The sequence below is a fragment of the Coptis chinensis genome, chromosome 4, assembly GCF_015680905.1.
Source record: "Coptis chinensis isolate HL-2020 chromosome 4, ASM1568090v1, whole genome shotgun sequence".
Classification (NCBI taxonomy): Eukaryota; Viridiplantae; Streptophyta; class Magnoliopsida; order Ranunculales; family Ranunculaceae; genus Coptis; species Coptis chinensis.
The window spans coordinates 59,454,090-59,526,178 of record NC_141459.1 but is presented as its reverse complement, the minus strand read 5'-3'; the positions used below and the strand labels follow the sequence as shown (position 1 = coordinate 59,526,178).

At 37.7% G+C, this 72,089-nt stretch overlaps 4 protein-coding genes and 3 long non-coding RNA genes across 10 annotated transcripts; 4 read left to right on the top strand and 3 right to left on the bottom strand.

Moving 5' to 3' along the window:
• The first annotated feature begins 13,738 nt into the window (after nt 1-13,738).
• LOC147504228 (postsynaptic protein-like protein) lies at nt 13,739-15,839 on the top strand. The gene is made up of 4 exons (XM_086557260.1): nt 13,739-14,023; nt 14,129-14,246; nt 15,343-15,434; nt 15,557-15,839. Exons 1-4 carry the CDS (start codon nt 14,008-14,010, stop codon nt 15,619-15,621), a joined length of 291 nt encoding a protein of 96 aa, XP_086413386.1. The 5' UTR covers nt 13,739-14,007; the 3' UTR covers nt 15,622-15,839.
• Nucleotides 15,840-20,631: 4,792 nt separating this feature from the next.
• Nucleotides 20,632-21,993, top strand: LOC147504227 (uncharacterized). Its single transcript, XM_086605101.1, has 2 exons — nt 20,632-21,296; nt 21,780-21,993. The coding sequence occupies exons 1-2, from the start codon at nt 20,632-20,634 to the stop codon at nt 21,991-21,993; spliced, it is 879 nt and encodes a 292-aa protein (XP_086461227.1).
• Nucleotides 21,994-28,271: 6,278 nt separating this feature from the next.
• On the bottom strand, nt 28,272-49,065 carry LOC147504226 (AP-5 complex subunit zeta-1). 4 transcript variants are annotated; one of them, XM_086557257.1, is made up of 17 exons: nt 48,681-48,984; nt 48,455-48,595; nt 48,265-48,356; nt 46,030-46,126; nt 40,328-40,371; nt 39,308-39,396; nt 36,085-36,176; nt 35,848-35,994; nt 35,461-35,608; nt 35,173-35,249; nt 30,011-30,082; nt 29,498-29,545; nt 29,281-29,408; nt 29,021-29,180; nt 28,683-28,884; nt 28,389-28,469; nt 28,272-28,344 (listed from the first exon to the last, which is right to left on the bottom strand). In XM_086557257.1, exons 1-16 carry the CDS (start codon nt 48,774-48,776, stop codon nt 28,405-28,407), a joined length of 1,698 nt encoding a protein of 565 aa, XP_086413383.1. In that variant the 5' UTR covers nt 48,777-48,984; the 3' UTR covers nt 28,272-28,344; nt 28,389-28,404. The 4 variants fall into 4 exon arrangements, with proteins under 4 accessions (XP_086413383.1, XP_086413382.1, XP_086413384.1 ...); XM_086557256.1 differs by having other exon boundaries at nt 28,272-28,469; nt 48,681-49,065; XM_086557258.1 differs by having other exon boundaries at nt 28,272-28,469; nt 29,281-29,390.
• Nucleotides 49,066-50,520: 1,455 nt separating this feature from the next.
• LOC147504225 (early nodulin-like protein 9) lies at nt 50,521-51,628 on the top strand. The gene is made up of 2 exons (XM_086604049.1): nt 50,521-50,794; nt 51,001-51,628. The coding sequence occupies exons 1-2, from the start codon at nt 50,572-50,574 to the stop codon at nt 51,294-51,296; spliced, it is 519 nt and encodes a 172-aa protein (XP_086460175.1). The 5' UTR covers nt 50,521-50,571; the 3' UTR covers nt 51,297-51,628.
• Nucleotides 51,629-52,035: 407 nt separating this feature from the next.
• On the bottom strand, nt 52,036-56,025 carry LOC147504224 (uncharacterized). Its single transcript, XR_015193027.1, has 6 exons — nt 55,708-56,025; nt 55,427-55,478; nt 54,948-55,019; nt 54,304-54,385; nt 53,993-54,126; nt 52,036-52,412 (listed from the first exon to the last, which is right to left on the bottom strand). It is a non-coding gene; the product is annotated as an uncharacterized LOC147504224 (long non-coding RNA).
• Nucleotides 56,026-60,342: 4,317 nt separating this feature from the next.
• Nucleotides 60,343-61,457, top strand: LOC147504223 (uncharacterized). Its single transcript, XR_015220361.1, has 3 exons — nt 60,343-60,375; nt 60,939-60,984; nt 61,399-61,457. It is a non-coding gene; the product is annotated as an uncharacterized LOC147504223 (long non-coding RNA).
• A 1,123-nt stretch (nt 61,458-62,580) lies between these two features.
• On the bottom strand, nt 62,581-65,866 carry LOC147504222 (uncharacterized). Its single transcript, XR_015220360.1, has 2 exons — nt 64,755-65,866; nt 62,581-62,851 (listed from the first exon to the last, which is right to left on the bottom strand). It is a non-coding gene; the product is annotated as an uncharacterized LOC147504222 (long non-coding RNA).
• Between the last annotated feature and the right edge of the window lie 6,223 nt (nt 65,867-72,089).

Here is a 72,089-nt window from a genome sequence, read left to right as displayed (position 1 = left end):
ACTTTAGAACAAGTTAGATTATTAATTTAGTATTTGAATCATTGTTTTATTATTCATTAGATTAATAAAATAGTGTTCTTGGTAATCTAATTCATTTTCCATTTACTTATTTAGTTCAATTCTTAAATTTAATTGTTTGTCATTATTAGTTAAATTCAATTATTGCATGAGTAGTTTTGAATTGAGTTTAAACAAGCAAGGTTTCAATCTTTATATCATGTCTTGTTTGAATTCCATTGGGAATGATAGCGTGATGATTCTCGGCTAAACCTCCATTTGAGGGGGTTGAGAAGCCTTGATGAAAGCTTGATCCTGATTATCGTAGAGTCGTCGTAATTTCCTTTCCACTCTAGAAATTATTAGTTCACCATGAGAATGGGTGTAATCGTTCACATGCTAGTTATGAATTGGTAGAAATGCCATGTGTAATTAGGGATTAGGAGTAACCCATTGTTGCAAGCGTTCAATTCGGATTTTTTCGGCGATTAAATGTCGTTAGTAGGATTAAGTCGAAGTTAAGGTGGAATCAATCCCCTCTAACTCCTTATCATAGAATCGACGTAGCATTCCCATAGTTGTTCTAATAGTCGACTAGTTGCATCTTGTGGGTAGTTGCATCGTAGTCTAGTTGCCATTTCGTAAATCTCTCATTAGACTTTAGTAGAGTAATTAGACTAGAAAACACAGCATGCGGAAGGACTAGGAGTGGAACGAATCATCTACTCCACTATATCTCATAGGATTGAGAGTAGAAATCTTTGATAATTTAGGCATGTAATTAAGTTTTAGTTTACTTACGTTTTGAGTTTTATCGTTCATTTCGTAGGTAAACTATCATTTTTATCTTTTATCAAATGGCGCCGCTGCCATCTTAGTTTCACTTTCGCATTGTTTTCGTAGTATAAGTACTCTTCTTAAAGTCCCATTAAACCCACATACCCTTGTTCGATTCTAACTGTGGTTGTCTTTTTCAGCATTAAACTTCCTCGAAAAAAAAAAAAAAAAAAAACGACTTCAAAAGGAGCTTCAAGACTCGCCAAGTTATCGAAGCCGAGCGACCACGCTTCAAACACCGTAATTTGAATCGACAATCGAGCGACCAAGACCCAAAGTGAGCGCACCCGCGCCCTGAGCTGAATTTTGCCGGATTTCCACAGGTTTGATTCGAACTTTGATTTTTCAAGTTTTTCAGTGTTCTAACTAGTTATATACACTGAACACGCGTAAACAAGACGCTATTCATAAACGAAGCAAGGACGCAATCAGGTATTCCTTTCTTCCACACCTCGCAACTCCTGTTAGAGGTTTATACTAGTATATTAGGATTGTTTGGAGTGTTGACGTGTTTAGCTAAGTTTGGTCTTAGCCTTGTATGAGATTAAGGTCTGGTCAAACAAAAACACCAAGCATAATTACACAGCAAGATCAACAAGCACGCCTATCTAGTATACCACTCATTACACCTCTAGCTACTATTCCACATACTCTACCTGACACAATGCCCGACGAAGGAGAGACTCCTCTCTCGGACTTTTATAAAGCCTTGAGCGATAGCCCCAAATCTTGCATCGTTCTAGCAGACCCAGTGGGGGATTTCCGAATCCCCCCAAATATTTTCATTTTGTTACCCATTTTTCATGGTTTAGACCATGAGAAACCTTATCAGCACATGCGTAGGATTGAACAAGTCCTTACAACATTCCATCATCCTACGGTTGGTGCGGAACAAATTAAACTAAGGGTATTCCCTTTCACCTTAGCCGATAAAGGCGGCGTCTTGGTTAAGCGCCTAAAGCCTAATTACGTGGACTCGTGGGCTAAACTTGTTCAAATTTGTTTATGGAACATTTTACCCACCCCTAAAGATGGATGAGATGCTTTCCAAGATTCATTTCTTTTCGACAAATTCCTCATGAATCATTTTTCAGAGGCTTGGAATCGTTTCACCGATCTCCTTATAGAGTGTCCACATCATAACTTAACGAAAGACACGTTAGTTAATTGCCTTTTCAAAGGACTTCTACACCACCATAAAGAAGTCCTTGACATAATGAATGGGGTAGTTTCTTAAGTAAAGGAGCACCGAGGCTTATAAATTTATAGAGGATCAAACTAAAGCTTAAATAACAACTGGGGGTAGTGCGATATCCACCGGCTCCGCTAGTTCTTCTAATACCGTTAAGGCCACCGGTATGTTTGCAATTAAACACGATCCCGAGCTTAAAACTTTAATCGAATCACTCACTAAAAGGTAGAGGTCATTTCGTTCAACAAAAGCCTATCCCGTCATGAATGTAAATTCAAATCCATGTAGTTTACATTTGGAGCCCCCGAAAGCATCCCGACTTCCATTGTCCCTATAGCCTATGAACAGGCTTGTTCCATTAATAGTGAACCTAACGCCTTCGAGACAAAATCCCAACCGGTTGGAGAAATAACCAACACGCCACACCTCTAGGGTACAATAATCAATATGTTAGGCCAACGCACAGTTTTATCCAAGCTCCACCACGACAAGGACAGGGTCAGGGTAATTTTAATAATTACAACAACCAAGTGCAACCTCGACAAGGTCAAGTACAAGGTCAAGATAGTTATAATAATTATAACGCTAATAAAGGTATCGTTCGGTAAATAATAACTATCAAAATCCGCCCATAAATAATTCACGCAAAATAGTTCCAGTCACACCACCCGTGACTACTACACCCACACAACCGGATTGTCTTGACACCTTCATACAAGTGAGCCAAAAACTTTTCCAAACCATGGCTCAATCTAACCAACAACTTCTACAATCCGTTAATAATTTAAGCCAACGGTTGGCCCAAGATAAAGCCCAACCCAAAGGTGTGTTTCCGTGTCACATAATACCTAATCCTAAAACAACAAACCAGCCTTTGAGGTAACGGATAATACTAGTAATGAATATGAAAATGTAGGTGAGCTAAAGGCCATCACCACTCTCCGTTCTGGCAGAGTGGTTGATAACAAAGTAACTATGCCTATAGTTACCCCACCAAGAGTCCCTACACACCGCTATTTTACTAGATACCCGAAATAGAAACTGAAGAGCCTACCATCGTAGAAAGTACCGTTACATTCAACACAACCTAAGAAACAGAAAGCCAAGGTTAAACATCCAAGTGATACCATTGCTAAATATAGACAGAAGCCACCGTTTCCACAAAAATTAGCCATGTTAACTAGGGATACTAATTATGAAGAGATTAGGGACGTTTTCAAGAATCTAACTATAAACATTCCCTTCCTCGAAGCTATTAAAAAGCTACCACACCATGCTAAGTTTCTTAAAGAGTTGTGTACTACTAGGCGTAGGACCAATATACCAAAAGACGCCTTTTTAACAAAACAATTCCCAACTCTATCTGAACATAATGGAATTGTTAAAGTACAAGGACCACGGTAGATCCTTTGTCACAATGCACCTTTGGAGATTCTTATATGACGACCGCGTTATTAGACCTGGGGGCTAGTGTTAACTTACTCCCGTTTTATTTATATAGACAAATAGGTCTAGACGAGATGCAACCCACTAAGATGACGTTGCAATTAGCTGATCGGTCTATTAAGTATCCTAAGGGTGTGGTCGAAAATGTCTTTGGTAAAAGTTCGGGATTTCTACTATCCGCTGATTTTGTCATCCTCGATCTGAGTCGCTAACGACTCTATCCCGATCATCTTAGGGCGTCCTTTCCTAGCAACTGTCAATGCGCTCATTAATTGCCGCGATGGTTCGATGTCCATGTCTTTTGGCCATCTTGCTGTTGAAGTAAATGTTTTTAAAACAAATACACATTTACCCGATTCGTCTATGGATGGAGAGGTTAGCATGATCGAGAGCTTTGCTCGAGATTATTTCAACAACACATTCCCTGATAATCATATGCCCAAATTTCTTTCCATTGGAAGTTCAGACTCCAACATTTTCATCCTTACACTAGTCGATACACATATTACGGATGAGGACGAGATAGATGACTTTCTCAAAGATATAGAGGACTATCATAGTAACGTGGATATGACCAATCTAGATGAGGAATTCGATGAGTTTCTTAGAGCAGGTGATGATTCACCCTATCAAGAACTACTTTGCACAACATCCACCTCGACTCCCCTCCTTCCACCCTTTCAAAGGAATCTTGAGTTTGCACTCGATCCTTTTGTTTTTCCTGTGCTTCATAATTTTTTAAATCCACCTAGTAAACAAATACTTCAGAAGGACAAACCATTTGACACCTTCATTTTCAGACTTGAGACAGTCCCTACCTACACCATGAATGAGTTTTGTGCTAAACCCACATCCTCATTGTCTACATGCTTTCCCTCTACAACTTATCCATATCCACCATATTCTCCACAACCATTCACTTTTCCACACTTATTCACTAGGACACCCTCTCGTTCAAAAATGAAAAAGAAGGTGAATGCTAGGTTACGTTATAGGTCTATCCGACTTCACTGTCATTTCACTAGGTTGCATCATAGAAAATCTTGGTGCTTGATTGTGTTTGGATATGTTTTCTGTGATATTTATTTATAGAATGATCCACAACTATTTTGGTTGTTGATATATGATAAACTGCATGTTCATACATATGTTTAGATAAAGTCTCGAGTATCTGACTATAAATGACTCTTTTTTTTTTTTTTTTTGGTGCATTTTCTTTCATTTCCATATATTGGTGAGTGCACCATTAAGGTAACCGGGTCCTCCCTATGGAGTGTGTGGCTGTAAGTACCGAATCCTAAGTCCACGTTTAACATAATTCACGTTTTCCACTCTTGCATGTTTTCTCGAATTTTTGAGTCTTGTTTCTCTATGGGGTGAATTATGTCTTTCTTGCTTATTATTTTTCCTTATAAAAGTTTTAAATTTTAAATATATATATATATATATATATATATATATATATATATATATATATATATATATATTAAAGAATAAACATAGTAATCTAGGAAGTCTCGGGAATCTGACTTTAAAAGACCCACTTAAAAAACAAATTTTCTAAACTTTGTTGTAAAAAATTTGTTTGGGGGTGGGGTGTTCGTGTTTCCGTCCTAGAATGTTTTATGTCCCATTAGAGTTGTTTAGGCCGTTTAATTGTAATTCGATGCGGGTTGACATATTCTATGAATTTATAGTTCATTCGTTCGCATAACGTATGTCATGCACGCACTTCGAGGCGTTTTCCACTATCTTATATATCATCCATGGTCGGAATAGAGTGTTTTATGAATCATTAGATTGGAAATTCTCTCCTGATCATTTCCATATCTCATTCGCAAAAATCGGACCGGTAACGAAGTGGCAATTTTAGTTTGAAGTTGCACGGAAAATCGGAAAATTCGAAAATTTTGGAATTGGGCAGACCACCCAACCCAGCCTTTACCTTTGCACCACCAACAGTCGCGTTCTTCACTTCCAAACCGCCATTAACGACCACCAAAGCTTCAAAACCTAAAAAAAAATATATATATATATTAAAAAGAAACCTAAACTAACCCACGCCAACCATCAAAAATCCACTTCAAATCATCTCTAAAACCAAACCACCACCAAATCCACCAACTTACATCACCAAAAACCACCGAAAATTACAAAAATTCAAGCTGTCGCGCCACCACCGTGCCACCACCACTGTTTGTTTCATTTGGTTGACTTAAATTCCAACCCCACATCCCCTTTAAACCCCCACTATATTCCTAACACTCCAATGGCTCAACAACGTCGAATTTTGCCGGAGCAAGCATTTACTGGCGACCACTTCGCGCCGTTTTATGGTGACGAAATGATTAGTAGAGACTGGAATAGCTTGTGGTACTCGACCGAAGCGTTTTACCACGAAGACTTAGTCCGACGGTTCTACAACACGAGAGAGTTTGAGGGGAGTAGAATTTTTGTTATAGTGGCGAAGAGGAGGAAGGAAGTAACTGCTGGGTTGTTGGCTGAGATTCTAGGCATTCCACCTAGAATCCATCTGGATGACACGTTACAGGAGTCCCAATATAATGGGGTAGAGCCATTAATGAATGTAACAGTTACCGAAGGGAACTACAATGCGAGCTCGCATTGTGTTGTTCGCCAGCATCCTCGAGAACCAACCAAACCGGCCTTTCGATGGATTGGTCGGAACGCATTCCTAGGAAAGGAGAAGGAGAAGGTCGTGACATCGGTTGAACTGCCTCCACATTTTATGGATACTCTAGGAGTAGAAGTACGAGTTCTGTATCTTGGAGTTTATGCTTAACATGATTAGGGGAGTAGGGAAGTCTATTGCACCTCTCCCTGTGTTGATAACCAAGATCATCTTTGAAGTTGAGAGCGACTCGATTAATCGATAGGATTTACCTCACCCTGCAGCGAAATCCTTGTATCTATAAGGATTGTGTCCAACGAGTTTGGAGGTTGCCTGAAGATAGGGAAGAGGATGAGGAGGATGGTGGAAATGAGAATGCCTCGGTGGATGAGGAGGACTTGACTTGTTTTGATGCTGATGCCTTGGAGAGGTGTTGGTGGGGGATCGCGAGCGTAACGCATGGCCGTAATTCATCGTGGCATGCGTTCACTCAACACTATCTGCAAAGACCTCCGGACTCGACAGGCTACTATCCATCATAACTTCGAGATCCGATCCCAGCGGGGTGACGAGGGGTGGAAACAGATGAGGACTTAGCTAGAAGCTCAGCGCCCGGCCGACATGCTTACCGCGATTCCCACCTCACGGGGATTCTCCTTCCGAGGACACACCATCGAGGCACGGCGGCCGTCGCCGAAAAGGCGAATGGTGCTGGCCCATCGGAGCTCGGGAGCCATCTCCTGAGCGTGTGCCCTCCGCTACCAGTACCGAAGTGGTTAGGGATAGTATAGTTTGATGTTTTTTATTTGTAGTTTTATTATTGTTAGTTATTTTAATGTAAGGTTTAATTCCATAATTTGGATTTTGTAGTAAAAGGGCATTTAATGCCAATTTTAATATAATGTCATTATTTTTATTGTGCGTGGTTGTTTAATATTGATCCCACCTTCCCAACTTGTTTGGGGGTGGTGTTATCTATTCCAGCATGATTTTTATATGACCTTCGTTTTAGAAGTTATTGCGGAGTCAGGGTGAAAATATGGCCATTTAGGCATATCTATGAATAAGTATCATGGTAGGATGAAATCTCGATAAAATAGGTAGATTCTATCCTAAATTCAACCTAAAAGATACTAGGTTTGTTTTAGAATCAAGAAAATGAGTTGTTTCCGTTTTCGGGTTTGGAAATTTTAGTATTTTCGGAAACTGCCGTAAAAACTTTTTGGCAACTTCCCGATCCGTTTTAGCAACTTAAGACCTATATAAACTTCATTCATTCTACACTCACAACCCACACTACACCTAACTTCCATCACTCACTTTTCACTCCCACGTTTCCCACGTTTCATCTCATTTTTCGATCTTCAAGACACCTCGGGCCTTTTCGCACCCTACACATTTGTCGAATTTGTACGAGTGCACTTTCGGCTTCAAGGTGGCGTGACTCACGCTCAAACACTGGAATTCAAATCAGTCGAGCGACTTCTTTACCGACTTCCGTGGACCAGAAAAATTCTAATTTTCTGCGGGTTGTTCCTGGGTCATTCGCAGCTATTCCAGAGCGTAATTTTGAGATGACATCTCCTACATTGATACCGGAACAATCTTTCGAAGATTTGTTCCAAAGCACTACTTATGGTGCTTGGTTTCGCGAGGCGATCACATACGTTGGCTGGGAACCGCTTATGGTAAGACCCGATCTACTTTATTCTCCAACACTAGCATCTTATTTTTACGATAACTGCATTTTCTTTGAGAGACCAGATGGACTTGTTCTCCATCAACATTGATGATGAACCAATGGAAATTACCAGGTTCTTGCTAGCATTTGTTCTTGGACTTGCTATGCCCGCTGAAATACAAGACCCATGGTGCTATTGGGTAGATAATATGTATGTCTACACTTATGAGTTTTGCATGAGTCCTATGGGGTGCATTTTTCGTTATCGAGGACCAAGGGGAATATAACGTCGCGCTTTGGTAGCTTGTCCATGAACATAGGAACTGTTATGTTTTGGATCATGCTAAATATTTTAGGGAATGGCGTTTTTCTTACGTGAATGATGCCACTTTGCGGCGTCTTCCTTGCTTTAGCCACGGGATGTATGTGCCATGACCTTCCCGAACCTTGATGTCTAGTTTTAGCACGAGCCCATAGCATGAGGCATAAGTATCTTCTTATGCCTGTTCTAATTTCCGTATTATGTTATGTTTCTTTCCTGTTTTTGTACACGCGTTTTATGGATTGGATTACGATCGACCGCATGCGACCCACCAATAGTATTATTCGATCTTTCCAGGTGCAATGACTTGGCAAGGGTAGAGGATACAACCTCATCGAGGTTGCACCGTACACCCCGTCAGACCAAGTGGCGTTTAATAGGTTAGCAATAATATATGATAAATGGCGGGAAACCTGGCAAATTATCATGGCATGGCAGAACGTGAAGGAACCTCACTTCTTTATAGAAGAAGATGATGAGCAGGATGATGAATAAGCGGGAGATAAGGTAAGTTTTAATTCTAGTTAGTGTCTGCTTATGTCCCAAGCAATTTGATTCTTGTTAACCCCATAATGGGTGGAACTCTTATAGAGTTGAGTCAGTTTTTATTTCCTATATTAGTACGTTCTAACTTTGTTTTGCAGATGTTCCTGAATTTCACGCGCTTCAATGGTATTTTTCCTACCCTCTTTATTTAAATGCTTTGAGGACAAAGCATGCTTCTTGTTTGGGGGCATAGAAACACGTGTAATTAAGGCATCTGCTAGGATATAAATATGTATAATATGCATTTGTTTTCTAGTTAAAATTTCAAAAATTCAAAAATATAAATAAATAAGTTCATGTTATACACTTAGGAATATTGGTATTGTTTTCCTTCTCTATGCTCTTAATAATCTAGAAGTCTCACGTAGCTTTTGCATTAGAATAATTTTTAGAAACTTAGGTTAATATGTAGGTAATAATCTTTGCATCTATCTATAAATATATTACATGAGTATCGATGATTGTTAGCATAAGTTTAGAAATCTAGGCTAGAGTACTTATTCTACAAATTTCGTGAGAATATAGCCTAAAAAGCTTATATGAGTGAAACATTTGAGAAATGACATAAGAGAGAAGTAAAATCCGGATAGAGAAATCACACGTCCACTTGCTTGATCACTAAACCATATCCTAAGCGAGAATTTAGGCCCTCTTTGGATCGATATAGCCAGAAATTCAAACCTATGAATTATTTTCCGCTAGTCGCCCCTCTGAGCCTTTCTTTAGCCTTTCATAAACCACAAATCCTTTACCCTGTTACAAAAACAAAACAAAATAATAAAATAATAAAATAATAATAATAAAAAATTAACCTACCCAATCTAGAATAAGTCTAAGAATAGAATGAGGAAGAAAGAAGAAGAGAAAAACCTGTGTAAACAAAAGTTAGTTAATTGCTTCAGAAAATAAAGAAAATAAGTTTCCATCCAAAGAAAAGAAAAATAATAATGGAAATAAAATAAAAACTCCAAAAAAAAATAGAATAAAAGTAGTCAAAAGCCAAAGAAAAAGAAAAAAATATGGCTAAGGATGGAAACAAAGTGTAGAAGCAAAAGTAAATGACAAGGTTTTCTCTAGTTACATAGTATGAAGACTCTATTATCTCAGACTTGTCCTTTTTGAATATCCATTTCCTTCCTTCTTAAATCATCTCCTAATCCCCGAAACACCTAATAAAGACCTCTAGCTCAATTAGGAATAGGTTAGTGTGATAGTAAGTGGCAGATGTGTTTGATCGACTCCGGCTTCCTTGTTGTCATTGAGATTGTAAGGTAAAGTGTGCCCACTACACACTGGAGTAGCGAAACTTGAGTGGAAAAAATCAGAATGTTGTATCTTGACTATTATTGTGGGAACCTACTTAAGGATGCTATTCGAAGTTTGAAACGAACCCGCTAGGCATTTCATAGTATTACTCATTGTATATATGTTTATTGTAGATGATTGATTATTATGCATATATTAGCTTAGGGTTTCGACTTGATTACTCTATATGCATTGCTAGTGAGAGGTATAGTTAATTTAGAGCATGAATAAAGGAAACAATAGTTTTATTTCTTAGTCGTTGTAGTATAGATGAAGTTTGTGAGTACCTTCACTGGAAAACTCTCACGAGGCTATAACTTCGTCCACTAGGGAATTCCTAGTGGTTTAAAGGCCTTGTTGCATATGGTCAATGCAATCCTGATTTCAACTAAACGAGAGTAGATAGAACTCCATTTTTGGTCACTTATTCTAATTTCTCACCTTTGCTTGAGGACAAGCAAAATGCTGTTTGGGGGTGGTTTGATAAGAGCCCAAAACTGTAGTTTTAACCCTGTAACAGTCATACTTTTAGACCAATTATGTGAGTAGTAATTAAGAGTTAATACTGATTACGTGTTTTTATGCATTTCAGACTTCAAAGTCCATTATGTGCATAAATGTGCCACTTTATCGAGATAAAGGAGAAAAGGTCGGTTGCTAAGGAGTTCTGTAATTAAAGGCCAAGATTCAAGAAGACAAAGCCTTTCTAAAGCCCGGTCAAAAGCTGAAAAGTCGACGCGGGTAGAAACTGCACTCAAAGTCAGCAGAACTTCCGAAAGGCCGTATCTTTGGACTCAGACCTCGGAATTAGACCTACTTTATGTCAAAACGACCGTCTCGGAAAGAGCTTTCCAATGGTCTAAGCCTTGACCCAATCAGAGGAGAAGAAGTGGACAAAAAGTCTATTGAAGCCACCTACAGCTGGAGAGGTCTTTTTGGACAGAAAAAATTGGGTTTTGGGCCTAATTCTCTGGCCCAAAACATGGCTCCAAGCCCATGCACGATTTTTGGATCTAAAAGTATAAAAACAAGAGCTTGACTCTTTGTTAATGGTAGCTAGTTAGACCTAAAAACTATAAATAATTATAGATCTAGTTTTTATTTAATAAAATTAAGTTTAGTTTAATTTCAATTATTGTTTTAGATTAATCTTTAGAATCATTGTTCTTCATTAGTTTGATAAATAAAATAGCTAGTTTGTCAATTTCGATTCTTGTCATTTACAATTGTTTAGATCTAAATTCCGCTATTACGTAGATAGTTAGACCTAGATTAGTTAGCCTCCATTAATTAGTTTTCATATCTTGTTTAGATCTAGTTCATGTTTAATTAATGACTTTAGAACAAGTTAGATTATTAATTTAGTATTTGAATCATTGTTTTATTATTCATTAGATTAATAAAATAGTGTTCTTGGTAATCTAGTTCATTTTCCATTTACTTATTTAGTTCAATTCTTAGATTTAATTGTTTGTCATTATTAGTTTAATTCAATTATTGCATGAGTAGTTTTGAATTGAGTTTAAACAAGCAAGGTTTCAATCTTTATATCATGTCTTGTTTGAATTCCATTGGGAATGATAGCGTGATGATTCTCGGCTAAACCTCCATTTGAGGGGGTTGAGAAGCCTTGATGAAAGCTTGATCCCGATTATCGTAGAGTCGTCGTAATTTCCTTTCCACTCTAGAAATTATTAGTTCACCATGAGAATGGGTGTAATCGTTCACATGCTAGTTATGAATTGGTAGAAATGCCATGTGTAATTAGGGATTAGGAGTAACCAGATTGTTCTGCGAAGCAGTTCAATTCGGATTTCGACGATTCGTCGTTAGTAGGATTAAGTCGAGTTAAGGTGGAATTAATCCCCCTCTAACTCCTTATCATAGAATCGACGTAGCATTCTCATAGTTGTTCTAATAGTCGACTAGTTGCATCTTGTGGGTAGTTGCATCGTAGTCTAGTTGCCATTTCGTAAATCTCTCATTAGACTTTAGTAGAGTAATTAGACTAGAAAACACAGCATGCGGAAGGACTAGGAGTGGAACGAATCATCTACTCTACTATATCTCATAGGATTGAGAGTAGAAATCTTTGATAATTTAGGCACGTAATTAAGTTTTAGTTTACTTACGTTTTGAGTTTTATCGTTCATTTCGTAGGTAAACTATCATTTTTATCTTTTATCAAGAAGCCTGGTTCATGCAATTTAAACCATGACTAAAATAGATAAAATGGCAAAAAAAGATACGTGAATCTTCTAAATTCCATATCTTTTAAACCGTTGGTCCATTTTTTATGTGTGACCTATCAAAACGATCAAAGTGACGAGCTTTATGCAATGGTATGTAGAATTGACTCAATTTATTGTCAAATTTTGGTCTAAATTAAGGATAGGTAAGGTCACCCCATTGTGGCACCAAAAACCCGTAATGCACATGTGCAAAATTTAGGGTTTCACAAGTTGAGGAGTTCTAAAGTGTTGGATTAGCAAAGAATAATATAAAGATAGAAAATTTTCCTTCAACTCCAAGAGTGTTCCTTAGCCCCTACTAAGAAATGTACTTGGCTCTATTTTCATTCTTTGCACCTCCCCCAATACTCTATAAATAAAGGTGTAGAGACCCATTTTTCTTTGTACCATTTTCTAAGTACCAATTCTCTATTTAGTTAATTTCTTCTCCAATTACATCATATATCTTCTTTATATTTATTTCTATAATTAGTTCTTTAAATTCAATGTCTTTCATTCAAGTTATTATAGCTTTAGTCCAGTGATCATGGGATAATTCCTCTTTAATGGGGAGCAAAATGAAGCCACCATGAGGACTTTGTTAGCTGGTTAACCGATTCATTTGTTTGTTCTTCAATTACCTTTTCTGTATACTCAAATAGAGATAGAAAGTAAAAAGATAAATTTTATGACTTAATGACTAATTCAATATAGAGATAGAAATTATATGTAGTTGTTCTACATGCATATAGAGTTGGAATTCAAAAGAGAATAAGAATGAGAGAGAGAATTCAAAGAGATTTGAATCCACCAAAACTTCAATTCACTAACTTTTTACTTCGTTGTTCTCATAAGTAGACTACGATCGGACACCAATCTAACGTTGATATAATAACGTTGGGTAAAACATCGTGGAACAGTTATTTCCACTTCTAGGTTATTCATATGCACATATGTTAGTAACATCTTCTTTCCTTTTATATAATAAGCTTGAGCAGGCAGACAGGAATTCAACGAATTACCATTTAATGCAAACACCGAGAATACTTCATTTAATCTTGAACACTACACACAACTAGAAGAAACATAAATAACACAAACATGATATTCAATTACAATAATTAAAACCCTATTCTATTTTTCCACTTTCGGGACTGAATAAATGGGATTAATAAGGAAGATCTAGGGGTGGGGGAGGGAGTGGCTGTAGCCAAAAAAAAAAAAAAAAAAAAAAAGTTATAATAATACACTATTATGCCAAAAAAAAAAAAAAAAAAACTTATTAGTTAAAATTTGCACTAGCAGCCCAGCCCCGTTGATTCAAAATCCTATCCGGCCCTATTACCGCCATTAACTTGTCTTTAAACTTGTTTATACATTATAAACATTTGGCACATAATATTACAACTTATAGTTTTACGGATTCAGTAACCAGAGGTAAATCCGTTAAAGTGAAGCAGTGGTAGGTTCATAGTATCGTAGCAACATTCTGTCTCTAGCCCGAAAGCCCATCACATAATTACACAGGAAAGAAATTCCAACCAACAGTGCTTCTAAGAAAAATCTTTTTTTCCATTAAAAAAAAAAAAAAAAAAAAAAAAAAAAAACTTGTGTCCAATTGATATACTTTCTTTTTGGACTCCCATCGAATTAGATGGCTTGGATCTAACGTCAGAGGTCACTACCATGAACCTTGTTTGACCCGGACAAGGGTATCTTAGTCACTTATGGCATTAATTCGATTGATAAATAGGTCGGTTTTTACTTTTTAATGCTTAAATAAGAAATTTCATTCAGAGACGAGAGCCAGACAGAGCAATGGTGTGTGAAAAGTGTAAGTTTTTTTCTTCCTCCTCTCTTATCACCACGACACCACCACCACCCCCAAATCTTCTTTCAAAAAACTGATGTATTAAATTGATTTTGTTCTGTTTTGCAGGTGAAAAGAAACTGAGCAAAGTAATTGTTCCAGACAAGTGGAAAGAAGGAGCCAGTAACACCACTGAAGGCGGTGGCCGTAAGATCAACGAGAATAAACTTCTCTCCAGAAAGAACAGGTTCCACGTCGACACCTTTTTTTTTTCTTCAGCAAATTTCGCTTCTGCCTTTGTTTATTGTTCATTAATCTAATATATATATGTTAGGATTCTAAACCCAAATTGATGAAGATATATATGATGATATATATGTTTATGTTAGGGTACCAAAGAATTCAATGGAATATCCTATAATTACAAATATTTGTAGCAAAATAGACTATTTCATATCATGAATGTGCAAATACAATTAGAAAGCAAAATAGACTTCCAATGTAATGGTAAAAGCATTCCTAGTGCGAAGTTAACTTTGTTACTCCAGGTAGGTATCTCTAGGACATTGTTACCAAGTTAATATAGTCACAAATAGTTTCGTATTCAAATCTGGTTCAAATCTGGTCCAAATCTGCGTGGGGTAACTTTCTATTTGGATGGATTATTGAATCTGGTCCAAATTTGGTAATAGATCATTCATCCAATCAAACCACACTAGAAAATGGAAAACAAAATAAGAGAAATTTGAAACACAAACCAGGCGGATTCTTTCCCTAGCGAGCATTTAAGTTATCGGAAATGTAACAATTTTGGTAGCAATAACTACCAAGAAAGCTACCAGAAACAAAATTATCATATTACCTTTGCATTGGGAAGGTTTTTATGCCCATGTAGCTTGAGCAAGTTACCTTGTGCAGCTACGTTTGCGTTGGCAATGTTTTTATGCCCAACTTGGTAGCTTGAGCAAGTTACCTTGTGAAGCCACCTTGCATTGGGAGTACTCTTAACGATAAAATAAAAGAATTGTTCACGGTACTATAGTATAAGAAAAAGTTGATGAACGAAACTCGAAAGAGTTAGAAAGTTCATGGTACAAAATGGTGAATTACTCATGTTCTGTCGTTTTTTTTTTTTGCTTGGTAGTTTTATCTATTTCATATGTAAGAAAAAATAAAGTTACGGAAGTGTGAACTTCATGTTTTGTCTATCTAAACATTTAAAGTACTTTCTTTTGTTACTCTATTGGGAGGAGTTCTGCTAAGATCTCATCACTGACAAGCTGGTTCTTCGCTACTAATTTTCGTTTTTGATTCTATTATTTATCTGATTTTTGCCCCATGAGATGGACTCCTTATGGCACAACTAAGTGCATTATTTGCAAGCAACAAGTCCATCAAAATGGCAAATACTGCCACACCTGCGCTTATACAAAAGGTAATGAAATTTCATGCTTCCAAAATTTGATTTACTTTTATTTTGTGAAAGGTGGCATGGTCTTTAAGTAATTTGGGAAAGGATTCCATACTGAAGTGTTTTGTGTTCTGTGCTTTCTCCAGGAGTCTGTGCGATGTGCGGTAAACAAGTAATTGATACCAAATCTTACAAGCAAAGTAATGTTTGATACAAACTAGATGTTAGTTGCGTTCAGATCACAAGCTGGTCTTCTACTTTCATTTTCTCTTGGTCCTGTACTATGTTGGCGTCTAACTTTTCTCGGAAACAAGTAGAATACCTTCATCCAATTTTTCCGTGCTTGTAAAAGAAGTTATGTAACTTTCGTCATTTCTGTTTATTTTGTTACTTCACAATATTAACGAGGAATCATGATTTAGATGTCAATGTTGTATAACTGAATGCAATCAGGACACTGTAGGCAATGGGTGTGCACGGGTCGGTTCGGGTCGGAAACAAGTAGAATACCTTCATCGAAATTTCTCCTTGTAAAAGGAGTTATGTAACTTTCGTCATTTCTGTTTATTTTATTACTTCACAATATTAACCAGTAATCATGATCTAGATGCCAATGTTGTATAACTGAAAGCAATCACGCCACTGTAGGCATTAGGGGTGTGCACTGGTCAGGTCGGGGTGGGTTTGGGACAAAACTGATGACGGAATCAATCCTATCGGTTTATACTTTACAGTAACTGAACCGAACCAACTATGTTGTACTAACCGAACTGAACGAATTTCCAGCCTAATCCATATCCGAACTGATTAGGTTATAATTTAATCGATATTAACCAACCCGAACCGACCGGTTTTTATATTCTTAAATTAAATCAAATTAACTATGTGTATTCTAATATATATTATATTTAGCGGGTCGGTTTGGAACGGGTTTGAGACTAAACTGACGACTAAAGAGATCATATCGGTTTTCACTTACTTTTAACCGAACCGACGAATAGCATAACCGAACCGAAACCGAACGGTTTGGGTTAGGTCAGTCCGTTTTGTCAGTTCGACCGGTTTTATGCACACCCCTTAGTAGGCATCTATTATTTATATACTAAAACAAAGACCTCTAATGGAGGATTTTCTCTCTTCTATGTGGCACTCTAATATGAGAGTTAGTTTTTTCTCTATCCTATGTGGCACTCTAATATGAAAGATAGTCTTTTCTAATAGCGTACAATCTCACGTACATAGAACCTCTTTGGAGAGTTTGAGTGTATTTCTAATTCTTATATTTGGAGAGTTTGAGTGTATTTCCAATTAAGGTTGAAAGGCAAATAAGTATGGCATGATGTGTAGTGGCCTAATAAAGAGAAGTAGACTAGGTCAGCGGGACAAGGAATGGAATGTAACATAATAGAGGGATTCGGGGAGCGATGAAATCATGATTTACAGAACCAAGACCCTGGGCGTGGTATATGTACCCGCGACGGGCGGAAACCATGAGATGAGAAAAGCGGATAGACGATCTAGATGCAGGGGGGAAGGGGTATAAAAAGAAGAGGATGGAGAGAAAAAAGGGGGGAGGCCGCATTGAGAAGAAAAGAGAGAAAAAGAGGAAGAGAGAAAAAGAAAGAGAGGAAAAGTTTGTGAGTGTGATAATTTAGGTTCATACATTTGGCGCCATCTGTGGGGACCGACTGAGAGCAAGTCGACAATGGCACCAGGAGCGAAGAAGAGAGCGGTGGGTAGACCAAAAAGGGTAGTGGTTCAGGAGCTGACTCCGGAGGCGGTGATTGATGAGGAGGGAGATCAAGAAGAGGAGCATGCAGTGGAAGAAGCACGACTTATGCGAGAAGAGATTGTGAGGCTGAGAGAGGAGGACGACGAGCTGAGAAGAGAGAAAGAAAAGGCGGAGGAAGAAGCAAGGGAAGAAATAAGTGAGGAATCTGAAGATGATGAGGGTGGGGCGAATCTTGTTGAAAACCCAGTAGCTGGCTTGACAATGGAACAAGTTTAAGAGATGATAGACAATGATAGGGAGGCGAATCGGCAGCAGGTGAAGGGTCGCGGAGGAGTGGCCAGTCAGGTGGTGACTAGACCGAACCGCAACCCACTAGCGGACGACATATGGGCTTCGGAGGTCCCGAAGCAGTTCACTCAGCTTAGGTTCGAGAGATACGATTGCGAAGGAGACCCAGCGGATCACATCCATCATTTCCGATAATAGATGCCTCTTTGGCAATAGGCTCGGTATGATGGTATGTGGTGTATGATGTTCCCGGCTAGTCTTAAAGGAGGGGCGTCGGATTGGTACTACAGATTACCAGCGGGAAGCATAAATAATTTCCAGGAGTTGGAGCAGGCGTTCATAGATCACTTCATACATCAGAAGAGGCGAGTGGGGGATATTGCGGCTCTATTCAACATTCGACAAAGATCCGCGGAGTCAGTTAGGGATTTTCCGTGTCGGTTCAAGGCAGAGACACTGAAAGTAGAAAATCTGGATGAGAGAACAGCGGTGATAGCATTTGAAAGAGACTTGCGTTTGGGGACAGGAGTCACCAATTCGTGGCGAAGAATGAGATCGCGACCTTGCACGAGTTGTATCCACGGGTGGAAAAGTATATAAGATATGAAGACACCATGTAGAAGGATTCCAGGAGATAAGGGAAGGCAGTGTTATCTTTGGAGAAGGACAGGGAACACCGGAGGACGGAGGCATCCGAGAAAGAAAGCGGGGGATATCGCAGATACCACTCACGGGCAGAAGGAAGCTGTGAAGGTGTCCGAAGGGAGAATAGGGAGAGAAAGCCATACCGCGAGATGGAGCAGACACCACTGAATAAACCCTTGAGCGAGATTTTGCCCCTACTTAAGAACCTTCAGGGATATGAAGGACCGCGAAACACACCAATAGAGATACCATATAAACCTTTTTGCGCATATCATTAGGTACGAAATCATGAGACTAATGACTGTTACGCACTAAAGTGGTTGGTTCAGAGGCTGGTGGAGAAAGGGAGGATGAGAGAGTTTGTGAGAGGCGCCCAGAATGAGGAGCACATGCCACCCCAGGGAAGAATACTGGGAACCATTAATGTGATTTTCAGCGGGGAGGTTCTGAGTCACAATGCTCATAGAGACAAGATAAGGAGGACCGCGAGTATCCAGCAGATCAATGAGAGGGTTGATAGGTCGCGACCAAATGCAGTGTTGGCGGAAGAGAAAGATAGAATTGTATTTAGCAGTGCAGACCTCCGGGCCGTGGACCACCCCCATGAAGATGCGCGCTGGTCATTACAGTAGCGATGGGAAATTAGATGGTGAAGAGGGTATTGATTGATTGTTGAAGTGTGGTGGATTTGTTATTCAGAGGAGCTTTGAAGAAAATGGGAGTCGATCCTAGGCAGCTGAGGCCTCTGCGAACCAATTTATATGGATTCAATGGGAGTATGACGGAGCCCATAGGGGTCATATTGCCCGTGACAACAGGTCCAGTGACGGTCTTTGCCCGATTCATGGTGGTAGATTCTACTTCTCAATACAATGCAATTTTAGGAAGGCGATGGATTCACGAGATGAAGGCTGTCCCATCAACGTACTACGATTTCCCACACCAACAGGCATGTACGAGGTCCGCGGTGATCAGATAACTACCAAGAACAGTCATCGGGGAAACAGTAAAGCGGTTGATCTGCGGACCAGAAGGAGAGACTTCTAACCCTAGGAAGAGGCAGGCATAGCAATTACAGTGTGCCTCAGTGAAGGGAGAGGCGTAGTCATCGGTGGGACCAAAGACCATTGATGAGATTGAAATAGTAAATATTGGAGAGGGGGAAAAGAAGTTCATGTCGATAGGATCCAGTTTGCCAGAGGAGTAGAAGAGTAAGTTGATATAGTTCTTGTCCGAGAATAAGGTTGTTTTCACTTGGGCAATTGAGGAGGCTACTGGGTTAGACCCGGGGTTCGCTTGTCACCGTTTGCACATGAAGGAAGATGCTAAGCCCGTGAGGCAAAGGATGCGAGGCATTAGGCCTAAGTATGCCGAGGGAATTTGTGAAGAAGTTGTGAGGTTGAAAGGGGTGGGGATAATACAATAAGTGGAATTCACGGACTGGTTGTCCAACATCATCATGGTACCAAAAAAGAATGGCAAGGTTTGTATGTGCATCGATTTTACTGATGTGAATCTTGAGTGTTCAAAGGACAGTTATCCCATGCCACAAGTAGATGAATTGGTAGATAGAACAGCGGGATTCAAGATATTTTCCTTCATGGATGCATCTATGGGATACAACCAAGTCGCGATGTACGAGCCGGATCAAGAAAAGACAACGTTTGTGGTTGAAGGTGGCACATATTGCTATACGAGGATGCCGTTTAGGCTGAATAATGTTGGGGCTACATTCCAGCGGTTGGGAGAGAAAATGTTCGAAAGCAAGATTCGGAAGGGCATTGAAATATACATAAATGACATGGTGGAAAAGAGTATGTCGGAAGAGGAGTATATAGAGGGTTTAAGAGAGACATTCGGGATAATACGGATATACAACTTGAAGCTAAACCCCGAGAAGTGCACATTCGGGTTGACCATGGGAAAGTTTATGGGTTATATTGTTACTCATAGGGGAATAGAGGCTAACCCCGAACAGATAAAGTCTTTGGTGGAGATGCCATCTCCGCAAAATGTTAAGGAATGGTTGTGGCTAGCAAGAAGGGTCACGGCTTTAAATAGATTCATTTCCAAATTATCCGATAAATGTAGACCGCTGTATAGATTATTAAGAAGTACACCGGATTTCTTGTGGACCGTAGAGTGCGAGGAGGCATTTCAAGAATTGAAGAGGTATTTGGGCAAAGCTCCTTTGTTGTCGCAACCAGAGCAGGGGAAGAAATTATATTTGTACTTGGGGGCCACATAGTATGCAGTTAGCTCAGTTCTAGTCCGAGTTGTAGACAAGGTGGAGAAGTCGGTATATTTTCAGAGCAAAGCATTACTAGATGCAGAGACGCGGTACAGTAGAATTGAAAGGTATGCCTTGGCGTTAATATTCTCAGCCATGAAGCTGAAACCCTACTTTGAAGCGCACGCGGTAGTGGTGGTGACGAATTTGCCTCTGAAGCAAGCATTAAAGACAGAGAAGTCTGGCAGAATGTTAAAATGGGCGGTGATGCTAAGTTCCTATGAAATACAATATCAGATAAGGACCGCGGAGAAAGCGTGCAGGCGATGGCCAAATTTCTGGTAGAGTTTCCCGCAGAGGACCCCACTTGGGGAGAAGAGATGGTCATAGAGCCAGAGAGGGATATGGAGCCGAACCTCCTAGACCCGTGGGATAAGAAGAATGGGTGGAGGGTATTCGCAGATGGATCGGCCACAGATGCATGCAGCGGCATAGGGGTTGTATTGGTTATGCTCGATAATAACAGAATAGAACAAACCATGAAGTTAGGGTTCGCGACATCCACTAATGAAGCAGAATATGAAGCGGTGATAGCAGGGTTGAGAATGGCCGAAGATTTGGGGGTAAAGGAACTGACAGTGTATTCCGATTCAAATTTAGTGGTGTGTCAAGCAAATGGAGGGTTCGCTGCCCGATGCCCCCGAATGGCAAGGTATTTAGATGTGCTGCACAAAAGATCCGCAAAATTCACAAAGCTCAGGTTTATCCACTTGGGTCGTGGAGAAAACAGACATGCGGACGCCCTTGCGTATGTAGCCGCGGCAATTCCCAGGTCAGAGGAAAGAATGATACAAGTAGGAAGGTTGGAGAAACCAAGCACTGAGGATGCGATGGAGGTGTGTCAGGCCATAGAAGAAAATGGGAATTGGATGGATCCGATTAAGTGCTTCTTGGTGGGAAAGGAGGTGACAGATAAGAAGGAAAGAAGAAGGTTGGAACCGACTTCTCAGAGATATGTTCTGCTGGAAGGAGAGTTGAACCGAAAGAACTTCAATGAACCGATGTTAAAATGCTTAGGGCCACGGTTATCATTAGAGGTGCTGGCATAACTACATGAAGGAGATTGCGGGAGCTATTCAGCAGGAAGAACTACAGCACATCGACTACTGACACAAGGTTACTTTTGGCCCCATATGAAAAGGGATGCAGTGGAGTTTGCTAAGAAATGTGACAAATGTCAGAGATTTTCCCAGCTGATCTTCACCCCCGCAGAACCCCTGCATAACGTATCAAGTCCATGGTCGTTCGCTATGTGGGCGATGGATATAGTGGGACCGCTGCCCATGGCCAGTGGCAATCGGAGATTCATGCTAGCAGCCACTGATTTTTTCACAAAATAGATAGAGGTCGTACCCTTGCAGCAGGTGAAGGAGGCACATATAATCAAGTTCTTATGGGAGAATATTATATGTAGGTTTGGAGTGCCATATGTCATTATAGCGGACAATGGGACTCAGTTCACAGGAGCGAAGGTGACCGGTTTCTTGCAAGCATACAAGGTGAAACAGGGGTTCTCAGCCCCTTACAACCCCGAGGGCAATGGACAGGCGGAGTCATCCAACAAAACTATAATGAACAACCTCAAGAGAAAGTTGGAGGGTAAGAAGGGGCGTGGGCAGACGAGTTGAATCATGCACTCTGGGCTTATCGGACCACACCTCGGTCGTCCACCCAAGAGACCCCTTTCTCGTTAGCTTACGGCGTGGAGGCCGTGATCCCTTCTGAGATGGTGGCAGCTACAACGCAGACAAAGGCCGTGGAGGAGGGTTCAAACTGGAGAATATTGGCAGGGGATTTGAATTTGGCAGAAGAGAGAAGAGACTCTACTCGTATCAAACTAGAGGAGTACCACCGGCGATTACAAAGACAGTACAACAAAAGGGTCAAGTTGCGGCAATTCCAAATAGGAAATTATGTGCTCCACCAAGTGACTCCTAGTACTAGGAGAGAGAAAGATGGAAAGCTAGGTCCAAATTGGGAGGGACCTTACACCGTGGTGGACATGGGAGGGGTTGGAACCTACAAGTTGCAAACAATGGAGGGCAAATTGATAGAAAAGTCATGGAATGTGAGAATGTTGAAAAAAATTTACACACTTGAATGTAATGGAGATCTAGAACAAGATGATGTAGATGTATGTAAATATATAATACAACGGCACTTTTGAGAAGAGAACATTAATTGTAAGGAAAGTTGTCCAAATCAGGTTAGGGATAAAATGAGTTGTCCCAGGACCAATAGAGCCCGCAGAGCGAGAGGAGCCCTTCGCGGGCACGAGATACAAACAACACATGGGGCAAGGAGAGCTGCCTCCATCAGGCTGCACAGCCCATTAAAGAGAGGGACAGTGGAGGGGGTGAGCCTTTCGCTGACATGATGCCAAAGCTGAGCCTGGGGCAAGTTAAGTTGCCCCAACAGGCTTTCCGAGGCAATAGATTCAGCGGAGTGAGATGAACCCTTCGCGGCCAAGAGATGCAGATGACACATGGGGCAAAGAGAGTTGCCTCCATCAAGCTGCACATCCCATTAAAGAGAGGGACAACAGAGGGAGGTGGTGAGCCCTTCGCTGACACGATGCCAAAGCTGAGCCTGGGGCAAGTTGAGTTACCCCAACAGGCTTTCTGAGACAATAAATCCAGCGGAGTGGGATGAGCCCTTCACGGCCAAGAGATGCAAATGACACATGGGGGCAAAGAGAGCTGCCTCCATCAGGCTGCACAACCCATTAAAGAGAGGGATAGTGGAGGGGATGAGCCCTTCGTTGACACAATGCCAAAGCGGAGTCTGGGGCAAGACGAGTTGCCCCAACAAGCTTTCTGAGACCGTGGGGCCTGCGGAGTGGGATGAGCCCTTCGTGGACAAGATGTACACACAACACCTGGGGCAAATAGAGATGCCTTCATCAGGCTGCACCGCCAATTAAGGAGAGGAAACAGCGGAGAAACATTTCGCCTACAAAACTCCCAAGGTGAGACAGGGGCAAGTTGAGTGGTCCTAACATGCTATATGATCCAACTGAGGCTGCGGAGTGGGATGAGCCCATCGCGAAAGAATTGCCCGTGACAGAGTACCCTAATAAGGTGTAGAAAAGCTTCAGGGGTGTAAATTTCAAGAGTGCACTAAGGAAAAGGCAAGGGACTGGTCAGAGACATATCTAGTTGATACAATCAAAAGGGGTCATAAGGAAGGAGTAGAGTCGTGAAAATCTATATGTGGAGGTACTTTGCAATTTAAACAAGTAGCTAGAATCAAAAGATAAAGAGGCAACAAACACACTGGACAAAATCAAACATCATATTAAACGAAATAGTAGAAAAATATTCGCAAAACAAGGAGTGAAACAAATAACAGATCAGGAGTTTGTAAAAGTGTCTTAGTACAGAAAGAAGATTTCTAGAGCACCTCAGAGGTGGGTTCATCAACGGTCATCACATCAGTAGCTTCATCAATGGCTGTAGCAATGGTCTCATCAGTGGCCGCCGCCTGGGTGGGGGGTTATTTTATCACGAGGTGTTTAGGAATGACCTCGTTGTCCGACACTTCTTCCCTTGCGACCTCAGGGGATTTGACCACCCGGGTGGCAAGCCTTTTGGGGAGAAGACGACCTTCATGTATGAGTCGCTCATGCTCCTCTTGAATTTTCTTGGCCACCATCTTGTCGGCCAGGAGCTTGAAGCGTTTGTGAAGTACAGTCATGTCTGTTTGGTGCTACTGCAGTAGTTCGGCGAAGGCATCCTAATGCTTCTGATTGAGGGCGTCCACGACTTCCTTATGTTGTTGAGTGAGGGCATCCAGATTGAGATGGTGTTGTTGGAGGAGCACTTCCCTTTGATGGCTCAGGCGTTCGTTGACCTTATCCATGTATTGCTGGTGAGAGGACTCTGCGGACTTGAGCTCGTCTTGGGCCTTGAGTTTAGCCAAATTGGCAGCTTCTAGATCCAATTAGAGGCCGGCATAGGCAGTTCTTAGGCCAGCAGGGCCGCTAAGTTCTTTCTCAAGGGATTCCACCTTGGCCTTGGCACTGAAAAGGTCGCGGATCATGAAGAAGATATCCAGGCTCACCTAGGATCAAAGAGGAAGATGGATAAAAAAATTAAAAAATATATATATAAAGAGAGAGAGAGAGAGAGAGAGAGAGAGAGATTGTACCTTCTCCCAGTTGGTATACAGAGAAGTACGGTGCTAGTCAAACGACCACCCATTCGTATATGCCATGTCTTTGGGCAAGTGAGCGCCATAAAATAGAGAAGAGGCTACGACCGGGTTTTCTAGAGCGGAGTCCGCTGTAGTCACCCTATGATTACGCACCTTGAAAATAGGACAGAAGTCCTCGGCGGTTTCAAGCTCGGATGCCGGGGCAACAGGTGTAATTGGTTCTTTTCCCGACCGGCGTGTGCGGGGGGAAGAGACCGCAGGTTGAATGGGTAAAGTGATAGCGGCAGGTTCTTCAGATGCTGAGGTCCGCTGCCTCTTAGATGGAGGCTTGTTAACAGGAGCCCGCACCTCCGTGGAGGGCACCTCCCTCACCTCATCACCATCGGAATCACTGTTGAACAATTTTACTTTGTGGACATCCATATCGTCAGGAGGGGAGAGGTGTACTGATCATCCCAAGTGGAGATAGAGCGGTATGAAGGGACGTCTTCGGGAGCAGAGGAGGTGGGAGGATCGTGAGATTCAAAGGAGGTGGGGGAGTGTGAGGACGTTCGAGGATGATTGCGGCGGGAGGTATGAGTGCGAGTCATTTTCTTTGGAGGAGGAGATGCTCTGGGTTTCCACTCCTTGGGAGGGGGAGGACGATAAAATGGAGCTGAGAAGCCGTCGATATTGTTTAGATCGGGGATTGGCAACATGGGAGTAGTAGTAATGGGGTGGATACCCAGGCAGTCGGCTTGAGCAGGACCAAGTTTGCGGAGCCTTTGAAAAATAGGACACGAGATGCCGAAGTAGATTCGAGACTTAGAGTCTGGCCGCCAACCTGGAAAACAAAAAGGAACTGTGGTTTAGTTGATAACAGGGACAACACATCAAGAGAGAAGGGAAGAGCTAAGATACTCACCGCGGGTTATGAAGGCGAGATGGTTAAGAATTAAATCAGAAGGAATGTCTGCGGATAGAAATTGCCCAAATACGTATAACGGGTAGTGATGCCACACTTTATCTGAGGTTGTGACACGGAGTACGAAGGATTGCTTTTGAGGGTGTACACAAAAGGACTGGTACCCCACACTGACATCTTTAGTACTTTTCTTGATATAATATTGAGAGAAGATATCGCGGCTCGTAATTTTAGGTTCTCCAATCTTATTGTACGAGTTCGCGGCATACTTGATTCTCCAAAAATTTCCTATGCCTTGGTAGGGGGAATGTTGAAGTGATTACACACCTTGACGTCTAGTAGAGTAAGTGGAAGCCGTAGACCGACGACAATTTGACCTACAGTGATTACAAGGTACCCCGGACATCGGGGAACCAGGTGAGGGTAATGGGTTACAGATGGCACGTGTTCTAAAACTATGTTAGCTGAAATTCCGTAGGCATCCCTAATTGCGCCCAAATTAGGTCTACGACACCGAGAAGGGGGCGGCAGTAAGGGGACCTGGCGTCCAGAGGGTGGAGGGGACCGCAGCAGGGGCAAGAGTGGGTGGAGATGCTACTCTATCGAACCGGGAAGAGGAAGAGTCACCGGATTCGGAGCCCGACATCGGAAAAGGGGATGAACAGACGCGAGAATTTGAATAAACTCAAATACACAGTACAAACAAAAGAAAGAAAAGCTTAGAAAACATACCGACGAAAGTAAGGAGAGAAGTGATGAGCCCGAAGATATTGCTTGAAGGGAAAGAAATGCACCGGAGAAAGAGAGGACGCGCACGCGAGCCGGAGATTAACCGGAGAAAACGCGCGTGATGATTACAGTCAACATCACACGCAAACCGATGAGGGAAACATTAGCTGTATAAAGAACGAAGCGGTGGGAGTTCTCGACCCCGGATCCATTAACAGGACCGCGGAGTCGAGAAGGGGCATTTGTAGTGGCCTAATAAAGAGAAGTAGACTAGGTCAGCAGGACAAGGAATGGAATCTAACATAATAGGGGGATTCGGGGAGCAGTGAATCATGACCGCGGAACCCTAGACTGCGGACGTGGCATATGTATGGCGAGAAAGGGAACCACGAGATGAGAAGACAGATGGACAATCCAGATGCAGGGGGGAAAAGATATAAAAAGAAGAGGATGGAGAGAAAAAAGGGAGGAGGCTGCATTGAGAAGAAAAGAGATAAAAAGAGAAAGAGGAAGAGAGAAAAAGAAAGAGAGGAGAAGTTGGTGAGTGCGATAATTTAGGTTCATATATGATCCTTGGTGCTCGAATATCCCTATGCTATTTAATCAAGTAACTCTACCAGCCTCAAAGTTAGTGTTCGCATCGCCACTCAAGATGCACTGTGATATGATGCTGTACACAAAACAAATGTGAAAGTTGTTATACCCCCTTTTACACCCTTCGAGTCTTCGACCTCTTAGGTTCCCTTCTACTTTTAAGGTTCGTGGATCTTTCATTGCATCAGACGGCCCACTATCTCCATATATGTATCACGCTGCGTGGAATCTTTCCGTGCTCCTGCTGTATTCTGGCATCTACCTTGAGTTCTTCCCTATATGCCACCTAGGTGGTTCCAAACATACTCATAACACGTGCGATGGAGAAGAAAATGGTATCTCTAAACATGCTTTCCCATGTTCGTAGCTATTTTAGCAGCATTTCTACTGAGGATCGTCTAGTGCATAATAATAAAGTATTTAACCACTCTTGGTGTTGCATTACGATTGCATTACGATTGCATTACGATTACAGGGAGAACCAATATTCTTTTTTTTTAATGTCCATCCAGGAGATTTGACAAGGGGCTAAAATGCACCTGCTATCACTACTAGTATTGCTAACCGCCACCGCCAATGCTTCAGTATTATTATTTTTGGCAAGATTAGGAAACCAGTCCCTGAAATCTTAAAGGTCAATATAATTTAGTAGACCGCTGCACTGTGACATAAATGACAGAAATAATATAAGATTCAGACATAAGGAACATCAGTAGAGGTAGTGAACAACAGGATCAACCCTAGCTAATAGAACTACAGGAAGGGCTACTACGACAGTAAGAAGCTCTATACGAAAGATGATGATATTATTAGGAGGTGCTACTGAAAGATTCCTGGTACTACGACAGTAAGAAGCTCTATACGAAAACTGGGTTGGCTGCTAGCTTCCTGTCGAAGGGAGCAATGTTTGCATGTAGCAGAATTCAGATTCAGAAGCTGTTGAGCTAAAGTCTGATAGTTCTATCAAGCAGCGTGTAACACTGATACGTGTTTCTGATAGACAATACAAATTGGAGGCGATTCTCGTGTATTCAGGTACTGCGACTGGCATTTCTCTTATTCTCAAGGAGCATAAAGCTATTCTTTGTGGGTTACAGGGGTGTCTGCTGATAAGAGAGACAAAGGTGGTCGTTTGTTTATTCTGACCTCTATAAGAGCAGTTAATATATCTTGAACAAGCACGAATCTCCTCTGTAGTGTTGTCTGTATGTGGTGGCAGCTATTTGTAACCATTCTAATTCTGCAATTTTCTCTCATTTATTTAGGTTGACTAATAATGCAGCTCACTATCTACCTACTCTCTCTGCAGGATACTTAACTAGATAAAACTTCCTAACGTCGTAACGCGCCTGGTTTCCAAACAATCCTCTGCAACGCACTTTGAGGGAGAGCATGGCAATGAGACATGAATTCAGAAGGATATGCACGTACTTTATTCCCCTGGGCATTAGTAACAAGGACATGGGCTTTCCAACATGCCAAGGTTTCATTTTCATGCAATTTGGTTACTAGATAACTCCGAGAGAAACAAACTTGTGTATATGATTGTCCTTTTATAAGCAGCAGGAAGAAAAGTTGCATGTACAGAGGACCTTTTTAAACAAGATGAAGACTAAACAAGTCTAACTCTAGTCTATACTAAGAATGCCTCTTCCAATCACATGAATTTTCTTACTCCGCTTTGGAGGACCTCTGAGAATGAAAAATTGTGGAATGGTGGACCTGCAATGAGAAGAAAATGGGCATTGTTTAACAATATCAAATCAACATAATCAAGTATTCATATCAGTAAATTATTAGAAAAAAATAACTATTTAGCTAACTCTTGGAAGCATAAAAAGAGTGAATCAGATAGTAAAATCTCTCAGATACGATATGAACTAATCTTATTGGATACTGAAATCAGAAACTAGCTTTAGTTTACAAGAAACTCACCTTCTTGCTCACTTAAAATGTAAAATGGAATATGAGCAATCATCTTTGAACCACCACTACTCCAGTTTACCGTGCCAGGAACCCCTTCAGGGCCACCAGCAGGTCCCAAAGTAGATATACAAATTGCTGGCTCATTCATTAATCCCAAATAATCACAAGCACGCCTCCAAACCCTTGTGCCCAAGTTTCGAGAACGAGCTACCTGTTAATAACCAAGCATAGCTTAAATCGTGCTTACCCATAACTACATAATACACCTTTTTTCTTTTTTTTTTTTTTTTCGTATATAAATATTCTAAAAAAAAATAACTTATTCAGCAATAAAGTTTCTAATGGACCTTTGCCAAAGAAACGCGTGCCCTTGGTAGTAGTTCGCAATGGTAGGTCGCAAGCTTTGCTATAGCAGTTACAACAAAACATAGAAGCCTAGACTCTGACGATTTTCTAGAAGATGCACCATGGGAGCTATGAGTTGACTCCTGGCTCAGACCCAAACGACTTCACCGTAAATAAGAACAAAACCAAAAAGCATTTCATATATCAATATTGCAAGAAGAACCATATATCAAACAATACAGCAAATCATAAAAATACCAACCTAGATGAAAGATTTTCGTACAAAAGCAATTCTAAGCTTTCAAAAAGCTCCCGAGCTGCATTCTTGTGGTTTCCACCCCCACCTCCATGCTCTCCAATGGCCCAACACAGCTGTAATGCCAGTTCTGTCTGTAAATTCATAATTATGGAATCAAACATAAATATCTAAAGAATTGAGCCTGATTTTTCGGCTAGTTACTTTGGAGCTGAGGTTTTACCTTTGCAGGGCTGTCATAAGCTTCTCCAAGTCTGTCCATAATAGGCTTCTGTAAAAAAGTTCCAAGTAGATTGATTCTGTGAAGTCGTATTCATAATAGCAAATGAGCAAAAACAATAACGGTCAAACACAAGTACCGTGGCAATTGTAAGGTGTAACTATATAAGAAATGAATGGATCACACTAGCAACATACAAATACACAAGTTGCAGCCTCTTTCTGCATTTTTATGTGTCAATAATAATTCTCGCAGCGCCAGACCTTATATCAAGGTTCAACTCTGTTTACGTACCAACCAAAAATAAGAGAATACATTGAAGTATCATAAACAATGTCGTATGTATATTTATCAAGAATGAAGTAATACCAAGGCATAAAAGATTAACAAAAATAGAATACTTTGTCAACTAAAATACAGATAGACTAGAGTCCAAACATCGGGAAGCTTAAAAATGAGGACGATACCTAGTTTTTCAAAAAAAAAATGCAAAATCTTAAAAGTAAAAGAACAGACCTTTAATAATGCAATGAAATCCGGGAACCACTGAAATGTGGCTAACATGAATTCCAGAAGCCTTCTTCGAACCTACAAATATCCACCTGTTAGTGTTACAAGTCTTTCTAGCAAGGCTTTTGCGCTAAAGTGGCAATTACAATTCAAACAACACAATGCAGTTTTATGTGACAGAAGATATTGACCCATCTTTAGAATAGATGTAATATGTAATACACAGTTTTTGAATTTTCAAGAAACAACTATATCTGGTTATGGTAAAAATAAAAAACAGACCCAATGTTTTTACCGTGAACAGTAAAACAGGGAATATATCAAACTTCATATTGTATTCCAATAGGTCACATTATGCCTGAACTGTGATAGATAGGTAAAATGTTCAGCATGTATACAACTACGAGGTACTTACTTCATATAATATTGTTCAATGTAATTTGCACAAAATAGTTTAGTCGTAACAGTAAGTTGACCATCCTGTCTAACAAGCCTACTTTTAGTTAGTATTACAGATTCAATTTTTATTATGAAGCTCACATAGTCCACTGAAAGTGCAGCTCACAGGTTCAACCCATATAGCCATTATCATTATGCATATCAACCTCTTCGCCCTCCTCCACCGTCGACAAATGAAAAAAAAGAAAAAAAAAAAAGAATGAAACAAACAAACTAACTAACTTGGTCAATTAATTAGTTTCTTGTCTATCATATTTTTGCATGACACTTGACATGGCTGTCCTATACTGTGCAACTTAAGTGGCTATTGTCCTAGTTAAAACTAGAAAAAAGTTATGTAACATTGTCCCAGTTAAAACTAGAAAAATGTTATGTAACATGGACACGCCATATTTCAAAGATAATCCGTGTCGGAGTCTAACACATATTGTATGTGATATACCTCAATTTTTCATATTTCGCCGTGTCAGACACTTTGTATTCGTGTCAGATACGGACACACCTATCCGAGTCAATGTAACTTAAGAAAAAGGCAAAAACTAAAGATTCAAGAGAAGAACACACAGTGGTGACAAACACAAGATGGATTTTATTTTATTTTTGGTTTGGCAAGCCTGTTTTAAATGAGATCAGTAACTCTTTGATGCTGGCGCGGTTCAAGCCCCAGACCTCTGGAATCATCACCCAAAGGTTTTACCAACTTTTCAAATTGCATTGTTTTCCCTCATACGAGAGTTACAACCATGCATTCGCAGACCACCTAAGACACATAGCTAGACTTGAATGCCTAAACTAAACACTAATAGTAATAACTATTACGATAATACCCTCATAAAACATTCCTCCTAAAGCCAAAATATACAGACTTTGTATATTTCAGGCTTGCAGTACAAGTAAATATCCAAATAAACATCTACCACTCCCCCTAACAATAGCACTTCAACCAAAGGAAAAAGGGACAACCACCAACATCAAGCTTCACACATCAACCACAACCTTTAGCCTTGAACACTTGCACCTGAAAAAGAACACAACCACACAAAAGGCCAGGGGCAAACCTGCCTCAAGCAAACAGCTAACTAGTAGCATGTACTAGACTACTAGGGTATACAACACAAACACTGTCAATAGTATGTGTTTATCTAGACAAGAAGGGAAACAACTGGTACCCACACCCAATACAATACCATGTCTAGATAAACACATACTATTTGTGCCATAGCATACCAAGCACAAAACATTGTAGGACTACCACTGCATATCCTTTCGCGAAAATCAAGCAGAAAACAGTCCACACTACCACTAAATATCCTTACTTGGAAGAGGAGACAAAGACCATAAGCATGTCGAAACTAGTTGTTGATTTAGGACCAACAGCGCTAAGAATATGACATCATGCTGAATTTTGAAATGGAAAACAGGTACGTTTCACGGAGGCATTGGATCAAACACTTGCTATGTGTCAGAACTCAGAAACTCATTCACAGGCAAAATCAAAAGTTCATGTATAGACCCAAGCAGGGATCCCACAAACAAGAATACACCAATGAAACATACCAGAAAAAGATCCAAGTGTACTGAAGATTCGAACGGCGGCAAGTCTGTAACTAGGCTCCAACAAACAAAACAGCAGAAACTACCTCATAAATCAGTAACTAAAAACTCGAGCAGTAATTCCCGATGAACAGTACCTCAGTGAAAAGTACAACGGAGGAAAATGCTTGAACCTTTGTGACTATCAAAGCCTTGGTTTTGGATCAAAACCCTAGCCTTAATGGCTGAAATCTGAAAACGACTCTCAGATCAGCAAAGTTTGGAAAGAAGAGAAAAGAAATAAGAATAAAAGAAGAGACCCAAGATCAGAGCTGCTCTCCAATACCAAAAACTAGAGAAAAGCAAAACTAATGATTCAAGAAAAGAACATACATTGTTGAGAAAACACAAGACAGAATTTTATCATCATAATGCATTGTTTTCTCAACCATATATAGGCAAACCACCTAAGACTCCTAGCTAGACTTGAATACCTAAACTAAACCTTGATAGCCAGGTTACATTGATACGGGTGGGTGTGTCCGTGTGTCCGTATCTGACACGGATACGAATTGTCGGACACGGCAAAATATCAAAATTCGAGGTAAATTACATACAATATGCGTCCGACATAGACACATGGATACGTATCTGACACAGATTTTTTTCAAAATATGGCATGTCCATGTAACCTAGCTTGATAGTAATGGCTATTATAATAACACCCTCATATTCTCTAACAGTCCCATTTAGGATTAGTTAGGAGAATACTTAATTTGTTTCACTATCAATCAAGCTTTTGTGTTATTAGGTCTTAGTTCCTTGATTAAACATGTTTTCTTTATTAGCATGTATAACTATTGTAATAAAATAAGATTTGGAGCCACAAAAACTAGCAATTGTTATTTAGAGAATTGACAAATAATGATCTTCAATGAGGGAAATTCAAATCAATAGTTGAGATTTTGGAAGAGCTGATGGGAGCCGTGAGGACACATGTTTAAAGTACAGAAATTTAATGAGCAAGGAGGTAGCACCTCATTGCAAGACCCACTCCCCCACCAGTTTCAATTTATCCAACAGTTCTCGCCCTTATGCCAATAGGTATGACCGAGTCTTGCTTAGGCAACTCTGGTGAATGATGGCCTCATGGCCAAAGACATCTTACTATAACCCGCAGCTCCAAAACTGTAAGAAGTCCCTATCCACCCATCTTTACCGACTATACAATCTAACCAGCTGTCTGCTTCCTCCTCCCAAGTTGGGTTTGCTCTTTACCCAGCCTAGGTTGGGTTCTTTACAAGCAGCAAAACCAGTTTCAACAGGATCTTTAACAAGTAAAGAATTACAAAACGTGAATATCGATAGAAATCGCCACAAAAATATAAAGTTACTCATCACTTTTATCTAGAAAACGAATAACCACCATCCGGTCCTGCCTCCAGCAGCTCATGTTCACTACTAAACAGAAAATTACTAAGACCATTTTGTTGCATTTTCATTTCAAGACATGGTATTCATCATTGGACTCCTGCCAACAGCTTTCAAAGAATGTCCATATTATTAAAAATCAAGCTGTACAAAAGAAAAATTAAAGTCATCATGAAATTTAGAGAGTAAAAGTACAGCAAAGTTCTCCTTGTGCCTGTCCTCCACATATACTTTCTTTCTAATACGAATGTTATGTTAATAAACGTTTACGTTACTAAATTCACATCTCATATTCACTTGATGTGCAAACGATCACAATATCTACAGGAAACCTTTGTGATCAAATAGGTCAATATACCAAGACAAAAATTATTGGGAAGACAGGATACGTGTATAGAGACATACAAATTGAAATTAAGAAACTAAAAACAGTAAGCCAATAGAAGGTGAGAGGAATGATAAACATATCAAGAAAATGTCATATGGTGAACACCAGATCATTGAAAACAACGCTCAAAATTTTAAATTAGAAGGATAGAGGCGAAAGTATCAGATAAATCTGAACTAATGTGCACGCCATCCACTTAAATGATGATAGTATCTTGGTTACTGCACAGAACATGAAGTACATAATCTTTCCCTTTAGACAAAACTTACAAGTGCCGCTTTGACAGAGCAAGAAACCATTGAGGATTTTGTTAAAAATTCTTTCACTGCAACTCTAGTGGATATGCCAAATACGAGAAACCTATCTAACAATCTATTAATACATGTCAGTGTCCAACACTGTAGGGAGTGAGCAGTGGTTAACACATTGTTAGCCTATAAGTGAGGTGCATCCAATCTCTGTGTCTTGAGTATCCTCATGATAAGGATTTATATAGTAAGACATTCCTATGATTTGATTTGATTTGGTTAGCACCAATCAAGGATTTAGTTTCTATATATTGCTATTTGTAACCTCTATATAAACCAGCGAGATCAATGTGAATCATCCAATTATCAATGAATTATTTCTAGATCGAAATTTCAATATGATATCAGGGCACAGATTGTGTGAGGTCTCGGGTTCAAGTCTTTCCATGTGTAGGTGCACAAAAAATAAAAAGAACTGCCCACTTGTGCATTTAATTCCAGTGTGTCCCACTTTGTGTTGGAATTATTCCACCCCAATTCAAGGTGACACCTATGACAGTCACTGAGTCTTCCCCATACTCGTAGAGTTTTCCTTCTCGACAAATACCTTATAGAAAAATTGGCAATTTGACATAGTATCAGGAACAGGTTGTGTGAATCTCGGGTTCAAGTCTTTCCAAGTGCAGTTGCAAAAAACATAAAGAAGCGCCTAGCTGCGTTGAAATTATTCCAACCCAATTCTTGGTGAGCCTCACCTATGCTTCTCACTGGGCCTCCTCTCTATACTCATAGAATTTGCCCTCTCCACAAGGTTGAGCTTATGGAAAAATTGGCAATCTAACACACATGACCAGCATAAATCTGATACATAGGTTCTTACAAAGGTTTTCCACATGTAGCTGAGAGTGTGTGGAGAATAATTGTGCATATTATGGTAAGAACATGGCATCGTATGATCAGACCTATAATAAAAGTCACAACATGCATAGTAACAATCACAGGAAGTATGACCATATGAACTACAACAATAACACATACAATTTTCAAAATGAATGCTTGACTCCCTATTAAAGTATGGTAAAATTTGTATCTCAGAGTAATTTACTCACCTCATAAGCGAAAAATTTATCTGTAAAAATTGTGGCGTTTCTTGACATAAGTAGAGGAATCAACGCGCAGATAAGTGCTGCAACAACAACGCTCAAGAACTTCAGTGTTTTCGACAAGCTAGATGGATTATAGTAAGACTTTCTTATTTTAGTTTCTATCTTTTATCAGTATAATAAAATAGTTTTCTTCATACAATAAGCTGTTTGCAGCAAAAGAAGAGTGGAAGAAGGAAGTATTGACAGTCTCACACAAACAATAAGTAATCAAATAGAAGAATATAAACTTACACTTGTTGACATCACGAAATGCTATGGCAAAATACATGTCAAGGAATCTAGGGGTCATACGAAGTGTTTGACTTAGTCTATCGGTTTGAGGGGTACTAACGGCTGCTTGTAATGCTGCAGACATTCCAGGAGAAGTCCACTGGCGTTCCTACAACAAATAACAATTGTACCATCAGCAAGTGTGTTGAAACCTCCTCCTATGTGTCAAAACATATATATTTGTTAAGATTCACGTACTTAAGCATTATATAAGTTCTTAAGATTCAAATCCTGAAATTTTAACTTTACCAAACAAAATTTTAAAAGGTCAGTTGACCAAGATAAACAAGGTAATGTATATATGATTTAATGTCTCATGAGTATATATTGCATTGAAAGGAAGCGCACCACAAGTCCGTCGTTCTCATCCTTCAGAAGATCAAGAAACAAAGAATCCGCAACGTCTATTGTGCTACTATCCTCAGCATCTGAGTCTCCCTCTCTATCCTCTATTGTTGAGCCAGTATAAGCTTCATCCATAAGTGCAAGTAGCATCTGGCAGAAGAAAAAAATCTTTCATAATCAAACAATTGATTCAAAATATTCACCTCCTCACATGCAAGTTAAAAAAGTTTTAAAGATAACCTCAGGAGCAGTACTCTTCTGGATTGAAGCAATGCTACTCCCAATTAGAGACCCTGAGCTCCTTTCCACCTTTTCTAGTGCTACGACAAGTACTGGGAGGTAGATGGGAAGGAAAATGTTTGAAATTAATATGCATTTAAGAGAGTTTAAGACTATGCATCAGCCATAGAACGATCGAGTTCATTACCAAATAAAATGGCCATAGAAAACACAACTTCTAACCAAGCTACGCTCAAATAAATCACAAATTTGAGAAGCTTCAAATATTCTTCAAGCAAATGGAGAAAACCCTCCATGGTCCCTACCTTATCAATACTCCTAGAATGAGGAGTTACAGTACCCCTGCAAGAACTCCATAACCTTAAAAAGTAACCCCTTCCCCCTAGTCAAACATCAACTAAAAAAGTAACTTGGCTCATCTACATGAAACAAAGACACACAAAATAGGTTTTCCTCAAGTGCAACATCGTTGCCAACCTCTTATAAAGAAAGCCACCTCATAACTTCACCAATCTTTTCTGAAGACCTATCACTCTCAGTGAAACCTGAAGGGATCTAAACATACTAATGAGACATTTTATAATTTCACTACAGCTGAAGAGGACATTAAGCTCAGGTGTGATCCACGAACCAACAATAGCATATTGCAAGATGATGTAGAAGTGAACAGAGAGAGCAGAGTCCCTTACCATCCCCATCCTCACTGGCCAAAATCTTTTAAATTTTTAATGAAGATCTCACAATGTCAGAGAGGCACCAGCCTTACCATACCGGATCCCAGAAACTTGATGTCACACGAGACACAAAGCTTCTTATTGTCCTTGTGAAAGGGCTTCTCCCACCTATCTAAGAATATAGTCCGACTCCAGGTTGAACCCAGATACAGGGATAAGCTCAGAATAGTTCCTCAAACTCCATAAAGACCTTACACAAATCAGCTTCCTTACCAAACAAACTTCACCTTACAAAGTTGGTTTCCTTTTCTCCCTCAACTAAATAAAATCCATTTCAAGTGTCCACTTTACACGGATTATTTTGAAAATATGGTGTGTTTGTGTCGGATATGTATCCACGTCTATGTCGGACACGACACGGACACAGTTCGTATCCGTTTCGCTAATAAAAAGACATCTATAAGAAAACAATAAATGTGGTGCTTTGTCACTCATAAATTGACAACGAGATGTGGTCCTTCAATCTTCAAAGCTAAGGGACAATAACTTCGAATCCTGAATGATCAAAAAACATGAAGGCAAGAAAACAGGAAAGAAAAGAATAACTAAAAAGCTAGAGTAATCAATTGTGAATAAAAATTAGGGTTAACTAGTATTACCCCCCCCACTAATGAGCCAATTAGGATTTCCCCCCCAAATACACACAAAAAAAACGTCAAATTGGGTTGACCGTGTTTTTATGTACAGTTGTGAATATCTACTATTATGAACACCACGTTGTGAGTATCTAATATTATGAATTTCGAGTTTTAAGATTCAGAGAAAAATAGGTAAACATAGCGCAGAAGTACACAACTAACATTAGTTGTGCAACTGAGGGATAGATTCTTCAAAGTATAACTTTAGAACTCAATGGAAGAAAGAGCCTGTAAACATTGTTGAATGCTCAAGTACTCGAGTGCAACACCATCTTATGAGTGGTTGAGAATAAATGAAGAACAACATGAAGTAATGCCAAGATAGCTAAATAGTTTTACATCTTCAATTACAAAAAACTAAAAAAAAAAGGCAAGAAGATGTTTAAAGGTGAAGAGTCTGGCTATGCAGTAAACGGTTACTAGATTGCAATCCCAGTAATCGTTGTAATTAACAAACCACACAGCCACTGCTTAACAGCATTCCACTCTCCGTCTCTAGAATCTTTTGTTTTAGTTCTCTTATCTTTTCTATTTCTAACACACAAAAGAGAAAAATACTTAAAATACAAATAATCCCCAAACCCACAAACAACACCAATACCTTTCCAAAGTCCCAACCCCTTTTCCTCCCAACCCAAACCCTTCGTTTTCTCCATTCTCTCATTCTTTTGCAACTTCTTCTTGGACTGCAATATTGCTCTTAGTTTCTCAACTTCCAACCTCATGGAATAAAAATTGAACTGAGAAGTTGAAAGAAATATTCATGGAACCTATCTTCTACCGTGCAAAAATCTCCGATGAACAACGATATGATTTCACCTTCGACGAGGCTTCGATCTCAACCCACAATGTCCAACAATTTCATTTTGAGCTACATATACAGATTTGTTACCAATAATTATATCAAGTGCGACAAACATGCTTCATCTTAATAAAGAAAGACAAATAACATTTGGGAAGAAGAGAAAGTGATCTGGTAAGGGTTTTTTGACTTTTTGTATTTGTATTAATAAGAAAAACTGACAAGATACTGATTGTTTTGTTCTCTTCATGGGTTTGGGACGTTGGGGTAAAGTGTAATAGGTCCTGTTCCCCACTGACCGAAAATCTATTTACCACACTGCAACCGATTATCCTGTTTACAGAAACAAGTCACTTGCCATCCAAAAGCTAACATTTTCAGAGCACGAAACAGCTACTTTAAAAGACCACTTGTAAATGCAGTATGAATGAATGCATGTACTCAAATGCATAAAGGGAAATGAAGTTTCAGAATAGAGCTTACGAGTTATGACGGGCAACACACTAAACAAGATTGCATTTGGCAAAAAAATTATAACTACAAGCAACTTCAAGTAAAAGTAATTGAAGTCATATGGGTATTTATTTTTTGTACATTTCAAAGTAGTATAGTCAATAGTTAGTTTGGAAGATAAAAATAAATATTCAATAGTTAGTGGAGACGTGGGGTTATTTATTTTTCTTTCCTAAAAAATAGAGATATGGGAATCACGGGTGGATGGTGGAGATTTTGTAAGAAAAGAAAGAGAGAAAATAGTGGGATATGAATAAGACGTCGGGTAGTGAAAAGTTGATAACCGAAATTTTTGGACTCCACGATTTTGCTTCTAGTCATTTTGCTAGAAGTAGAAAGCAAATAATAAGGGCTATCTAACAAGGCAAAATACTTGCTCCTATTTAGCAGTTTTTTTGTTGTTAACAAATATACTTACCTTATCATTACCATCGGAAAAAAAAAAACTTATCATTTTACTTTTAGGCAGTTAAAATTTGACTCAAAGTAGAGTTTCCAAACGCCTCTCAAAAGAAAAGGAAAAAAAAAACACTCACTTGGTAGGTCTACAATTGATGGGAATAATGGAAGAAATGAACCAGGAGACATCATTCCAGGAAAAATCTTTAGAAATGATTTCTCCAACCTGTAAGAGAAATCAGGATCAACATAATCATATAAAGGAGTACAAAATGTACTCTAATAAGATACTCAATCAAATTGAGAAAAAAGTGATTATACTGGATTGAGTTACATGATCTATTCAGTACAAAATGTTGGCTGAACCTAGCATTTATATTGGCCTAACATCCAAACCAAGTTGTTGCTGCCTTAGACCACTTATCTAAACTTCCCACTTATAACAGAATTGAAGGAGGGACTCACTCAACAAGTAAGTAGATCACAGGAAAAAATTTCCTTGAAAACAATAAAAACTGTTACAAAAATCCCAGGAAGGTCTGTGCGATTCAAACATACAAGGTTGGCCGTTAAAAACAAACTACAGCCAGGAAAAGAGAAACAAGAATTTCACTGAAGCTTGAAATCAATGTTACATATGGGTACGCCATATTTTGAAAATAATCTGTGTTGGACACAGATTCACGAGTCCGATACATATCAGACCATATTGTATGTGATATACCTCAATTTTTTTTCATTTCAACGTGTCAAATACTTCGTATCTATGACAGATACGGATGCACGGACGCACCTATCCGTCCGTGTCAATGTAACTTAGCTTGAAATGAAACTTAGACAAGGTCTGTAGATGAATACAATACTAATTCCTAGTAAAACAGCGCAAAGTTCAGGTCATAACAAAAACTGGAGCTTATACGCTGGGTATCTGTAAAATATGCCATGCATATATTGAAGGAAATCAAAACTATTTTTATTAAATGTAACCCCTATATCATACTATTCATCTCAACAAAAAGTAATAAGGCATACGAAAATAAAAAAGTTCAAGATGCCAACAGACTGGGTTTAACATACACCGTTAACACACAGATATGTTCATAAGTACATCAAATACACAACTGACATCTGAAGTAAAGGGAAGTAGCTGAACTTACTTCTCTCCATTCCACGCTATCAATTTCAACAATAATGGGAAGAACTGCAGAAGCAAGATATAAATTACAAATTACAAATTACAAAGTCCAACCCCAATACACATAAAAAAATAACAAAAACGAGAGACCGGAGCCCAATAACTGAATGAAACATCTATTATTTGATGAATGCTAACATAATGCACGAGTCCCTTGAAGATAAATCCAATCATTCAACTCTAGGAATCTCATATCAATAGGCCTTTCTTACATGGCTTTCTTACTAAAAACAAAAGGTTGATTTCATAAATAATAAAATAATGATGCATCTAGGGTTCTAAATCCTTGATTTTAGTCCAATATTGTTGTATGTATTATTAGGGATTTTTAGATGCATGTTTGATTGCTATTTTGATGTTTTTAGCATAGGTTGAATTTTAATTCCGAAACTTAGCTATTTTTCGTGTCCTAATTGATTTAGCAATCTAACTTCAAAATTCAATTGTTGCTTGTCTATAGATTGAGCTTTAGGCCTTTGGCCAAGTTAGAGTAGAAGATTAATAAACTTTTGTGAGTTTATAGAAAGTTTTTCTCAGTTGAATTTTTGTGTGAGATTCTATGTTCTTCACGAGGAAGAAGATTCTCAAAGTCATATCTTGGTCATGCATCTTGATCATATATGTCCATTACATTTAGTAACTTCACAAATATTGTAGTAGTTGTGAAGGTGCAAACTGCTTAAAATTTTTTGGGTGGTGATATTGAGACCTGCCTTAGGAAAGACATAAGGTCTTTCTTAAGGTTGTTAATTTTTCCAAGACATAAGTGTGCTTTCAATTTTTTAAGGAACCCCTAAAAAAATAACACAATAGGATTTTCTTCTCATAATAGGAGACCTACTGAACAAGAACTATAAATCTTGTTTTCTCGCAGACAACCCAAAAGCTTTTACCAAAATCCAAAATGTAAATCCTATAATTCTTCAATTTGCTTAAAGTTGGAGCTTTGAATTAGATTTTTGATTTCCTTGGTATGTTTCATTGTTTTTCAGGACTTACACAAATTGTCACAAACTTCTTCAAATGATCCTAAAGCTTTTTTTTTTTTTTTTTTTTTTTTTTTTTTGAAATAGCTAGGGGTTAAGGATACCCCAACCTTTTATTTAAGTACAATTTTCCTTCCTTATCCCCTTTAATCAATACATTGAGTTTTTGATCCATTGGGGGATAAAGTACAAAATATCATTACACAAGGACCTACTAACTTTTGATAGGTAATCAGCCACCTGATTTCCTTCTCTGAAAATACTTCATTCTCACAGCCCATATCTTTGCCACTAAATTTCTACAATACCACGGTGGTTCCTCCTTCTTGTTCATAATTTGGATCACTCTCATAAAAGCTGACTGAACTTCAACTCTCTGTATATTCAGTTCTCTCACACCTTCAAGGCCTTTCTGAACCCCCAACAATTCCTGGTATAAAATTGATAGTCTAGTCGAACTTCCAATGTATGCAAGTAAAACCTCTCCATTGCAATCCCGCAAAGCTCCTCCAAACCCTGCTCTCTCACCTTGCAGAGACCCATGAGAATTAAGAGTAGGGATTTCCTTTTCTGATTTCTGCCATCAAACCCACTGTTCATCCTTTTGTTTGAATTTGGCTCCAATTCTCAATTTCAACAACAATACTCTCAGAACTGCATCCTCTTTCACTATTTCCAGCATCTTCCCCAAATAGAGCTTCATTCTATTAAGTGCTCGTAAACTGACTGCGTCAGTTGGTCTGTACAGTTGCTTCTTTATTCTCCAGTTTCTCTCATTCCAAATAGCTTGTACAGCCGTACATATCAGAGCCCTTATTACTTCAGATGTCGTTGTATTTGCTCTACAAATACACATGAGCTGATACCACTCTGCATGAGAACTTCGAACCAGTTCTGATAATCCCATTGCTTTGTAATGCCTTGCCACACTAGTTTCGAGTAGGGACAATCGAAGAATAAGTGGGCTGAGCTCTCCTCATGAGAATCACATAAGCAACATCTAGATTGTTCAATCACCTTTTTCGCCTTTAGTCTATTTTGTGTAGGAAGGGCCCCTGAAAATAATTGCCACATTGTGAAGGAATGTTTAGGGACCGAGAGCTTTCCCCACACAATCTTGTACCACTTGACCTTACTTCGCACATTCTTCAGAGCTGCATAAGCAGAAGAAATAGAGAAATCTCCAGAGCTTGTCGGAGTCCAAATGACCTAATCTAAATTTAAGTAGGAATTAATTTCAGTTCTCATGATCTACTTCTTTACTTCACTATCAGGTAGATCTATAATACTCCTTGACCAGCAGCCATTCGAGATTATTTCAACTACTTTTGCATCCTAAGTGACAGTATTAGCTAGCAGAATTTTAGCTTGCTCATTTGGAAAGAGAGGTCCCGAGCACCAGGGGTCATGCCATAAGCTTGTATCATTTCTATTTGCAATGATGTACCTCACATACTTCCATGAAACTTCAAGATGATTCAAGATCCCTCTCCAAACCTAGGAGCAGTCCTAAGGTATCTTCATTGTCCAAAAATATTTGCGCTTGATGTGATGTTCCCATGACCATTTAACCCACAAGTTCTCTGATCTCTGACCATTTAACCTAAAGCTGATTTAATAATATAATTGTGTTGTTGGATTACCCACCTTCTCCCAAATCTATATTAAAAGTAGCATAGTTTTGAAAGTATAAGACTAACCAATCTTGCTCACATTATCTTCTTGGGAAATGAACCATACAAGCTATACATAACCATGGCATTCTACTAATCTGAGTAATGTAACCGCACCTTTTATAGTTTCATAAGAAAATGAATGGAGAGTGAATTAATTTTGAGAGCAAAAGATTAGGTAGAAGCATGTACAATTGGTATGGAAAATAACAAGCTCCAACAAAAAAATTTAATCACAGTGTTTGGTGGGTTCAGTAATTAAATGGATGCAAGGTTTGTATTGGTGGGTTTAGTTATAGATATGGTGGATGTCAATATCACCACCCTTATTTTATTTTATTTTCTTATTTTATAAATAAAATTCACATTGTATTTTCTAAAGATTACAGTGTTCAAAGGTCCAAAAAGCAAACAAATACTCAACCACATGCAACCTCCCCATATGCCCAGTTACAAAAGCTTGCTCATCTCACTAACCCATTCGAATTACACATTAAATCAACAAATTTTACACCCATAAACATTGGAGTGACATGCGGCCAATCAAGTAGAGGCTCGTCCCATACGAACTTATGCATCTCCATTTCATTTTGTTGAAAAAATTTCATGTTCCCTTCTTTTCATAATGTGATATTGTCCATACAAAATCATTAGGTAGATGATGCGCTAACCATTTGGCTTTGTTAGAGAGTAGATCCGTAATGATACTCTTCCTTGAGGCCTCTTTAATTTTTAATGGCAGCACTCAAGCAATATTAAAATATGCATATGATGGTACCCAAATTCCAAAAGCGAGAGGACAATTGAGGATAAAGTGGTGCATATCTTCCTCCACCACCTTGCAACACAAGAACATTGTTCATATTCAAACATTTCCGGTGCAAATTGTCAATGTTTTGAATCCTATCCAAGTAAACACCCTAACAAAAGATAACAACTTTAAGTGAGACAGAATTCTTCAAATTTTAAGTGTCACTTTCCATTCCACGTCATTAACACCCTTCTCTATGTAGTTCAAAATTTGTTTTATTATTAGAGGCGAGTGTGTAGGTTCCACCACATTCATGTTCGAACAAGATCTCCCCCACCCAAATGTCATCGCCAGAAGAAAACATCTCAAGTAACGGGAAGGAAACTAGCCTAGCAAAAGTATCCCACCCACTAGTGATGCCCCTCCAAAGAGTGATACCAAACGGGTTTGTAGGCTCCTTCATCAACTATTTCCTCTCTCCCTCTCCAAACTTGTCCGTTAATACTTTTTCTCTAGACATCCTCCTCTTACCCATACCTCAAAAGCAATTTGCCAAACAAAGCTTGGTTAGTAAGCAAAATCACATTTACAACCCAAATCACTTTATTCTTTAGAAAGGCATCCTCTATCCCACATGACAATCATCGGCTTGTCACCTTCACACCCATTGTCACCAAGTTCGGCGTTTTTTTTTAAAAAAACGCGTTAAAACCCGAGATATTGGCAAAGCGTCTGGTTCCAATTTAAAACCGGTTTTTAAAAAACCCGTTTTAAACGAGTTTTAAACTTAAAAAACGTTTAAAACCAAAGATTTTGAAAATCTCCGTTTTAAATTTTTTTTTTTTTTTTTTTTTAATCTAAAAGAAAACACGAAGAAGAAAAAGGGGTTTTGGAGTTTACTTTTTTGAAGAGTGGGCGTTAGATTGACTTATTGAGACATTTTTATTTTGTTTTGGACTATTAATAATTAATTATAAATTTTAAAGTTATTAACTTATTTGTAGAATTTGATTATGCCATTATGGTTGGTAATTAGTAGTACCTTATTTAGAGTCGTGTTTTGGTACTGAATCTAAAACTTCTAGTATTTGGATGAGTAATAATAATTTGATACTTTAATGTATTTGAATTTTCTTTCATTTGTATTATTTTTATTTTTATTTTGTGTCAATTCTTTTTTCCACTCTTATAAAAAAATCAAATTTTTTATCTATTATATTCTTTATCATCGGTTTTTACCGTTTCTTTTACGTATTGTACGTATTATACGTTTTAAACCCGTTTTACCGTTTTAAACCCGTTTTTATGCCCCACGTTTTTTTACGCTTTTTTTTCCGTTTTTTTCCCGAGACATTCCGTTTAAAACACGAACTAAGTTTTTTTCAAATACACCGTTTTAAACCCGTACCGTACTTGGTGACAATGTTCACACCCCATAAGAATGTTCTAAATGACTTTTTCAAGTGTTTCACAACTCCCAAAGGAACTAAGTAAAGTGACAAATAACAGTTCGCCATATTAGAAAGTGGACTTAATCAAAGTACTAACAAGACACTTAGCTTTCCAACTTGCTCTATCACCTTGCTCCAATACCTCGATTTACTTTTAGTTCCAAAGGCCAATCCAAGAATAGTATGAAAAGATTCAATACCACACCCCAACACAAGCAATCTCTCCAAGTTCTCAAACACAACCACACCATAGATCATATACTTGAACAGGTTGATTTTGTGGCCGGAAATCATCTCATACGAAGAAAGTACGTTCTTTAGGAGCATGGGCATTCTCCATTGTGGAACTAGTGAAAAACATAGTAGTCTGCAAATTGCCAGTGCCACATAGATTACAATACATCAAGGACATTCCTTGTACCAACCACTACTAAAATGGCAGGTCCAAGAAACCATAAATGACTATTGTCATTTTATTGCATCTGCAACTCCATATAATGCCTATAAGTTTCTCATAGGCATGAATCTTGTAAGTTCCCACTTTGTACTCTTGATCCTACTTTTCATTATTCACTATAGGACCTTATTCACAAGGTAAAGAGTGAATTATGAGGAACCAGATACCTAACACTAGATCATTTCGTTTACCATGAAAAGAACCAAAATAGCATTCTGCATATATGCATGCACTGTGAAACTCTTGGATCAAAATCACTTAATAATTTGCATAATTTATTCAAATTGGATCGTAGAACAGATGCTCATTTGCATGAAGAGAAGTTATCTCAAACCTAAGAGCATACCTGTGGAAGCAAAGTAGGAAAAGAAATAATAATTTTTGTTATGTTCACTTTCAGAAAATCAAGAGTTGCCTCAGCAACAATAGGGTCAGCAAATTCTCTGTATAAACAATAAAAGATCCATATCAGTGTTTGTAACCAGGCATCTGGATTATGAACAATTATCGTAATCCCCAACACATATATATTTGTGCGCTAGAAATGTAAAACAGACCACGCACCAAGATGGTCTTAGAAAAATGGCAGAAAAGCAGTATAGACTCCAGGCTCGAGACCAATGAAAAGAGACAAATTCGACATACCTAATATCAAAGGAAACTCTATCCAAAGTCTATATTTTTCTACTCAGTCTCCAATACTAAGTAAGATCTCTAGTTCATTCTTGCTCAATAAATAATAAATAAATAAAATGCTCCATGTCCACTTCTGGAGGACAAAAACTAAAGGAATGTAAGCTAAAAAAGGAATAGGTGAAAATACAGTGGTAAAGTACTTCAAATGCCTTCCTCTGTTAAAAAGTCTGTCAATTTGTCTGGCAAATTAAATAAAACAACAAATAATATTTTCAATTTGAGCACCAAAACCCACATGAAATAATTTGAGATGAAAATGCAATTTTAATTTTTTTTATTTTAACATACCATGTAGTTTGTATTTGCCACCTTGATAAGAACATTACCAAAGATCACAGTAATTGGTTGAATATTGCTCTTATGAAATTTCAAGCCCTAACAAAGAGAGGATGCTTCACTCCAGATATATATGAGATTGCAATGACAAGTAGGTTCATGCAGGTTGTACCAGTTGATCCAAGATTATGCAATTAATTACTTTTCCTTGATCAGGCTTACAAAATTTTATTTTTCTAACAATTGTTTTCTGGCCGTTTGTTGGAATCATCGAAAGCTTCAAATGTTCCTTGGGAAAAAATGATTACATCCTTGTTCAAAACAAAATAATGTTTAGTGTAAAGCCTTGCGGTATAATATAAATGTTCTTGGACCTCTCCACTTATCATCAATTGATTTTAAGTAGGATGCTCATAATGTTTAACATGGTATCCGAGCAGGCAATTGTGTTTTCAACGTAACTCAAGTGTGTTGTTCACGTGTTAGGCTCGAGTAATGCCATAGTTGAGGGTGAATGTTGAGATGTTTGTTATAGTCCAACACAGGATGCATGAAGCCTTGCAGTATAGTATAAATGTTCTTGGGCGGTTGGGCCTCTCCATTAATCGCCGAGTGGTTTTAAGTGGAGAGGCCCAGGAGCATTTATATTTTACTGCAAGGCTTCACACATCCTGTGTTGGACTATAACAAACATCTCAACATATACCTATTGATCATGTAATTAAATGTAACTCAAGACCTTCATACCATCTTGTTTTCATCAACACAACACAATGTTTAGTTCTATAACTCACCACACCTTTAAATCGTTAATGCAGTCACAAAACAAGGAAAAACAAGTCGAGATCTGCCTATCTTCCACATTTTCAATCCTTATAAACAACCAAAAAGGCTTAAAAATTTGTTGACTTTAGAAGCCTGATCAAATCAAATAAAAACCGTTTCTTGCAAGTCAAGGAAATCAAATTGGTCCCCAGAAACATAGAAACCAGAACTGGAGAACCGCAAATCTGGGCAACCAGCCCAGCCAGCATCACAAAAGCAGGAAGGTAAAAAGCACTAGGTGATTGGTTGAAAAAAGGAATCCAAAACCAATGTAGCTTTGGGATAGCCCAAAATATGCTTAATCATAGATAGGTGTTTAGATCATGGTTCACTAATAACCTGAGCATGATGGACAAGAAAACCAATGTCTTATCTGCTGATAGCAAATACTGTAGGGAATCAACAAAGTGACGATACTTGGTAACTATTAAAAGAAAATCGCAACCTATTCTGTCAAAGGTGTCAGCACGCACTCCAAGGCATCAACCTTTAGTGACAATTGTTGTGGCTTGTTGTCAGAAACATAGCCAAGGTTCCCCAAGGTGTTAATTAGCATTGCCCCCGCCTTGCCCTTGACAACATAGACCAAAACAAGTACTGAGACATGGCACTTAACGGAGTGTTCAAACCTCGAAGGCATACATTCAGTCAATGTACTACAATGCAAAACAATCTACTTGGTCTAAGAATCACACTTGCACGAGATATATATCCACCGAACAACCATTTAATTATTTAATTAACAGAAATGAACGAACTAAGTAGAACAAAATAAGATGATTACCGGCTTAAGCATGAACGAAAAAATGTCCTTAGACTAGGATCAGCATCATGTAGAACCACCTCCCCAAAGTCAAGAAAAAATTGAAGAATAGCCTAGCAAAATCCACATTAGACAAGTTTCAAATTGAAACATGTCACGGGCATAACTAAGCATTTAATTTCATAATTTGACATAATAAATAAACCCTCACCAGCAAAAGAAGACCGTAAGAGGTCTGAGAATGAGACGAAGAAGCAACCGAGCGTTGAAAGAGTTTGTTCAATTGGGGATAAACCCTCGCTACTAAATCTTCTGATTTCTCTGCTTTACATATCTCATATAGCTTTCTCACCTAATTATTAATTAAGAGATACAGAAATTGATAAAATGACAATCAATTAAAAGAAAGAAAGAAAGAAATGAGACGACAAACTTACGTGTTGAAGAACAGATGGATCCGAGGCGGGATCATTTGCAATCAAAGAAAACGACCTCAGATGAAAATCCCAATCTCTGTCTCGCTCTACCGCCATTCTTCTCTCTCTATGTTTTTTCGATTTCGAGTGATTTTGCAGGTGAAGTTCGAGTTCGACTACTGATACGCGCCGTGTTTAGAAGTTGGTACACGTGTACATTTTCAATTTGCCAATTCCCAATTTTTCTTTGTTTCGCTCGGAAATTGCATTTACTCGTGCTTTTCCGATTTTTTTACTGCCGACATTTTATGTCCTGCCATGCTGCAAATGGCTTAGCTAGTAATTTCGATTTTGTAAGGCTTCAAGCGTTACGAGCACTAGCATTCCCGCACGGCGTGATGCGCTCTTTACACTTTTGTAATAACTAATAAGTATATTGTAATAATCGAAACTGCACAGGACCACCGACCCAAACTCTTTAAACAGTTTAAAGTTAGATGCACCGTGGCGGAGCTAGGGGGGGCCCAGGGTACGCCCTGGCGCACCCTCACTTCACAAAAAAAAAAAAAAAACAGTATTCATTCTATTCATATGCTATTCTCTCAGGATTAAAACCCAACCAAACCGACCCAAAAACAGTAACCCACTAACCCTCACTTACTCTCTCTTAGCTCATTCGCTCCACTAGTTATGGTTTCTTGCTTACTACAGTGTAAATTCATTCCGATTCAACACTTTTTTTTGCTAGGTTCAAACCAACACTCTTAGTTGAAAGTGCTTCAATTCTTATTCTATCTATACAAAATAGTGCTCATGTTAGGTTTGAGATACGTCGATTTTACGAAGATTGAATCGATTCTTTTGGTTATCCAATTTAAATCTCCTTGTGATTTGAACTTGCCTCATAACGAAACCAAAATGATAATTCCTTGAGAATTTGATCTGAATAAGATCCAATTTTCTTCGCATCATATTTGCATAACCTAAAGCGTAATAAAGTTGTTTCTAGCTAGTAAGGATCGCTATGCCCCAAAGTTTTGGTTGGACCATATCTTGTGACTGCTCAACCATTGTTTTCAATAGGGGTGCCACTTTTTTCCGATAATCCGAAATCCGATCCGATATTTTTCCGAATTTGACAAAGATATTTGTGTTTCGATTTCCAAAATTCCAATATCCGAATTTTTCGAAAAATAATTGGATAGGAATTTGATGTGTTTTCAAAATCCGATCCGATTTCCAATTAATTTCCAATTTTTTAACATTTATTATCGTCAATTATCACATATAACAACATTAAACAACAAATTCCCATCATATTTGAAAACCAAGAAATACCAAACACATATATAGTTACACTCTACGAAAGCATCCCACATTATTTTTTTCCTTTTTATAATACATTTATTGCTATCGTTTTATATGAATTTTGATATTTATCTAATATTTGTTTTGTGATTGGGTTCGAAATATTAGTTTAAAAAAAATGAGTTTTTTTTTCGGTATGTTTGGTTGTCTGGGCGGCTCACCCTCACTTAATTTTCTGGCTCCGCCATCATGAACGAATGCAGAGAATTAATTGTCGGTTGACCTGGTACACAAGTAAAGAATGGTATTTATTAGTAAGGTTTGAGTAGCAAAGTATATACTCCCGACCGAGATTATTAAGATATTAAAATTGGACAAAAGTGTTAAGAGAATAATTTTTTTTTTAAGTGTTTCATGATAATACTTCGCACTACACGCAAAGGCAAGAAAAATCAAAAAGTAGATGCTTGATTATTTAAACTTGCTAAAAGTGCAAGTAAGGAGGCCTATAAAACCACTAACTATGAAGGCCATCATGCTCATGCAACACTAGTAACATTCCTATCAAGTTCGTATTTTTTTTAATTTGGTGCAAATTGCCGGTATGCTTATTTTTATGATGGCCGAATTCGTTATCAATCTGAATCACCATATGAAATTGTGTCATGTACTGGGGTTATTTTTTCTTCTATTCTTGATGAAATGTATAAATGCAACTGAGTTTAAGGTTGGCGGCTCGAATGGCTGGACTGCTCCTACTAATCAAAATGCACTCAACTACAATCAATGGGCACAAAAGAATCGCTTTCAAGTTGGAGACTCTATTGGTAAGTCGATCATTTGACAGCCATGGAATACTAAGGAAATATTAAAGAAACACCAAAGGAAATTTTGTAGAAGAATTTGAAATAATAAGGTTGAACTAGATATATCAAATCGAAGTTGATTTACTATTATTAGTGTTTAACATTACGATTGATTGATTGATTGATTTATTTATTTATTTATTATTATTATTACTTTTTTTTTTAAGTGTTCGTCTACAGCTCTGAGGACTCACTGTTACAAGTAACCAGAGAAGACTACGAAAAATGCAACACGGAAAAACCCATTCGAACTTTCAAAGATGGTCACACTACAATAAAGTTCTACGAATCTGGTTCTCATTATTACTTAAGTGGAAATCGTGCCAACTGCCTCAAAAATGAGAAATTGGTTGTTTTAGTTATGGCGTATAGAGGATCTTCTAGTGGAACCTCGTCACAGATTTTAAGTTTTATTGGCGGTGCTGGAGCTTTACTTAGCTCAATACTTCCCTTAGTTATGTAGATTGCTCAAGTCAAGCAAGGGCTCCATGAATTGCACTCCATTTATATTTTTCCAAACAGATTTCCAAGTTTCTTCGATTTTCGCTTACTTGGCACACTTAAAATTTATGTATATATTATCTCAAAATTGTATTCCTGTTTCTGTTTTTTTATTTTTGCTTATGATCTCTGCATATTTCTTTTCTCTTTCTTATGTAAGACTAGAATTTAACTGGGCGCCACTCTAGTCATTAATTATGAAATGAACACATGTAAATTTAGTATTCTACACTAACTTTTAGTGGTAGAGCCGCAGAGTTATCCCTGTTTTGTAACATTTAAACTAGTGAGTGCCCGTGCCTTCGGCACGGAGTGTATAAATTATTATTATTAGGTGTATTAACATCTCTGAAATACTTATTGTAGTTGTTGTTATCTTATTATATAGTTGTAAATATTTTTTTTAGTATGCTTAGTATAGTATCGTGATTAGTTATAGGCTTGATTTTGTATATATATATATATATGTTAACAATATATCACCTGTTTTGAATATGCTCGATATTTAGTAGATGCACAAAGTCGATTCTATGTAATATAAACTAACATATATATACATTATTTGTAGTTTGATTGTTTTTTTTTGAAATGTAGGCAACATGGAAAGTGTAATCAGCCCAAAAAAACACTTAATTGGGGATGTAGTTTAGGGTAACTTTATTTACTAAATATTTCACCAAGACATTGAAAGCATTTAGAAGTAGATAAATAATGCATAAATTTGACTATCAGGGGAAATAATGGTAATAAGAAAACTCGACAGTTTCAATTTGTTTGTTGAAGGTAAGATAGTGGCAAGTGATGATCGAGTTTAACTCGTGATGTATTACAAATTAATCTATGTCGTCCATGGAATTTGAGTCCTGCTCTATATCATCATTTTTTGCAATTGGCTTCTCCCCAACCGAGACCTTTATTTTCATGTGCGACTTATAGATGTTGTTGAAAATATAATTCACTACTTTTAGATTTGTAATAATTGAGGTGCTATGGGCCTTATAAATGGTGAACTTGTCTTCAGAGAATGTTGATGGTGACTTGTTTGTATTTGGAGCTATGATTGGCAGATTATCCATTCCTGAAAAAGAAAAATATTGATTCAATCAACATATTTGAGAGGAATGAGGTAGGAATAATTCCATCGAACAAAAGTATAGATTAGTAGCAGTTGCAGTAATGATAGGTTATTATGATTAATCGGGTTAATAATAGAGGAAAAAAAATAAAACTATATAGAGTTAAAATACATACAAACATACCACAATGAAGAGGGGAAAGGAAAGGGAAACTTTTTTAACAAATTTTGTTGTTCATTTGGTTGAAAATGATTTATATAGAGTTAGAGCTTAACGTGGAACCTAAAAGTGAAACCCAGTGTTAAATAAGTTATAGTTGACTTAATTACTAATGAGTTTTGGTTATGGGTATTAATGTGCTTTGAAGTTGCACATTTTTTTTGGCGTTAAACCCTCATTTGGTTCATAACATAATGGAAGCATTAAATAATAGGTCATTCAGTTCGTTGTCCTCTGCTGTTTAGAAGCGTGATCTGTTTGCAACCACGTGGCAGTAGCATTAGGCAGTGTGTGTTTTTTTGCCGAATTTTCTTATTTTTTCAGTGTCGAAATGGTTGTGTTCTCAAACGACTGATTCCAATTGTACCCATTTTGGTTATCGAAGCTACTGAAGGCTCTATCGTAGATAATTTTGAGGTTGCTGCTATATAGAGTCTACCGAGTGTGGGCACACTCAATATTGCTATATGTGGGTTGTTATGGAAGTGGAGTTCTTGGTGGGAATTGTATGTTTGCACTAAGATGCCTCCAAACCATTATAGAGTGCAAAATACTCACTTATTTTTAAAGCACTCGCATGTCCAAACCAAACTGTTTTCTTTCACACTTCATTGAACAATATCTAGTCCTTAAAGAACAGCGCTAAAAAAAAAATCCAACTCAAGCAAACAAATAGATATCTACATTCCCACACTAAACACTGATACAACATCATCTGGTCATTAGCCTCTAGATGAAATTCCCTACCATTATATGAGTTACCAAACAAAGAACGGACAGAAGGCAATTCCGTAAAAACCAATACACTCAACTCAAAAGATATATGCATTACGCAATAAAAAACATATCCAAATCTATTATGATCAAAACAACTAATTTATTCCCATAAAGTTAACTTTGTTTCTATGTGAACTGTATATAGCCAATAATATAATACAACCAAGTTCTACCGAGTTCAAGTCCTAGAATGCAAGCAAATCATTTTGCTTACTTTTAATATTAAAAATTAGGGAAAGAGATATGCATTACCACTAGCCAATCAATGAAGAAAGCTATTACTAACTTGTGTAGTACATTTTACTTCATCACAGCTGACCAAACACACGCATGTTGAATTTACTGAGTAAAAATGAATACCCAGTGATATACTAATAATATCCCAATTTGTTTTCGCTCAAAACAACGTAGTAGGTGTCTCATTTTGCCTATACCAAAATAATTTACTAACAACAAAACAAACCCACAGGTTCTCATATACACAAACAAATAACCAAATTAAAGTAGAAAGAAAAAAAGGAATAAGAAATTCTCAAACTGTAAAAGAAAACTCGGTATATATTTCAAAAGACAGAAATTTACTAACCTTATCGATTACATGAATTTACATAACCCACAGTTGGGCCTATTTCGGGTATTACATATTCCCAAACAACAATTCAAAGCTTCAATAAGGTGAGAGAGATCTCATGCTTAGGATTATTAAACCAACACATGCACCTGCTCAAATAGTTTAAATTCTTGTTGAACATCAAAATTGATGCACATAAATCTTGTCAAAAGATACAAGTAGTTGATTTTAATAGATCAAATTCCAGTCATTCAAACACACAAAATTGATGCATATAATAACAAATTCAAGCCATAAGATAAAGTTAAAGACCGAAGCCGACTCACCAACAATCCAAACTGATAGGAGATAAACTTCTCCTTCAAAAGATGCAAACGACTTTGGAAGATTTGTAACGTGCTTCCAAACCTAATTCATTGCAAACGACAAAAAGCAAATAGTAGTAATGAACTGCAAATGTTTTTGTATGAATAATCAATGTAATCAAATAACGTCAGCAAGTTAATTTATGAGAGATGAACTTAAAATGAAATCATTTTTCATAACTACTTGGGTTAAATTGTTTCTTTGTTTTCCTTTCTTCTAAAATATTTGAAAATGTAAGGGCAACGTAGCTCTTATAGAAAATTCAGGAACATACATAACACTATACTAAATCGTGCATGTACTTCCATTCATGGATGACCAAGTGATGAGACTATCTAATCATTAGCTATTGAAACAAATTGTGATATCCAGATACGCCATTGTAGACCTGAAATGAGATTCTAATAAATAGTAACAAACAAAGAGTATGCATGCTTTTATCAGTTTATGGAATAGAATCCTAAACAAATGATTAACCAAACTTGCATATTGTTTTATCCATTTTACAACACATTGCTTTAGCATAAAAAAATAAATAGATTGTTTTGCCAAATCAAAATTAGTTGGTTAAGTAATAAGAAATCATGTTGAAGGAAAAAAATACCAAAATCGGTGGACTTGAACCATGTTTCCACAATTTTTGAAGTGATTATAGCATTACCAATTCCCGAACCATCTACAAAAAGTAAAAAACTAAACATGGGTCAAAATATGAATCATGAAAACTAACTAAAACTTGACAAACTTGTTGCAAATTAGCATGCCCCTCTATGTGTCACTTCTTCTTATGCATTTTTTTCTTCCATTCAGTCTATCGAAAGTCCTGGTGTGTTTTAAAATCCTGGTTTGTCCATATCTTTAAAATTTGATTCTCGCAATCGATTTCTATAGATGACTCCACAAAATGTAATTATCTAACTAAGTCTGAAATCCAACAAAAACACAGTAATTTATTCAAAAATAACAAATGAACTAACTAAAATTTTGAGCTTGGATACCTTCCACGAAAATCAATGTCTAGCTGCTATTGTTTCGGCATTCAAACGCCAAAAAAAAAAAAAGAGAGAGAGATAATTGTCGTGCCTATACCGAAGTTGCTGCATAAACGAAACTTATCTAGTTGGTGATTCAACATCTGTGAGAAAAGAAAAGAAAAAGTCAAATTGGTTAAGCTCGGAAGATCTTTAAGTCGGATATCCCTTACTCCCGGGATCAAGTTAACCGGCATGTTTAAATGCTCATTTGTTAAATCGCTCTTATATACAAAATTCAGGAATAATAAGGGAATATTAGTGTTGAGTTTAAACAATAACAACGAAATATATGAATAGGAATCAAGGAAATGACGTATACAACTTATATACCTTTCAATGGAAGGATTCCGCTTTCTAGATGTTGACAGTGGAGGTAGATCATCAAAACACAGGCACTCACTATGCATAACAAAGCTGTTGGGATACCAAATTCTTCAGCACCTTCCACTGGGAAGCTCATGAAAACATCTGATACAATGCAAATAACTGGAGGATTTTCTAAAAATGTTGATGCTTCGTTGAGCTTCGTGATGACATTCCGAAATGGGCCTAGGAAGTTGCTGGTCATGGAGTCACATAAATTTAGTGAAGAAGTCAACCATAAAAAGACTCATAACAACATTGTATTTGAAAGTGAAAATTTCAGTACCTTTCATATAGTAGAATGCAATTATGCTCCACCGGGTAATTCCTTAGATGCTAATGTTCTCCAATAGAATGCAAATTAGTGCCATCGGGTAATTCCTTGTGATGCAAATATTCTCCATTTAAGCAAATTAGTGACCAACTTCCCTTGCTAGAAAGCTAATCAATCAGACGACGCTAAAAACAAATCTGCTTAATATAGATAAAAGAAATTGATTGAGACATACCTGCTTGCAAGTTCCATCTTAACTTTGCCGGAGATCCAAAGTGGCGACTTTGAGAGGATGATAAAGCTTGGAGAAGCGGCCTCAATTCTTCATCAGAATTGGGGCCTCAAGGAAATAAAGTGCGTGAACCATCATCTTGAATACTTCAAAATTGCTCCATATGGCCATTAGAGGAGAGAGAAGTAGCGATATGGGGATGGGAGAAAGGAGTTCTGGTATATACCTGAGAGGGTCGAAGCACTAAGAGGTGGAGGGAGAACCCAAAAGGTTTCGAAGCTTTCACTACAAAAAAAACGACTTTACCCGACAGACTCCAGAAAGATTACCCGACGGTTTATAACCATAGGAAGTTACCAACGCCTTTTATCCGTCGGGTATTAGTTGGCCATCCATCCCCGATTGTTTTATTCTGTCCGACGGTTGCACGAGAGTTTTTAGCTATCGGCTAGTTCGACGGGCTTTAACCATTGTTTGTTTCCAATGGACACCTAAGCATGGCAGTTCTACTTAACCGTCGGCATATCTATTCAATTATCAGGCGGCAAAGATTTCACTTCCCACGCCCAAAATTTCATGAAAAATTAAACCACCCTAAAATTAAAATAATTAAGCCGACTCTAAAACTTCCGACTTTTCAACTTTCTCCTTCTTCTATTAAGCATGCCGCAATAGCCCCGATGATTACACCATTACCTCGTGAAACTCTTGAATTTCATTGGCACCACAGTCACTTCGTTCTCAACTTAAACAGGTAATTTCAATGTTTGAATATTTAGTTAATTTCAATGAATTCTAGTCAACATAGTAGAAGTAGAAAACCAAATACAAAAAAGTACGTTTCTCTTAATTTCTTTGGTGAAAGAACTTAAGAACAAGATCTTTTTTATCAAAAAAATAAAGAATAATATCTTTACTATGCAAGTGATTCTACGAGTGTGCGATGCAATGCATACAAAGACGCCATGACTCTTGCGTGCCTTTTCCTCACTGGAATTAGAGATCTTTGCTTGAAAGTTTTACTTTTGTGTTAGATGGAGGTATTTGATAATCATTTGGTTACTTTAACACCTTTCAAATTTCTTGTGTAGACAATGCAAGGAGGGTGTAATCATGAAGCGTACTTGTTGTTCCCCGTTCATTTGGATGGAACCTTATTGGACAATGCCAATTCCTTGAAAGCTGATGTTCTTCAAATATTCCGGCAGGTTGGCTTATTATTCCAAGCAATATTGCATAATTGGCTTAGCACAAATTAACAAAACCGTGTTGTGCATACATTTTATGGGAGGTGTTTGAAGGGGAGAATTTGAAGGCTTTCATAATTGGTGGGGGTTTGGTCCTCTTCTAGCAGGTAGTTGAACTTCCTTTTTCCTCCAGAATAAATTTGATGTTTATTTTGCATACCTAATGGGTCAATCAGAGCACCACAGGGAACTTGTAAACTAAATCTTATCATCCAACAAATGTAGATACGGGGGCCAAGTGTTCGTATTATGCAGGGTCCATTCTTGGTACTTTCTCTTCACATCAACATTTACGAGATGCTAAAATTGGAAAGATTTGTAATTTTCGAAAGTACCCTATATCGCGGATGCTTTCCATTAATATTTATGTCGATGCTTTGGATTTTTCATTTGCATCGATGATCTTTGCTTTCGTATTTCAGTTGTAATGGGAGTGTTTAAGGTATGCTCAAGGACCTGCTTCCAAACCAAACTAGTATCTAAAAGCTTCTGACATTACAAGTATCTTGTTCAAATAAGGACACTCGTTAGTCCTGATTAATGCTGAAGTGGATTTAGTGAAAAAAATGCTGAAGTTGATTCAAATTTGAGTAATGCAGCTCTAAATATTTTTGGTCTTCAAGATGATTTGTTATTGATCTTTCTGCAGTTACTGATGACAGGAGTAGCTGTCCTAAAAGTTGATGAGCTTGGAAGGCGACCCTTACTGATTGGAGGTGTCAGTGGCATTGTATGTTTCTCATCTCTCTTCGTCATCTTTCTTCATGAAATGTTTTATGCCATTTCAGGATACTGATAGTTGAGAAATCTTGAAAGCTCACTTTAATATCCTTCTATGTCACAAACGCTTTCCTTGCCGCTTCTCGCTGCTTACTATAAACTTCTTCAAGGTTTTCCTATCATTGCAGTAATTTCTCTGCTTCTTTATGTTGGTCGCTACCGGTGTAAAATTTTGTTTCGTCCTTTGAAACTTTCCTCACGAATGCTTTGCGAGGAACAAAAAGAAAAAAAGTAAGAAAAAAAAACACATAAATAGGAATAAGAATACGACTCTTGTTTGTACCTCGTCATTTTTGGTGAAGTCACAAGGAGAAACAAAGTAATCTTGATCTCTAATGAATCTATATAGATTTGCAGATCTCTTTATATTCTCTGCAATATGTGAAGGTTATTTTGATGACCGGACTTTGTTCTTTAATGGCTTCTTCGGATATCTTTTGGTCCTATTAGTTGGTTAATGTTGTCGAGATATTCCCTATTCGCACAAGAGGTCGTGGGATCGATCTTTGCAGTTCTCACTAACTTTGGCTCAAATGCACTTGTAACTTTTGCTTTCTCCCGGCCCCCATCGTTTTTTCTCATTCGGCACTCCTCACTATTATTTTCATGTATTTCCCCAAAGAGTTTTTCAAGGCCCATTCTTCCCAAAACGGATGATATCCCCAATTTGCCTCGCTAATGGCATGACCATGTATTTGATCCAATCGCGAGAATCATCCATGTTTCGCAATTGTATATTCTTTTGGATACTACTTACTGCAAAAAGGGGGGATATAAACTTTCACTCTCATGGAGCGACACAAAACAGTTTCACGTTTTGAGTTTTAATTTTAAATATCATAATGAACCAAGTGAGTTAATTGTTCTTAGTTTCATCGATACTTGTACTTTTGTGCTTATATCCCTCTCCATGTTATGTAACTGAAATGATTTCTCCTTCCCTCAATTAATTGATTCCACTCTTCTATATGTAGCTACAAGATCTTGGGGTGCTTACAATAAACAAAGAAGTTGAAGCAAAGATGAGCTCCTCGAGTATGCCCACACTGGATATTTGGCTTGAGTTGACCAAAACCTGCAAAGGTGTGAAACATTATGTGTGAAACCATTTCGAGATGGATGCTATCTTTGGAGTTGCGAGATTATGGTATGACCAACGTATATAATTATGACATTTTTCGATCTTTGTTGTAGTTCAACTCTTACGGTGATGACCGTGTTGTTTTTGCGGCTCCCCGATAGACCTTGCGGTGTATGCAAATGCTTTGAGGGATTGTCTTCTACGGATTCCTTCGAACAGTCTATCAAAGGTGTCAACAACTTTTTTATTTTTAGATCAATTAAACCTGACTTTCTATTAGGTCTCCGGTCATCCTGTCTTCACGAATACAGCTTTCCTTTAATACACATTAGGCTCCAACTTTCTGTTTTTGATAACAGTAGTTTGGCGCAACAATTTAACTGTTTAGTAACTGGAATAATTCATCTTATGTGTGAAAACAAACAAAGAAGTTTAGTCCTCAAATCTACACATGCATTCTCTGTGAGGTCACATATGAATTAAGTGTTGACTTTGTTAGCTTTTTTTATGTTTATGATCAAAATCCGATAATCGTACGCTGAAATAGTTTAGAGCACCTTGATTTTACATGCATTATTCCTACATCATAATGTAGAGATCAGTTATGTGAATGCTTGTTGATTTGAGTTGTGTATTGTATATAGGAAGACACATAATTTGTCTATAATATCTTGAAGGACTGATGTTATGTGAAAATAAAAATGGTAATTTTTCTCTATTGATTCTGAACGATTTTATTTCTCCTCCAAAAACAAATTCTTAGGCACATGGAGTCATTGAGTTGCCAAATCCTCCTCCAGAGCTGCTACTATTTGAACTTTTTGTTGAAACTGATGAGATAATCATTTCATCGAAATCACCAAGTGAAAATTCACACCACCTCATATGGAAAGGAAACAGTAGATGGGTTGAAATTACTTGTTGGTGTTATTGGGAAGCGTGGAGCTATGCAATCTCTAAGTCCCAGTGTCTTTGTTAAGGAATCACGGTGACATTTTATCTCTTGAGGAGAAATTTCAAGGTACTACTTTATGAATGTTGGTTCTTGATTGCACATGTTAAACCGATGCCTTAGTTGTATTACCTTCGTTTCGATGGATTTGAAACCAAAATCATTGTAAGCCTACTTACATATTGCTTGTTAGTCTATGAAAATTAAGGAAAAAGGAGAGAAGAAGAGAGAAAAGAAAATGTTTTGCGTGATAGTGGCACCCATTAGATGATAGGATTAAGCTCGGGCTTGAAACTTTTGAGATCTTTATACCTTCACAAATATGTCTTTGAACATATTAGGAGTTTCATCATCCCCCAATAAAATGGAAGTATTTTTTTTTTAATTCTAGAAGTACTCAACTAAGGGGAATGTATCCTCACCTCGGCTTGCATGTGCTAAAACTGGAGTAAATTTGATTGGCGTCTTTTGTTAATTATGAATGTTGTGAAGTAATATCTTTTGAAGATCTATGAAAGAGGCATTTAGAATTTATAAAAAGAAATTTTGTTGCGAATGGTCTAATTATATCAATTATGTAAATTTGGTTTTGTTCTATGTGCCTTAAAGTCTGCTGATACTTGATTTTACAGGTGGAACTGGCATCAATCTAACTCCGCCGCCATCCTCAATTATGAGGTTCATCAAAAAAACCTTTGATTTTATGGAAATTGAATTCCTTGTCCATAATTTCTTTTTAATTTAATATTTAAACAGAAAAGTTTGTCGGTTTAAATCTTTGAAACAAGTGCCCGATGAAAATAATCAGAAAATTTTCCAACTGTTAACCTGATAAAATGTGGTGGGATTTGAGCCTGAGCAGGTAGACTCCACATGATTCTAATCATGCGTGATTGTTTCTTGAGAAGGCCCCTTATTAACATTTCTTGAACTATTTGCCAAACACATCCTTTTTTTTAGAGAGAAAATAGGAGCTCGACTGTTAGCAACTTGTTCAACTATTCCTGATACTCCTTTGGAAATTTCAAGTTAACAATTATATTATTCATGTCTACTCACATCCCAGCTTTGTTTTTTCTTCTCTTGTACCAGTAATGAAGCCCTAGAAAGATGTAAACAGAGAATAGAACTTATTGCAAACACTTTCGAACTAATGTAATGTTGGGATACCTGAAACAATTATTATAAGATTTTTTTTAAAAAATAAAGAACTAATACCCGACGGATAAAAACTGTCTAGTAGCAAACTACCCGACGACTAGCAGCTGGCATATCCGACAGCTGGTGACAGCTGGTCTAACCGACGGTTCATAACAGCAGAACTATCCGACGATTTTTAACAACAGTAACTATCCGACGGTTATTGACAGCCGGCATAACCGACGGTTATTAACAGTAGGAATGTCCATCGGCAAAGATCTTCAACCCCGACGGCCTGTTTTGACCAATAAAAACCGTCGGAAGCCTATGCCGACTGAGCATTTTCCGACGGTCTTGCGACAGTTTTGGTATGTCGGGTAATACCTTTCGCGACAGCCATAGTCAGTCGGGTAAAGTCGTTCTTTTGGTAGTGTTTTCACCAAGTTCCCAATTAAATTCTAATCTCGGAGAAAAAAAGGTTTTGATACGAAGGTTTTCACATTTGATTTATTGCCCCTAATCTCACGTGGCGGAATGGTGGCCCTCCGATTTATACCCGCTTAAAACGAATTCCAGCCGTTGGTCATAAAACTTCCCTCCTTTGTTATATTAGACTAGTGAGTGCCCGTGCCTTCGGCACGAAGTGTATAAATTATTATTATTAGGTGTATTAACATCTCTAAAATACTTATTGTAGTTGTTGTTACCTTATTATATAGTTGTAATTTTTTTTTTAGTATGCTTAGTATAGTATCGTGATTAGTTATAGGCTTGATTTTGTGTATATATATATAATATATGTTAACAATATATCACCTGTTTTGAATATGCTTGATATTTATTAGATGCACAAAGTCGATTCTATGTAATATAAACTAACATATACATTATTTGTAGTTTGATTGTTTTTTTGAAATGTAGGCAACATGGAAAGTGTAATCAGCCCAAAAAAACACTTACTTGGGGATGTAGTTTAGGGTAACTTTATTTACTAAATATTTCACTAAGGCATTGAAAGCATTTAGAAGTAGATAAATAATGCATAAATTTGACTATCAGGGGAAATAATGGTAATAAGAAAACTCGACAGTTTCAATTTGTTTGTTGAAGGTAAGATAGTGGCAAGTGATGATCGAGTTTAACTCGTGATGTATTACAAATTAATCTATGTCGTCCATGGAATTTGAGTCCTGCTTTATATCATCATTTTTTGCAATTGGCTTCTCCCCAACTGAGACCTTTATTTTCATGTGCAACTTATAGATGTTGTCGAAAATATAATTCACTACTTTTAGATTTGTAATAATTGAGGTGCTATGGGCCTTATAAATGGTGAATTTGTCTTCAGAGGATGTTGATGGTGACTTGCTTATATTTGGAGCTATGATTGGCAGATTATCCATTCCTGAAAAAGAAAAATATTGATTCAATCAACATATTTGAGAGGAATGAGGTAGGAATAATTCCATCGAACAAAAGTATAGATTAGTAGCAGTTGCAGTAATGATATGTTATTATGATTAATCGGGTTAATAATAGAGGGAAAAAAATAAAACTATTTAGAAAGAAAGAATTTAAAATACATACAAACATACCACAATGAAGAGGGGAAAGGAAAGGGAAACTTTTTTAACAAATTTTGCTGTTCATTTGGTTGAAAATGATTTATATAGAGTTAGAGCTTAACGTGGAACCTAAAAGTGAAACCCAGTGTTAAATAAGTTATAATTGACTTAATTACTAATGAGTTTTGGTTATGGGTATTAATGTGCTTTGAAGTTGCACATTTTTTTTGGCGTTAAACCCTCATTTTGTTCATAGCATAATGGAAGCATTAAATAATAGGTCATTCAGTTCGTTGTATTCTGCTGTTTAGAAGCGTGATCTGTTTGCAACCACGTGGCAGTAGCATTAGGCAGTGTGTTTTTTTGCCGAATTTTCTTATTTTTTCAGTGTCGAAATGGTTGTGTTCTCGAACGACTGATTTCAATTGTACCCATTTTGGTTATCAAAGCTACTGAAGGCTCTATCGTAGATAATTTTGAGGTTGCTGCTATATAGAGTCTACTGAGTGTGGGCACACTCAATATTGCTATATGTGGGTTGTTATGGAAGTGGAGTTCTTGGCTGGGGAATTGTATGTTTGCACTAAGATGCCTCCAAACCAGTATAGAGTGCAAAGTACTCACTTATTTTTAAAGCACTCGCATGTCCAGACCAAACTTCTTTTCTTTCACACTTCATTGAACAATATCTAGTCCTTAAAGAATAGCACTAAAAAAAAATCCAACTCAAGCAAACAGATAGATATCTACATTCCCACACTAAACACTGATACAACATCATCTGGTCATTAGCCTCTTGATGAAATCCCCTACCATTATATGAGTTACCAAACAAAGAACGGACAGAAGGCAATTCCGTAAAAACCAATACACTCAACTCAAAAGATATATGCATTACGCAATAAAAAAACATATCCAAATATATTATGATCAAAACAACTAATTTATTCCCATAAAGTTAACTTTGTTTCTATGTGAACTGTATATAGCCAATAATATAATACAACCAAGTTCTACCGAGTTCAAGTCCTAGAATGAAAGCAAATCATTTTGCTTACTTTTAATATTAAAAATTAGGGAAAGAGATATGCATTACCACTGGCCAATCAATGAAGAAAGCTATTACTAACTTGTGTAGTACATTTTACTTCATCGCAGCTGACCAAACACACGCATGTTGAATTTACTGAGTAAAAATGAATACCCAGTGATATACTAATAATATCCCAATTTGTTTTCGCTCAAAACAACGCAGTAGGTGTCTCATTTTGCCTACACCAAAATAATTTACTAACAACAAAACAAACCCACAGGTACTCATATACACAAACAGAGAACCGAATTAAAGTAGAAAGAAAAAAAGGAATAAGAAATTCTCAAACTGTAAAAGAAAACTCGGTATATATTTTAAAAGACAGAAATTTACTAACCTTACCGATTGCATGAATTTACATAACCCACAGTTGGGCCTATTTCGGGTATTACATATTCCCAAACAACAATTCAAAGCTTCGCAAGGCAGGCAGAGAGATCTTATGCTTAGGATTATTAAACCAACACATGCACCTGCTCAAATAGTTTAAATTCTTGTTGAACATCAAAATTGATGCACATAAATCTTGTCAAAAGATACAAGTAGTTGATTTTAATAGATCAAATTCAAGTCATTCAAACACACGAAATTAATGCATATAATAACAAATTCAAGCCATAAGATAAAGTTGAAGACCGAAGCCGACTCACCAACAATCCAAACTGATAGGAGATAAACTTCTCCTTCAAAAGATGCAAACGACTTTGGAAGATTTGTAACGTGCTTCCAATCCTAATTCATTGCAAACGACAAAAAGCAAATAGTAGTAACGAACTGCAAATGTTTTTGTATGAATAATCAATGTAATCAAATAACGTCAGCAAGTTAATTTATGAGAGATGAACTTAAAATGAAATCATTTTTCATAACTACTTGGGTTAAATTGTTTCTTTGTTTTCCTTTCTTCTAAAATATCTGAAAATGTAAGGGCAATGTAGCTCTTATAGAAAATTCAGAAACATACATAACACTATACTAAATCGTGCATGCACTTCCATTCATGGATGACCAAGTGATGAGACTATCTAATCATTAGCTATTGAAACAAATTGTGATATCCAGATACGCCATTGTAGACCTGAAATGAGATTCTAATAAACAGTAACAAACAAAGAGTATGCATGCTTTTATCAGTTTATGGAATAGAATCCTAAACAAATGATTAACCAAACTTGCATATTGTTTTATCCATTTTACAACACATTGCTTTAGCATAAAAAAATAATTAGATTGTTTTGCCAAATCAAAATCAGTTGGTCAAGTAATAAGAAATCATGTTGAAGGAAAAAAATACCAAAATCGGAGGACTTGAACCATGTTTCCACCATTTTTGAAGTGATTATAGCATTACCAATTCCCGAACCATCTACAAAAAGTAAAAAACTAAACATGGGTCAAAATATGAATCATGAAAACTAACTAAAACTTGACAAACTTGTTGCAAATTAGCATGCCCCTATGTGTGTCACTTCTTCTTATGCATTTTTTTTTTCCATTCAGTCTATCGAAAGTCCTGGTGTGTTTTAAAATCCTGGTTTGTCCATATCTTTAAAATTTGATTCTCGCAATCGATTTCTATAGATGACTCCACAAAATGTAATTATCTAACTAAGTCTGAAATCCAACAAAAACACTGTAATTTATTCAAAAATAACAAATGAACTAACTAAAATTTTGAGCTTGGATACCTTCCACGAAAATCAATGTCTAGCTGCTATTGTTTCGGCATTCAAACGCCAAAAGAGAGAGAGAGAGAGAGAGAGAGAGAGAGAGAGAGAGAGAGAGAGAGAGAGAGAGAGAGAGAGAGAGAGAGAGAGAGAGAGAGAGAGAGAGAGAGAGAGAGAGAGAGAGAGAGAGAGAGAACTTATCTAGTTGGTGATTCAACATCTAGTTGGTGAGAAAACAAGAAAAGAAAAGAAAAAGTCAAATTGGTTAAGCTCGGAAGATCTTTAAGTCGGATATCCCTTACTCCCGGGATCAAGTTGACCGGCATGTTTAAATGCTCATTTGTTAAATCGCTCTTATATACAAAATTCAGGAATAATAAGGGAATATTAGTGTTGAGTTTAAACAATAACAACGAAATATATGAATAGGAATCAAGGAAATGACGTATACAGCTTATATACCTTTCAATGGAAGGATTCCGCTTTCTAGATGTTGACAGTGGAGGTAGATCATCAAAACACAAGCACTCACTGTGCATAACAAAGCTGTTGGGATACCAAATTCTTGCCAGACTTCCTTTGGGAAGCTCATGAAAACATCTGATACAATGCAAATAACTGGAGGATTTTCTAAAAATGTTGATGCTTCGTTGAGCTTCGTGATGACATTCCGAAATGGGCCTAGGAAGTTGCTGGTCATGGAGTCACATAAATTTATTGAAGAAGTCAACCATAAAAAGACTCATAACAACATTGTATTTGAAAGTGAAAATTTCAGTACCTTTCATACAGTAGAATGCAATTATGCTCCATCGGGTAATTCCTTAGATGCTAATGTTCTCCAGTAGAATGCAAATTAGTGCCATCGGCTAATTCCTTGTGATGCAAATATTCTCCATTTAAGCAAATTAGTGACCAACTTCCCTTGCTATAAAGCTAATCAATCAGACGACGCTAAAAACAAATCTGCTTAATATAGATAAAAGAAATTGATTGAGACATACCTGCTTGCAAGTTCGATCTTAACTTTGCCGGAGATCCAAAGTGGCGACTTTGAGAGGATGATAAACCTTGGAGAGGCGGCCTCAATTCTTCATCAGAATTGGGGCCTCAAGGAAATAAAGTGCATGAACCGTCATCTTGAATACCTCAAAATCGCTCCATATGGCCATTAGAGGAGAGAGAAGTAGCAATATGGGGATGGGAGAAAGGAGTTCTGGTATATACCTGAGAGGGTTGAAGCACTGAGAGGTGGAGGGAGAACACAAAAGGTTTCGAAGCTTTTCACCAAGTTCCCAATTAAATTCTAATCTCGGAGAACAAAAGGTTTGGATACGAAGGGTTTCACATTTGATTTATTGCCCCTAATCTCACGTGGCGGAACGGTGGCCCTCGATTTATACCCGCTTAAAATGAATCCCAGCCGTTGGTCATAAAACTTCCCTCCCTTGTTATATTAGATTGAAACTCTGTCATTATATATGATACCATTAGGCATTAATTAAATCTGCAACAGAAAATCATCTTGGCTTAGTATATGTACTTCTGAGAACAATTTGTTCATCCATAAGTAAAGTGTAGACTCGTTCACTCAAGTTATTACTAATAGCATATCTAATTACTATGTAGCCACTTTGAAACACAATGTAGTCTGGGCAACCACATGTCTTCTTCATAGCGTCCATGCCACTTAAAAAATAATACTATTAAATTATATTTGTGGTGCTACTTAGCTTCAATGTTTTTTGCTCTTTTGATATTGTTCTTCATGTCATGGTAATGAGAAACCACCGATCACTCGGATAAATCGCTTTTTCTGGAGTTTAATGGGAATATGCAACTTTCTTTGTAGTGTGGATGCCACTTTGAAAACATTAATCTTCTAAATAAGTTCAATCGTAGTACTCTTTCAATGTGTTTTGATACTGATGTTCATGCATTGTGATTGAGAAACTACTTAAAATAGAATATGCAAATTACGAGACTCCTTATGAGCATGCTTCTAGGAGCTGAGCAATAGTAGAAATACCATGAATCCAATATCTCCGAAAATAAAATCCACATACCCGGCCGGGCAAGTAAAAATAAAAAAAATAAAAATGATGAAGTCATTATCGTGGTAAAGAGAGTGATTAAGAACCAACTTACCAGATAAGAGAGGGAATTGAAGAGAGATATGATGTCATGTCGTGGTAAAAAAGTGTAGATATGATCTGGTGATATTCAAGATGGAGATATCTTTGCTTACGACATAAAGCTCTTTGCATGCGAAGTTAAGAGTTTTAATTGGGCAGAACATGTTTTATTAAAGTGTGTTATTAGAGTTTAACCACAACGTTAGATCTTAGTAAAACTGTTTTTACGCCAAGGGGAGGGTTTAAACAAATGTTAGCATGTGCATGTCTAAAATCTAGATCAGTTAGAGCATCTTGATGAAGAAGGTCTATATATAGGTTGTGATGTCTAAGAACACTTTCTTACTTATGCTCTAAGATCACACAATAAAATGAATGAAGGGAACATAATCAGAGAAGAAGATGAAGTGAATATTTGTTTTATTAAAAATGGTGATAACAGTTTACAATTTCTCTCTTTGTTCCTCTCTATTTCTCTCTCCTCTTTACAATGATTTTTTGGATAATGAATGAATGAATTTCTGATGCTCTTCCAGTCTTTATATAGTGTCCTAATTTGGCTTGGACCCAGTCAATCTTTGACACGTGTCCTTGCTTTTCTTTCCCGTTTTCCGCTTTCTACCTGCAACACAATTTAAACACCCATGAGTTTTACCGAGATATTGCCAATATCTCGAGTTCTAAAACACCGAAACGAACATGCGTTTATAGGTACGATATTTTCCCACTACATCGCCCCCTCTCGAAATTTTGAAATTTCCTTCAAAATTTCAACTTTTTGAGAAGCAATTATACCAAATAACGGATATGAAAACTATCGGGCCCAAGCAACCACCCGGTCCAATATTTCAAAAATATAAATTTAAATCTCTTTAGCTTCTTCAGTACGCTTCCCAAACACACAATCTCTTTAGCTTCTTCAGTATGCCTCCAAACACCCAAAAAACTCTGGTTTTCTTCTTCTTCAACTTTCCAGAACTCATCCCTCTTGCAATCCATAAGGTATGCTCTTTCATCCTGCACTTTGTTAACCTTTCTAACAAATGCATTGATATACTTGCTTTAGTAATAATAGATACGATATTTTATCTTAGCTTTAGTTGTTTACATCTGAATCCCTTAATTGTGCATGTCCGCGTGTGCTAATGCTTATGCAATGACATATATTACTACCTTGAACTTCAAAACATATAAAAGTTTGAATCTTTTTATTCCTACCATTATTTTTATCTTTTTGTTTGTTCTAGCTTTACTATCAGCATGTATCACAATATTTCCGATATTATTTTATTCCGATATAACTCTATTCATCTGTATCTCCAATGATTCAATTCTCATATCGACCTTGCCAATACTACAATATCATGCAGCTAATAACATTATAAATATTGAATTGCCGATATTAAAAATACCTTTGTCCTTCCTTCTTTGTGTATAGTCATTTCAATGGCCAGTGAATATATCATCTCTGATGCTAGTCTCCCTTCTGAAGATACCATATCGGATAGCATTCTTTCTGACGATATAATTTCTGACGATAGACCTTTCAGTCAAAACTTCGCTTCGACTTCGAACAATAACTCTCGACCCCATATTTCATGGGACCTATCTTATGTTGTAGAAAGTATTCCATGCCATCCTCTTGCAACCACTGACTCTGAATCTGAACGTGATACCATAGAAGATACCAGCCGATAGAGAACTGGTTTTTGCAGTTTCTTTATTAAACGACCCAATCTATTTTTAGTTCAAACCGCCTATCAGATTCCCTCTTCACTTTATCTACAACATTATGATGGTACTCGGGCTTTTACTCAATGCCAGAGCGGTACCAAGAATGGAATCATTATTACTATCGGCCAACTCACTGCTAGTCTGAGATTTCCTCTATCCACCATTGATCGTGAAATACTGAACCATTTAGACATTTCTCCTGGTTAGGGTACTGGTAACTTCTGGCAGCTGATGTTTGTATGTAATTATTATAACAGCCACCTTTCTCCAGATAAATATGTCACTAACTGTATTAGGTTATCCGATATTCTTATGCACTATAGATTCTGTGAAAAGATTATCGGATACTTTTATCCCAAAAAACATACCTATCGAAACATTAAGGGTATTCTTAGAAAAAACCGCAATAACAACAAACAGTGGACCCAGTATCCTATTGTTGTTTTAGGTAACTGGGAAAGTTCCGATATCCCAGCAAATCCCCCTTTGAAATATCAAGTCTTCAACCCCACAGGTATGTCCTCCCTTTCCTTTGTTTTCCTTCTTCAGCCCTTAGAAACCCCTTATCTAATTTCACTTTCATTTGCGTCTTTTCAATACTTCTACCTCATTTTGCCAAAGCTCGTGGTAATTCCGACAGAGTATTGAGGCTTTTAGAAGGAATTGAAGCCGATGTTGATATTAAAACGGGTGCCGATAAGGAAGGGAATCCCAAAGTTACTATTCATCTTCCCGAAATCTCACACTATCAGACACCTCTTTACGTTCTCAAACATCGAGCTCTTCAAAAAATGGGTCAGTCGCCAACTCCCCCTCAATCTCCTTTAAACGATTCCTCAGACGATCTACCCTTTTTTATATCCTCCTTTGCCTTGCACGAATTGCCTCCTAAACTTCCCAAAAGCTTCTATGATTATCTAGATGACACTTGTACCATGGCTCCCAGTCTTTTCCCTGATATTAAAAAAGAAGTTCCTGATTTTTATGAATATCTGATATTGCAAAATATATTTAATGAACATCTTTTATTGTATACAGATATGGCTCCTCGAATGCCGATGAATGCCAACGCTGGTCGTTATTTATCTGAGAAAGGGAAAAAGAAAACACCGAATCCCTCCTCCAAACCCCCTGCTGCTGATAAACAACCTGCTCCCCCTTCCATCCCTACCAATCCTCCTAATGCTCCTAAAAATAATCCTCCCTCTGCTTCCCAACACAATACCACCATTCCCCCTCCAACTACTAATGTCTCTTCTAAAAGAAGAAAAACTCACCCATGGGGTGAAAGTGGTCTTCCCAATGGTCAAAACCTTAACTCCTTTTCGTCAGCCGATGCCCATGAAATTTTCAGACTTGAATTTCACCTTGCTGATGGCAACCATATCCCTTTAAATGCCTCTCTTTTCGAAGATACTCATAAGAATGAATTAGGTGTTGCTTTAGCTAGCAGCTCTATTCTTCCGAAAGCCAAATTGCTGCTCTCAACACCGACCCCTCTTAGCGGCTTACCGAGTTTTACGATCATATGGAGAATGTACTTATATCTTGTCTTCTTTTATTTCATACCAATCTCGTCTTTTTACTTTGTACTTATCTACTTTTGGATATTTTTATGGGTGAAAGCACTTGCCATGGCTCAATTTGATCTGCTTCATAAGCAAGAATGCGAGATCGGGCGCATTAGAAAAACTCTGACTACTTAGCGATTAGAATTAGATAGATTATCCCAAGAAAACAATGGCTTCCAGAAGGAAATTCATCAACTGAAAGCTGCTATGAAGCAATAATATGAGAAAGCCGAGAAAACGTTATCGGATAAAGAGGCTGATCATGCCGAACTTGTGAAGAAGATGCTTGATGATTTTGCTGCCGAAAGATAGAAAAGTGCAGAAGCCTCTGAAGCTGCCGATGCTGAATTCAATAACGTCATGGCAGCTGTGAATTCTCTTGGTGATAAGTTGGATATCTGCAAGCCTTTTGTTTCACGTAACATCCTTATGGAGACCAATATGCTTTCGGATGATGAAGATGGAGATACAGCTACTGTGGCTGATACCACCTCACAGCTTCCACCTGATGCTACTCAACCTACTGAGGCTACCTTATCTGATGTTGATGCACTTCTGAACAATCCTCTTCAAACTATCATCTTTTTGCTCCAAAGTTATAATTTGCTAACAATATATAGTTTTTGACTGTTCTAAATTCTTAGTTCCATTGGTCTTTTGTTTTGATACTTCACCATTATTTGTAATTTTCCCCTACTTGCATTTTCCTCCATCAAGAAAATTATATCGGCGATACTTAGAATTATATTAGAAAGAAAATACAATTGTTGATATCCTTAACTAAAATGATAGTATCGGCGATACTTAGAATTATATCAGAAAGAAAATACAATTTTTGATATCCTCAACTAAAATGATAGTATCGACGATACTTAGAA

Bases quoted from the DNA above. Each gene is read 5' to 3' on its own strand.
- LOC147504228 (XM_086557260.1), top strand. The intron at 14,247-15,342 runs GTTCCACGTCGA...TTGCCCCATGAG, and splicing joins CTTCTCTCCAGAAAGAACAG to ATGGACTCCTTATGGCACAA. The intron at 15,435-15,556 runs GTAATGAAATTT...TGCTTTCTCCAG, and splicing joins CACCTGCGCTTATACAAAAG to GAGTCTGTGCGATGTGCGGT.
- LOC147504227 (XM_086605101.1), top strand. From the start codon at position 20,632: ATGGCCAAATTTCTGGTAGAGTTTCCCGCAGAGGACCCCACTTGGGGA. The intron at 21,297-21,779 runs GTTGGAACCGAC...TATTATATGTAG, and splicing joins GATAAGAAGGAAAGAAGAAG to GTTTGGAGTGCCATATGTCA.
- LOC147504226 (XM_086557256.1), bottom strand. From the start codon at position 48,776: ATGGCGGTAGAGCGAGACAGAGATTGGGATTTTCATCTGAGGTCGTTT. The intron at 29,181-29,280 runs GTTGGTATTTTT...TTTACGGTGAAG, and splicing joins TACGAAAATCTTTCATCTAG to TCGTTTGGGTCTGAGCCAGG. The intron at 28,470-28,682 runs GTGAGTTTCTTG...TTCTCATTGCAG, and splicing joins CATTTTAAGTGAGCAAGAAG to GTCCACCATTCCACAATTTT.
- LOC147504225 (XM_086604049.1), top strand. From the start codon at position 50,572: ATGCTTATTTTTATGATGGCCGAATTCGTTATCAATCTGAATCACCAT. The intron at 50,795-51,000 runs GTAAGTCGATCA...TTTTTTTTTAAG, and splicing joins TCAAGTTGGAGACTCTATTG to TGTTCGTCTACAGCTCTGAG.